The sequence below is a fragment of the Oryctolagus cuniculus genome, chromosome 12, assembly GCF_051225735.1.
Source record: "Oryctolagus cuniculus isolate XC-2025 breed Fujian yellow rabbit chromosome 12, ASM5122573v1, whole genome shotgun sequence".
NCBI classification, from domain to species: domain Eukaryota; kingdom Metazoa; phylum Chordata; class Mammalia; order Lagomorpha; family Leporidae; genus Oryctolagus; species Oryctolagus cuniculus.
The window spans coordinates 117,962,770-118,034,858 of NC_142878.1; the positions used below are offsets into that span (position 1 = coordinate 117,962,770).

Sequence of the window (72,089 nt, forward strand, 5' to 3'; positions counted from 1 at the left end):
AGGAAATATTAGGTAGAAATTTTTGATAAACTTTTAAGCAACAAAATTGTTAATATATTGGATGATACTATTGTATACAGAGAAAATACAACATAATCCCTAGATAAATAAAACTGATAAGAGAATAAGCTTACTAGGTATAAAATAAATACATAAAAATCAACTGGGTTACTATGTACCAGCAAGAAACAAATAGAAAACATTTTAAAGGACAAAACACAGACTAGAAATCAAATGCTTATAAGAGAAATGAAACAAAAAACTAACCTACATAATATTTTTAGTCTTAAAATCAATATAAAAAATTGTCAAACAACCTAATAAAATAAACTGTAAATACAAAGAAAAAGAAAGGCCCACAGTCCAGCCAACATTTTGTAAATTGTAGCTCATGTGAAGCAGGTTACTGCAAGCGCAGGATCATGAGATCTCAGTAGGATTGTGATCACTGGAGGGAGGGAGGGAGAGGGGGGATCCAAGGAGGTGGGACCATCGAGAGGGGAAAGTGCCTCCTACCGCCAGAAGAGTTGCCATCTGAGAGAAGCAGGCAGCTTAAGTCCAAGCTTCTCCCCTCTCCAGGAACAGCCTCAAGGAACCTTAACGGGATTCTGATTGGCTACACCTTTTCTGACGTCGTGCATTCTTGCCGGTTGGGCAAATTGTTCAATCAAGGCGCCCAGGGGCATCATTGGGGAACCACGTGCGATATTATTTTTTTGGCACCGCTGTACTCAACTCCCCGGATCTGCTCCTGAGAGAGGCCTTAGCTGGCTCCGTCGCTCTGCAAATTTCGGTCATCACAAGATCCCTCAAGAGGGCGCCTGGATATCACGGAAGCAAGGAAATGGTGAGTGTGTTGGGCCAGTTTGCTCGAATTGAGCAGGTAGCTGGGCCCCTCAGCATTCTGTCCTGTTCCTGCACACAGAAACTTCTGGTCAGCGCTGGAGGCCCTCTGGATAGGCGCACGTCTCCCTAAATAGTGTGGTAGGATGAGAGGTCCTCAGAGGGAGTATGTCTGCAGATATGCTATTCACTGGGGGGATCTGCTGTTATCTGTAGGATCCTTAAACCTTCCTCTCATACCAGGGGTGATCTGGTCCCCCTGAGTTGGGAAACAAGATTTCTAGTCCATGACCCTGACCTCTCAGCATGGCTCTTCCTCGGGATCTTAATCTGTATTCTCTTGTTAATAACACAGTATCAGACTGGGTAAGTTACAAAGAAATGGTTTTATTTGGCTCAAGGACTTGGTCCCAGGTTTTAGGGGTAACATCTGGTGCTGGCCTTCTTATTGGCAAAGGCCTAGCACAAGAACCATGTGGACCAATAAAGCTGAGTATAGGAGAGGCTAATGTAAAGTGACTGCTGAAACAGACCCCTGGAGGTAAACCTGCAACCCATTAATCACATGAAAGAATTGATCCTAATCACCTCCTCTAAGGTTCCACATGATCTCATCTCTTACTATGATAATTTGGATTAAATTTCCCCATAGGTTTCAAAGGGGACAAACCAGTATCTGTGGAAATAAATCTTAAATATCTGCATTCAGCCCCACATTGTCAAATGGCACCTTCCCCTCTGAAGTTCCCAACACTATTAAATATTTTCTGCCATGATACCTTTCATTCAGCTTCAGTATTTCAGCATTTTTCCAAAGAACAAGCAGCATTTTTCCACAGGAATAAAAAATGGTTTGTTTTCTATTTGTGAAGATTTCACATAAGAAGAAAGTGGAGAAAACCTATTTATCATTCTCATGTAAAAACTCTGCTTTGGTGGATGTTTAGAGCAGTGTTGCATCCATTCTTCAGCTAAAATAGAATATTACAAAAACAAGTGACAGTCACACGTGAATTTAATTGAAAAGGAGAGGCAAGGCATCTGATTGGGACCATCACTCCTTACCAGAGTGCAGTCCCAACAGCGAGTTACACAGTTTTTTACAGTATTCTTCCACTAAGGCTCACAATTTCAAACCCCTGGTATGCAGTGAACAATAAAAAAAAATGCAGAATATGCTTGTAAGATAACAGTTAGCAATAACAAACCCAGGAACAATAACAACTCTAAAATATGGTTGCAAGATAACAGTGCAGGACATATTTCTCTCAACTTATTTCCTTGGAATTTTGGCCCACTTAGTTTTACAAGATACACCTTTAGCCATTAGCAAGCAAAGCTAATATGTACAGAAGCAAGAGATCTGCAATCATATCTTAGCCACACTCACTCCATTTTGATTTTGACTCTACAGCAGGTGTTAAGATGTCACTTCAGATGTCCATATCCCATATCAGAGTATCAGCCTTCTTCCAATCCACTTTGCTGCGATTACACACTCTTTTTTTTTTTTTTTTTTTTTGACAGGCAGAGTGGACAGTGAGAGAGAGACAGGTCTTCCTTTGCCTTTGGTTCACTCTCCAATGGCCGCCACAGCCAGTGCGCTGCGGCCGGCGCACTGCACTGATCCAATGGCAGGAGCCAGGTACTTATTCTGGTCTCCCATGGGGTGCAGGGCCCAAGGACTTGGGCCATCCTCCACTGCACTCCCAGGCCACAGCAGAGAGCTGGCCTGGAAGAGGGGCAACCGGGACAGAATCCGGCACCCCGACCGGGACTAGAACCAGGTGTGCTGGTGCCACAAGGCGGAGGATTAGCCTAGTGAGCCATGGCGCCGGCCAATTACACACTCTTGTAAGCAGTGGATGATGGCCTAAGTGCTTGGGTCTCTATCACCCATATGGGAGACCCAAATTCAGTTTCTGGCTTCTGGCTTCAGCCTGGTCCATCCCTTCAGTCTGGTCATCGTTGTTGCATGCATTTGAGAAGTGAATCGATGAAGGAGGGAAAAAAATCTTTCTTTTTTCTGTCTATTTCTCTGCATTTCAAATGAGTAAAATAATTTTAAAAAATATTTGCACATGTCCTTTTAGCTACCATAAATGCAGATATCTCATCATGAATGTCATTGGCTTGTTCCCTTGGAAAGTTTACAAGGTGGTGTCTCATCAATGCTCCCTTCACTCTTTTCCTTGTCCTAAGTTTCAAAACTGTGTGAGTGGTGATCTAAGATGCTCCCAGTGGCTCAGTCCCTAGGGCTGTGCAGTTTAACCCTAGCTCATTCTTTCTGGAAGAAAGCAAGGTAGTAGCTTATGCCCTAAGCCTGAGAATTAGTTGTAGTATATCCTTGATCTGAAGAGCTAACCCATAGGGACATTAAGATTCTCCTCTCACAAGAACATTCTCATTCCTGGGAGACATGTTAGTATGTGCTCATTCAGTCATATATCTTCCATCCACTGGTTCACTCCCCAAATGGCCAGCAACTGCCATAGCTGGGCTAATCTGAAGTCATGAGCCTGGAGTTCATTGAGGTCTCATGGTGGGACAGGGGCATAAGGACTTGACATCCTCTGCTGTTTACTCAGGTTCATGACTAGGGAGCTGGATTGGAAGTGGAGCAGCCAGGACCTTCTCTCTCTCTCTCTCTGACTCTGCAACTCTGCCTTTCAAATAAATAATCTTTAAAAAAATCATGAAGAGCTACTACAAATAGCTATACATCAATAAATTGGAAAATCCTAGAAGAAATGGAATGTTTTATGGACACATACAATCTGCCAAAATTGACTCCCAAAGACATAGAAAACCTAAATAGGCCAATAACCAAGATGGAGATTGAATCAGTAATAAAGACCTTTTAACAAGGAAAAGCCCGGAACCAAATGGCTTCACTGCTGATTTAAAAAAAATTATTTAAGGTATACAAATTTCATGTATTTCATATATATTGACTTAGGAACATATTGGTACTTTTCATCCCACCCTCCCTCCTCCTCTCTCTCCTTTTGCAGTCTTAATTTTTATAAAGATCTATTTTCATTTTACTTTATACTCATAAGATTAACCCTACACTAAGTAAAGAGTTCAACAAATAGTGAATGGTACTGATCTTAAAAGTTCTTTCTCAGTCATGACATTGTGCATATAAAGGCTATAGATTTTTCTCTTTACTTAATGTATACTAAGCTGATCTTCTGTATATTAAGAGAATCGAAAATGAATCTTGATGTGAATGGAAGGGGAGAGGGAGTGGGAAAGGGGAGGGTTGCGGGTGTGAGGGACGTTATGGGGGGGAAGCCATTGTAATCCATAAGTCGTACTTTGGAAATTTATATTCATTAAATAAAAGTTAAAAAAAAATTAAAAAAAAGGCTATAGATTTTTCTGTTGATTTTATATCCTGCCACTTTACCAAACTCTTTTATGAGTTCCAGTAGTCTCTCAGTGGAGTCTTTTGCATCTCCTATATATAGGATCATGTAATCTGCAAATAAGAATAGTTTTACTTCCTCTTTTCTGATCTGTATCTCTGTGATTTCTTTGGCTTGCCTAAGGTTTTAGCTAGAGCTAAACCTTCAGGACTAGATTAAATAACAATGGTGAGAGTGGGCATTCTTGTCTGGTTCCAGATCTTAGTAGGAATTCTGCCAGCTTTTACCTTTTCAATAGGATACTGGCCATGGGTTTGTCATATATTGCCTTGATTGTGTTGAGGAATGTCCCTTCTACATCCATTTTGCTTAGGGTTTTCATCATGAAAGAATATTGTATTTTATCAAATGCTCTTTCTGCATCTATTGAGATAATCATATGATTTTTCTTCTTCAGTTTTCTAATGTGGTGTATCACATTAATTGATTTGTGAATGTTGAATCATCACTGAATACTGGGATAAATCCCACTTGGTCATGATGAATGATTTTTCTGATGTTTTGTTGGATTCAATCAGCTATTTTGTTGAGGATTTTTGTGTCTTATGTTCATTAGGGATATTGATCTATAGTTCTCTTTCTGTTGCATCTTTTCCAGGTTTAGGCATTAAGATGATGTATGCTTCATAGAAGGAGTTTGGGATGATTCACTCCTATTTGTTGGAATTAGTTCTTTTTAAAATATCTGCTAGAATTCAGCAGTGAAGTTGTCTGGTCCTAGGCTTTTCTTTGTTGGGAGCGTCTTTATTACTTATTCAATTTCCATCTTGGTTATTGGTCTATTTAGGTTTTCTATATTTTCATGACTCAACTTTGGTAAATTGTATGTTTCTAGGAATCTATCTATTTCTTCTAAGTTACCTGGTTTCTGATGATTCTTTTTATTTCTATGATATCTGCTGTTATATTTCCTTTTCCATCTCTGATTTTATTGATTTGGGTCTCTTTCTTCTTCTTCTTCTTTTTTTTTGGTTAGTTGCGCCAATGGTGTATCATTTTTTTATCTTTTTAAAAAACCATCTTTTTATTTCACTTTTTTTTGTATTTTTTGTTTCAATTTTGTTTCTTTTCTAATTTTAATTATTTCTTTCCTCCTACTTGTTTTGGGTTTGGTTTGTTGTTGATATTCTAGGTCCTTGAGATGCATGGATAGCTCATTTATTTGGTACCTTTTCAGTTCCTGGTGGCACCAATTGCTATGAACTTCCCTCTTAACACTGCTTTTGCTGTATCCCACAGGTTTTGATATGATGTATTATCACCTTCATTTGTTTGCAGAAATTTTTTGATTTCTTCAATGACCCACTGTTCATTCAAGAGCTTGTGGTTCAGTCTCCATGTGTTTATATATGTTCTAGAGATTCTTGAGTTGTTGATTTCTAGTTTTATTCCATTGTGGTCAGAGAAGATGCATGGAATAATTTTTTTTTTTTAATTTGCTGAGACTTGCTTTGTGGCCTAGCATATTATCTATCCTAAAGAAAGTTCCATGCACTGATGAGAAGAATATGTATTCTATAGTGTCAATTAACTTTATTGTTCCCTGCTAATTTTCTGTCTGGATTATATGTCCATTGCTGAAAGTGCGGTATTGAAATCTCCCATTACTATTGTATTGAAGTCTGTCTACCTTTAGGTCTATTAACATCTTTTAAGTAGCCAGGTGCCCTGTAATGGATGTATATACATTTATTGTGGTCACATCTTCTTCTTGGTTTGATCCCTTAATTATTACATAGTGCCTTTCTTAATCTCTTTTAACAGTTTTTATGTTGAAGTCTATTGTCTCTGATTTTAGGATGGCAACACAAGCTGTTTTAGGTTTCTATTACCGTCGATTATCTTTTTCCATCATTTCAGTTTCAATCTGCTTGTATCTTTGTTCATGAGATGTTTTTCTTATTAAGTAGAAAATAGATGGCTCTTGTTGTCGCGTCCCTCGACCAGCAAGGAAGACACGACCCGAACTCTTCTTCAAGCAGTTTATTCAGGAACCTTGAACAAGCTTCTTCTTCCACCTCCTTCCCTCTCCCATCCCTCTTATAGCCATCAGCACACCAATCAAAAGCAGCCAAGTGGCAAGGATTGATAGGTACAGCAATGCAGAAGCCAGAAGGGAGCTCAGCCATCTCCTTATTAAGAGTTGTTTGTTTTTCGCCAGTCCTTCCGGGAGAAAGGAGCCGGCGCCATCTTTAGGGCGCGGTGCAATGGCTCCCCACAGTTCCCCCTTTTTGTTTTAGAACCAGGCATCTAAGGATTACAGGAGAAGGTAGGGGTCTGTCCCCCACTGCCAGGCATCCACCTGGAACAGCATCCTTTTTGCGGGGGTGGGATCTGGGATGCCAACCCACATGCAGACAGACTTGCCTTCCAGAGAACGTAATGGCTCGTTCTCTCTGCAGTGCTTTGCCTCGCACCCTGCACCCATGCCTAGCATTCAAGGAAGGCCAGCCATGCTTGCGGCGATTGTCCAGCCTCAAGGGCATAAAAGGCTTGAGCTATCATGGCCAATTCCCGCCAATGAGCTGTCCTCATCCTGCACAAACACCACAGGCAAAATAACACAACAAGTAACAGCAACCCCGTCAAAGCTCCAAGTCCTGCCCACTCCTTCAGGTTGGAGACGGCTGTGCAGATCCAGGATGACAATCCAGATGTGAAGGAGACATCCACACGTGTGGAGTTGATGGTGACCACGGCAAGGCGCAGTTGCTTCAAGGTGTAGTCAAATTCTGCGGACCAATTCTGCAAGAGCATCTGAGACAACTGTTTAGAGTAATTTGCTGCCTGAGTCATGTTATCGTACTGAACAGAGGTCACACACAACCCTGAAAATTTCCACTCACATCCTAGCTGAGCAAGCTGCCAGAGAGTATCCACCTGCTCCTGTACCAAATCCACATGCTTATTAACAATCATCAAGCCTCCCTTTATTTGTGCATTTAAGGATGTCTGAGTATCCAAAGCAGCAGCCATGGAGGCTGTTAAATTATTCAGGGTATTAGCAGTTTGAACTGTCCCTGTGAGCGCTATAGCAGGTGTTGTAGTGCCCACAGCTGCAATGGAAATGGCAGTTATAACGGCTGCAGTAACAATCCCAATCAGCAATGTTATCATAATGAAGATCGAGGGGCTGCTTTGTGACATTGTCTGTTTGCTGCACCAGTCGCTCAGGTAACCATCGAGAATATAGAAACATGTCCACATCCCCATATTAAAACAGGGTCAGGTCCATACCATTGAGCAGTTAGAGGGTCTTTCCACTTCACATAACTTGTTGTCTTTTGGTTTCAGGATGCCAGTGACGATCAGCTGCAGTTTTCCCTTGATTATCCAGTATTAGAAAATTTAAAATGAAAAGAGCATGTGATAGCCATTTTTGTGGGGAATATGCCATGGTCCCGTATTCCCCCTTTTTTATTTTTTGTAAATAATTTTTTAATGTGGCATGTGCTTGTTCCACAATACCTTGTCCCTGGGGATTATAAGGAATCCCGGTGATGAGAGATGTGGAAGTTAGTACAGAAGTGCTTAAAAGAGTTGCAAGTATACGCTGGGCCATTATCAGTTTTTATCTGTATAGGGGTTCCTAGAACAGCAAAGGCCTGAAGGCAATGAGAGATGTTTGGCAGCCTCGCCGCATTGTGGGGTGGCAAAAACAAAACCTGAACATGTATCTAAAGAAACATGTATGTATTTTGGTTTACCAAATTCAGAAAAAGTGGGTAACATCCATCTGCCAAAGCTGATTAGGCATAAAACCTCTAGGATTTACACCATAATAAGGGACCGGGAGAAATGTGACACAGGAAGGGCAGGATTTTACAATTTGCCTTGCCTGTTCCCGGGTGATTCCATATCTTAATCATAAGGTTTGGACATTGAGGTGATGCAAATCATGACCATGGGATGTTTCTTAGACTTTGTCAGTCCCTCTTTAAAGGATCTGGCTTCTGAGCCAGAGACTGGAGCAGCTAGAAAGAAACACGTTTATAACTGAAGTTTAGCATCATTTCACATCTTGGCACCACTTTTAATCTAAACAGCCCGATTGGTTATTATCTCTGCAAGATGAGAGATATATCTTTTGACATCTCCAGGGGCCCTCTGGAGATACCAAAAGTCCAGAGAATTTAGAACTTTGATTTTCAGAAAGTCTGTTAAAGGTGCCAAGAGAACTTAGAGTATCTGGTAAAAATAGAATTCCTTAACATTTAGTAAGGGCGATTTTAACACTTTTAGACCAGATCTGATCATAATAATATTTAACATAACTTTTTAAGACTTAATACTTTTTATCAATCATAACTTAACAGACAGTAGTGTTAAAAAGAGACGTTACAGTTTTTGCAACAACAGATTTTAAGATTTACAATTGAGATCATTTCCAGATAATTACTAACATTAGTACACATTTTAAAAAATCCCATTGTTATAACAGAAGATCAGACTTCAACTTTAGGTTAGTGTAATTTTGGCATTAACATTTAACTTATAGAAAACTCTGTAAACAATGTTTTAAAATCGTAAACTTTTTACAACTTTTCATGACTTGCTCACACCTTCTGAAACTTTATACCTGTAGTTACTTTTACAGTCTTGAATTATCATGTATGGACAACCTATGAGAATGCATGCTGGCAAACTTAAAAGTCTCTCTTATCAAATTTAAGATGTTAAAAGTACACATAATACATTTTCCATATTTTACTTAGCACCGATGCCTGGATAACTTAAAACACTGAGCTATTAATGAATACCACACCATTATCTGAATTAAAAGTCAAAATTACATTTCCATGCTTTTAAGTAACATAAGGATAACACCACTTGGGCAGCAACAGTCACTAGTGCATATTTACAACTTTGAAAAGATCTTCATCCTTAAGAGAAACAAGTTTAAAGCATATCAAAGACATGTAAATGTAAAACTGAGCAAGTGAACCAAAGGGCGTTTGCATTAACCCAATTTTCTGAACCAATCTGTATTGGCTTACTTGAGTTAACAACATAAAGGCTTGTATACACAGAATTTACTCTCATTTTTATAAGACTACTCTAGCTGAAAAGCAAAAACATGAATACAACATAGATTTGACATCATTTACTACATTTAAATACACTTTGTATAATTTGAATTGACTCAAACAGCTGTTACTTTAACAAATTTAGAGTCCCATCCTTTGAGAGTTCCAGGGATCCAACTGGAAGCCCCAAAGTTGAAAGACTCGGTTTAAAATTTAAACTATCAGAGAGTCAAACCATTTTAGTCAAAAATTAGTACGTTTAACCAAGGCTGTGGACTAGATCTAATCAGAGTTAGGTAATCACTCAAACATTAAAGATATAAGGTAAACAGCTTCATGGTGCAGTTTTTCCAATCAAGACTCATACTGGCAATAGAAAAATGCGAAACCTTCAAGACACATGAAAACTCTCATTAGATAAGTTAGCTACAGCAGCACAGAAAAGAATTGATTATCAGCGTATGAGCCCATTGCTTAAGTTTTTATTAACTGTAAAGAGAAAAACCCATCAAGTTGGAAAGGGTTATCGAATTAAGACTTTTCTCTAGGTCAAGATACCTGTGGAATTTTTCCTCTCTCTTTCTCCTGGCCTGTCGCGTCCCCCTTTTTGTTTTAAAAGATATTCTTTCAGTGTGCGGTGTGCTCACTCAATTATGCCCTGGCCCTGAGGATTGTACGGCAATCCATGGACAAGTTGAACCTCCATTTTTTGGCAAAAGGTGGTAAAGGTTTGAGATGTATAGGCTGGGCCATTATTAGTTTTTAGCACCTGGGGTCTCCCCCAGGTGGCCCATGCATCCAGACAATGAGCAATCACCTGACGTTAGGGATGCAATTGGGCTAGAAGGTTTAATCGGTCCTGCGGTTTCCAATATCTTTAATGCGTTCACCACATATAAGGAATCTGACAACAAGTTAAAGGCAAAAGAGCACTGCTTAAGGACTTCAATAACTATTTTTAATTCCACAACTTGAGGTGAGCCTGGCTGAAACTGATGAAATACCGGGTCATTACCCTCTACCATATAAACCCCACAGCCTGTTTTTGACCCATCCGTAAATATATTTGGAGCACCTGGTAATGGCTCAGCAGCTGTAATTTTTGGAAATCCTCATTTGCTGATTCAATTCCCGTACTTGCTTTATACCAGACTCTTTGTTATCGCCACACTCTTCAGACTCACTGCTGCTTTCTGAGCTACTTTCTGCACTAGTACTACTTACTAAGGAGGGGCTGCACAACTCGGAAAGATCGGGGTACAGTTTTTTTCCTAGTTCTTTTCTGACTCTCCTTCAAGGTTTTCCCTTTTTCACTGGCAGCTCTCTCGGAGCGCTCTTCCTGAAGCTCCTCCAAGGCAGCTTGACCGCTCAGAATAGCTTCACTATACCGCTCATCCTCGAGGCATGCTCGCACTAACTTCCATATTGGTCTCACTCCCCTTTCGAGATTACCCTGTTCGAATGCAAAATCCAAATCCCTGCCTAGTTTGTCCCATGAAGGGATAGTAAGGCTTCCCAAAACCCCATACCAGGGTGCAATGGTATCACAGTTACGTAAAAACCTATGCAATGTACTAGGCTTAAGTTTCAAACCGTTTTCTCAAAGCAGCACATTCAGCGCCAGAAAAATTGGATGGGACTGTGAATTACCCATCGTCAAAAATTGTACTCTTTCCCTGGCCACGGGTCAGAGCTCCTTCTGCTTTTGTCGCAGAACTTCCTCTGCTTTAATCGCAGAGCTATCCTCCCGCTATTGTCGCAGGACTGCCCGCTCTTATCGCGGATCCCCACCTTATTTTCCTGGGGGATTTACCAGCGCTGCCCTGACTGCAGGAAGTTCTGAGTTCGCGTTTGAGATGGTTCCCCATATGGGCCACCAGTTGTCGCGTCCCTCGACCAGCAAGGAAGACACGACCCGAACTCTTCTTCAAGCAGTTTATTCAGGAACCTTGAACAAGCTTCTTCTTCCGCCTCCTTTCCTCTCCCATCCCTCTTATAGCCATCAGCACACCAATCAAAAGCAGCCAAGTGGCAAGGATTGATAGGTACAGCAATGCAGAAGCCAGAAGGGAGCTCAGCCATCTCCTTATTAAGAGTTGTTTGTTTCTCGCCAGTCCTTCCGGGAGAAAGGAGCCGGAGCCATCTTTAGGGCGCGGTGCAATGGCTCCCCACATCTTGTTTTACAGTCATTCAGCCAGTTTGTATATTTTAACTGAAGAATTGAGGCTATTTACATTCAAAGTGACTATTGGTAAATGATAACTTGGTTCTGCCATTTTCCAAAAATATTCCTGTTGTTGACTTTGGATTTCTTTTGTACTTTTCCTGGTGGGTTTTCTGCCTTCTCATTCTTTCATAATGCTGGCTATCTTTCTGTGTTTCTGTGTGTAGCATATCCTTAAGCATCTTTGGTAGGCTGGACAAGTGTTGCCAAATTCTTGCAGTTTCTGTTTGTTATGGAAGATCTTCATTTCACCTTCATTCATAAATGCGAACTTTTCAGGGTATAATATTCTGGGTTGACAGTTTTTTCTTTTAAGATTTGGACTCTATCTCACCATTCCCTTTTAACCTGTAGGGTTTCTGATGAGAAGTCAGCTGTGAGTCTAATTGGCGAGCCTCTCAGAGTAATCTGATGTTTCTCTTGTGCACATTTTAGAATCTTTTCTTTATGTTTCACTGTAGAAAGTTTGACTACAATGTGTGGTAGTGAAGATCTTTTCTGGTCCTGTCTGTTAAGAGTTCTGTGTGCTTCCTCTATTTGAACATCCCTTTCTTTCTCCAAATTGGGGAAGTTTTCTATAATTATTTCACTAAATAGGTTTTCTATTCCCTTCTCTCTTTCCACTCATTCAGGAACTCCTAAGATGCACATGTTGAGTCATTTGAGAGTATCTCATAAATCTCCAACACTGTTTTTATGTTTTCTAATTTCTTTTTGTTTTATTTATTTATTTATTTATTTCCTGATTGTAAGATTTCTGAAAGTTTGTCTTCTAGTTCAGATATTCTTTCTTCTGCCTCATCAAGTCTGCTGTTAAGGCTTTCCACCACTTTTTTATTTGATCCATTGAAATTTTCATTTCTAAAATTTCATTTTGATTTCTCTTTAAGTTCTCAATTTCTTAGGAAAAAATTTTCATTCATGTCATGTATCATTTTCTTTTGTGGATTTGCTTCTGATTTTTTTTTTTGAGTGACTCATCCTATGATTAATTTTCTAAATTCCATTTCTGACATTTCCTTGATCTCTACTTTAGCATTCTAATGTTGAAATGTTGTGTTCCTCTGGGAGGGTCATGGTGACTTCCTTATTCTAGTTTCTTGCATTTTGGTTTTTGTTTTTCAGCATTTGTGGAGTTGATTTTTAATTTTTCCTTTTGTTGGCTTTTGTCTTTGAGGTATGCTTCTGTGGCTTCTTGGAATGTCTGCCCTTCCAGTGACTAACAGGAAGTATATGGTGAGTGTGGCCAAGGGGCTCTGGCCAATGTTTTAGGGTGGGGCAAGTTTCCAGGGTAACTCCTAAGTTCCAGGAGCAAGAGGGAAATCAATACCCAGCTATGCTCTATGCCTTTACTTGTAGCCACCGAGTCCCCATGGTCTCAGCACTCAAGTCTCCCACAGTTGTTGAGTCCAGAGGACACTGCTGGCACAGGCACCCCTCTGTCCTTCATTGCTGTCCAGCTGCCTCCCAGCCAAGCCCTGAGTCTGTGGGGTCTGTGGGTCACGCCCACTGTTTGAAGTTCTGGATCACACACACCCTAGAGTCACTGGCTGAATGCCTGCCTGCCACTGCTGCCAGCACTAACTTCAAGTGTCCTGTCTCAGTGAGCTGTTATGTGTACACCTGCAGGCTTCTGTAGTTTTGCCCTGTTTTAAAATGGCACCTGCCCTCTCTCAGCTGGATCACAGTTTCTGTTTTGGAGTGATTCGTTGGAATTGGACAACCCTCTACACTTCCACTAGGACCACTGACAACTGCCAGCAACTACCAGCACCCTGGACTCCAGTCTGGACACACACCATATTCTCTCTCTGCTCTAACCTCATGGGTTGGTACAGTCTATCCTCCCTCCATCTCAAGAATGCTGCCAGCTCTGGCTTTCCATAGCTTTGGCTCTCTGCCCTCTCTGGCTGCATGTCAGCACTCACTATGCAGGTTCAGGCCATTTCCCCTCCTCCCATGGGGCTTCCTGGGTGTTTTTCTCTCCAATTCTCCACCAAGAGTGTACCTCCTACACTATTCTCCTCACTGTTTCTCCCTAGCCTTTGAAGCATGCCACTCCCTAATTCTCCATTTTTTTCTTCTTCTGGTCCTCCTACTGATTTGGGGTTTGGTTTGTTCTTGTTTCTCTAGATCCTTGAGATGTATTGTTTGATCATTTAATTTTTGCCTTTCTAACTTGTTGATGTAAGCACTGATTGCTATAAACTTCCCTCAACACTACTTTTTCAGTATCCCATAATTTTTGATATGTTATATTGTCATCTTCATTTGTTTTCCAGAATTTTTTGAATTCTTTTCTGATTTTTCCATGACCTACTGTTCATTTAGGAACATGTTGTTCAGCCTCCATGTGTTTGCATGTTTTCTCACATTTCTTTAGTTAGTTAATTTCCAGCTTCATTCCATTGTAGTCAGAAAAGATGCATGATATTATTTCAGGTATTTTTTGATTTATGGAGACCTGCTTTATGGCCTAGCATATGATATATCCTAGAGAAAGTTCCATTCACTGATGAAAAGAATGTGTATTCTTCAGTTTGGGGATGGCATGTTCTGTAGATAACAGATCCATTTGGTCCATGGTGTAAATTTGTTCTGTTGTTTCTTTCTTTTTTTTTTTTTTTTTTTTTTTTTTTTGCCTAGTTGATTTGTCCATTGATGAAAGTGGTGTGTTGAAGTGTCTCATTATTGTATTAGAGTCTGTGTCTCCCTTTAGGTCCATTAACATTGCTTTTAGAAACCCAGATGCACTAGTATTGGGACATGTACATTTATTGTAATCACATCTTCCTATTGAATTTATCTTTAATAATAACATAATGTTATTCTTTGCCTTTTTACAGTTTTTGTGCTACTCCTGATAATTTTTGCTTTCCATTAGCATGGAATACCTTTTTCCATCCTTTCACTTTGAGTCTGTTTGTATCATTGTTAGTCATGTGTGTTTCTTACAGGCAGCAAATAGAGGAATTTTATTTTTTTAATCCATTCAGCCAGTTTGTACCTTTTAATTGGAGAATTTAGGGCATTTTTATATGATTATTATTGATAAGTAAGGAGTTTGCCCTGCCATTTTCCCATAACTATTCCTATTGTTTGGTTTGGCATTCCTTTGTACTTTTACTAGATTTCCTGCCTTCACATGCTTTCATAATGATGACTACCTTTCTGTTTCTCTGTGTAGCACATCCTTTTAAAGCATCATTTATAAATCTGGATGAGTGGTGACAAATTCTTTCAATTTCTGTTTGTTATGAAAGGTCTTTATTTCACCTTCACTCATAAATGAGAGCTTTGCATGGTATAGTATTCTGAGTTGACAGTTTTTTTCTTATAAGACTTAGACTACAACTCTCCATTCTTTCCTAGCCTATAAGGTTTCTGATTCGAAATCAACTGTCCATCTAATTGGAGATCCTCTGAAGGCAATATGGCATTTCTCTCAGGTACATTTTAAAATCCTTTTTTTATATTTTCCTGTTGAAAGTTTGACCACCATGTGTCATGCTGAAGATCTTTTCTGGTCATGTCCATTAGGAGTTCTATGTGCTTCCTGTACTTGATTGTCCCCTTTTCTCCAAATTAAGGATTTTTTATTTATTACCTCACTGAATAGACCTTTTAATTGATTCTGTCTTTCCACACCTTTAGGAAATCCTAAAACCCATATGTTTGTTTATTAAATAGTATCACAGAGGCTGGCACCATGGGTCAATAGGCTAATCCTCTGCCTTGTGGCACCGGCACACCAGGTTCTGGTCCTGGTCGGGGCACCGGTTGCCCCTCTTCCAGGCCAGCTCTCTGCTGTGGCCCAGGAGTGCAGTGGAAGATGGCCCAAGTGCTTGGGCCCTGCACCCGCATGGGAGACCAGGAGGGGCACCTGGCTCCCAACTTCAGATCAGTGCAGCGCACCAGCTGCAGCGGCCATTGGAGGGTGGACCAACTGTAAAGGAAGACCTTTCTCTCTGTCTCTCTCTCTCTCTCACTGTCCACTCTGCCTGTCAAAAAGAAAAAAAGAAGAAAAAAAAAAGAAATAGTATCACAGAGTAGTTTTTTTCAGATAGAGTTTTTGCCCATTGAGGATGCCTGGGAAGGTTAGCTTTTGCTGGCTGAGAAATGGTTTATGAATTTGAGAGTTTATTTGAGAATGTAGTTATAAGAAACAAATTATTTGGCTTTCTACTTATTGTCTAGCACAGAGATTTTAAGGCCTTTATAATTTCCTGAGTAATAGGTATAGCTCTGATCCTTCATAACACACCCCTTTCTGGCAATAACTGTGAGCTCACTATACAACTTCAGAATGGAGAGAGTTGACCATAAACAGCAAACATGCTTGGGTCTGGCATCTTCAAGTTCTCTTCTAGCTCTAGATGGGATCAGAATTGAACTGTCTGATAATTAGTAGGTGTTGGAGAACTGGGTTGGTATTCAGGAAGCATGACAACTTTGGTGTTAGAAGTGACATCCAAAAAGATTCCGGGGCAGGCACTATGTTGCAGTAATTTAAGCTGTTACCTGCAGCACTCACATCCCTTATGGGTCTCAGTTCAATTCCCAGCCGCCCCATTTCTGATCCAGCTCCCTGCTAATGTGACTTGGAAAGCAGCAGAGGGTGCACCCATGTGGGAGACCTCTAAGTTTAGTCTGAAGTGAATATAGCTATTTTGGGTTACTTTGGACTATTGTTCTAATGGTCTATCTTTCTGCATATTTTATATTTAATTTGTGTCTTTATATTTATGTTACTTTTATAATACTTATTTGAGATCTTGCTGCTGCTGAGTGTGGGCACCAGAACATCATGGAAAAACTCCACCTTGAGACTCTGACCAACACTGCTTGGCACCCAGTGCTTACCTCATCGATGAACATGTACTCCCATTTTGCCACTACTCAAGCTCTGTGGAGCAGTGCCACAGCCACCATAGCCTTCAGAATGAAATTAGAAATGCTAAGGGGCCACTGTCATCACCAAGCCAAAGAATAAAGGTAAGGAGGTAAATAAAGCCACAGAGATTAGAACAAGAATTCATTTTATCTAAGTGGAAGTCAACATTTTACATTTCAGCTTTTTTAAGATTGTCCAGTTTGGATTTTGGCTTCTACCCTTAAAGAAGTTTCAAATTTCATTAACATTATTATAATTTATTAAAGCAGGATGATTTATTTCTAAGGTATTTGTTTCTTTGAAAACTGATAATGCTGAGTGACCTTAAGTAAAATGTTAAACTCACCTTATTCTTGTGATGTAATGGAGCTTACGGGTAGAAGATTACATCTATTTTTAAAAAATGCATTACTGCCTTTTCTGCTTTGACTACTCTCAGTAAGTAAATAGATGTTTTGAGTAAGTCATTTTATTGGCCCCAAGGGCTATTTTTTTTAACTTTTATTTAATGAATATAAATTTCCAAAGTACAGTTTATGGATTACAATGGCTTCCCCCCTATAACGCCCGTCCCACCCGCAACCCTCCCCTTTCCCACCCCCTCTCCCCTTCCATTCACATCAAGATTCATTTTCGATTCTCTTTATATACAGAAGATCAGTTTAGCATACATTAAGTAAATATTTCAACAGTTTGCTCCCACACAGAAACATAAAGTGAAAAATACTGTTTGAGTACTAGTTATAGCATTAAATCTCAATGTACAGCACACTAAGGACAAAGATTCTAAATGAGGATTAAGTGCACAGTGACTGCTGTTGTTGACTTAACAAATTGACACTCTTGTTTATGGCATCTGTAATCACCCTAGGCTCTTGTCATGAGCTTCCAAGGCTATGGAAGCCCCCTGAGTTCACTGACTCTGATCATTTTTAGACAAGGCCATGGTCAAAGTGGAAGTTCTCTCCTCCCTTCAGAGAAAGGTACCTCCTTCTTTGATGACCCGTTCTTTCCACTGGGATCTCACTCGCGGAGATCTTTCATTTAGTTTTTTTTTTTTTTCCCCAGAGTGTCTTGGCTTTCCATGCCTGAAATACTCTCATGGGCATTTCAGCCAGATCCCCATGCCTTAAGGGCTGATTCTCAGGCCAGAGTGCTGTTTAGGACATCTGCCATTCTATGGGTCTACTGTGTATCTCACTTCCCATGTTGGATCATTCTCTCCCTTTTTTATTCTATCAGCTAGTATTTTCAGACACTATTCTTGTTTATATGATCCCTTTTGTTCTTAGTCCTATCATTATGATCAATTGTGAACAGAAATTGATCACTGGGACTAGTGAGATGGCATTGGTACATTCCACCTTGATGGGATTGAATTGGAATCCCCTGGTATGTTTCTAACTCTACCATTTGAGGTAAGTCAGCTTGAGCATGTCCCGAATTGCACATCTCTTCCCTCTCTTATTCCCACTCTTATATTTAACAGCGATCACTTTTCAGTTAAGTTTCAGCACTTAAGAAGAATTATGTATTGATTACAGTATTCAACCAAAAGTATTAAGTAGAACAAACAAAAAAAAATACTAAGAGGGATAACATATTAAGTTGCTCATCAACAGTCAGGGTGAGGGCTGATCAAGTCACTGTTTCTCATAGTGTTCATTTCACTTTAACAAGTTTCCTTTTTGGTGCTCAGTTAGTTGTCACCTATCAAGGAGAACAAGTGGTATTTGTCCCTTTGGGATTGGCTTATTTCACTCAGCATAATGTTTTCCAAATTCCTAACAGGGATCACTTTTCAGTTAAAATTTAAACACCTAAGAATAATTGTGTGTTAATTACAGAGTTCAACCAATGGTACTAGAACGATAAATATTAATAGAAAACCTTTGAGAATTTATTTAAAGGTTATCTTCATTGGTAATCTAAACCTAAAATGTTACGCTCCTGTACATAAAAAATATTCTGCTAAATTTATGGTATAGATCCTTCCAAGTTTTTTTTTTAAGATTATTTATTTGAAAGGCAACAGAGAGACAGGGGCAGAGGCAGAGGCAGAAATAGTGATAGTGATAGAGAGAGAGAGAGAGAGAGAGAGAGAGAGAGAAATCTTCCATCTGCTGGCTCACTCCCCAAATGGCTGCAATGGCTGGAGGGGGGTGGATCTGAAACTAGGAAACAGGAGCTTCTTCCAGGTCTCCCATGTGGGTGCAGGGGCCCAAGCGATGGCAGAGAGCTGGATTGGAAGTCGAACACCCAGGACTCAAACCAGTGCCCATATGGGATGCTGGCACTGCAGGCAATGGTTTAACCTGCTATGCCACAGTGCCAGACCCTCCAAGTTTTTTTTTTTTTTTATCAAGAGTATATGGCCTCAGATGGAATAAGGACATGAGCCTCAGCCATTTTCCCTCATTTCACAAAAGATAAAACTTTGGAATGTATTCCTTGCCCTTGAAACTCAATTGGGTCTCACACATTGCCTTCATACCTGACCCCTTACAGCCACCTGAAAGACCAGTTGCTCTGAACACCTGAAAGATCATTTCCAGGAAATCCCCTCTGCCTGCTGCCCCCTACCCCACCCCCAACCCCAGTCCTCCTAAAATATAAAAAGGTCTGGCCCCTGGGGGTCAGGGCCTTCTGCCACAAGCTCCATCAATGTGCATTCAGGCAGTTGGTCACTCACCTCTATGGATTTATTTTCTCTGAATGAAATCAGTCTGACTGTAAATTTGTACACTGCCTCCTCTCTATTCTGTGCCTTGTTTCCTAACATTTTGGTGCCCCATGTGAGGAGGCACCAATATGCAACTCTTTTCCTAACAGCCTCTGCATATGTGATAAAGTTCCTGTTTAGGGATGGTGCCTCTCAGATTGTAGTTTTTTTTACTTAACTCCTCAAATAAATATAGTTTGTCTCAAGTTTCTAAATTTACAACTATGGTCTCAATTCATGTATTTGCTAATGATATGTATTTTTCTTGCTTAGGTAGTAACCTCCCGGTCTAGTTCTGTTGTATACTAGAAAATCTCAAATCATAATTCAAATATTTGAGGTAAAGTTATCAACATTATTTGCAGGAATTACTTTATTAACTTGTATTCAATGTGGAAATAGTATAGTTCTATTGATTTTATTGCACTTCAAGTAAGGAATGGAAGTGGTACTCAAAAATTTGTTTTTAACCTTTTGGTTATACTCTTTGATCCCTATAATATGATACTTTATGCAGTGCTCAGAAATAGAAAAATATTTGAAAAATCTTAAAATAAAATGCTTATTTGAGGGCAAGCATTGTGGTGCAAAGGCTTAGGCCATATGGGTACTGATTTGAGACTTGGCTGCTTCACTTTTAATCCACATCCCTAATAATATGCCTGGGAAACCAGCATAGGATAACCCAAGTGCTTGGGCCCCTGCCACCAACATGGGTGACTCATGGCTTTAGCCTGGTCCAGCCCCAGCCATTGCAGCCACTTGGGGAGTGAACCAATAGATGGAAGATCTCTCTGTCTCTCCTTCTATCTAGATAAGTCTGTTTTTCAAATAAATAAAATATTTTAAAAATTAAAATACTAATTTTAATGTTTATCTTAAATTCACAAAAATTGATTGCATTTAGTACATAGAAATGATGGTTGAAAATATTTGCATAATGTAAAATGGATAAACCAAGGTAATTGCCACATGCATTCTATCATACACCTATTCTTTACATTGGAGCTATTTAAAATGTAATCTCTTATTTACTTTCTATAGTCAAATGCATTGTCATTAACTACTGTCATCATGATGTATGCCAGACCTCTTCTGAATTTTTTCCAATGCAAATGAAATGTGTTTTCCTTTGACCGATATGTCCTCAAACCCCTCATATGTCTTTATATTTGTTTATTTAAAATATATTCATTTATTTAAAAGGCAGAGTGACATAAAGAGAGGGAGAGACAGAGAGAGAGATATTTCACCTGCTGGTTTACTTCCTAAATGGCCACAATGGCTGAGACCGAACAATGCTGAAGCTAGGAGCCTGAAACACCATCTGGACTTCTAGCATAGGTGCAGGGGCCCAACCACTCTAGTGATTATACAGCATTTCCCCTGGCACATTGACAGGCAGCTGGATTGGAACTGGAACAACTGGGACTTGAACCAGCACTCATATGGCATGCTGGTATCACAGGCAATGGCGTAGCCTATTGTAGTGTAGCACCAGCCTTTGTCTGTATATTTAAAATGGTTTTCTGATACACAGCACAGATTTGGGTGTTGGTTTAAATTTTCCTGTGTGAAATTCTTTTAATTGATGTATTTAGCTGAAGCACATTTGAAGTGGTTATTGATATTGTTGGATTAATATGTACTATGTTTGTAATTAATTGGTATTTGTTTTAGTTATTTTTTAAAAGATTCATTTTTATGGACCCTATATTTATTGTTGTTTGTAATAATGAGTAAAATACACAGCATCTCAAATAGAGAGAAGTTGGAAAATAAAGCAAAGAAGAGATGGGATGGAGGTGAGGGAGGGAGTACTTGGAATACCCGTTTAAATAGGGCACTCAGGGAACATGTGCTTGATTGGAACCTAAAGAAAGGAGGGAGGAAGCAAGCCACGCAGACCCCTGCGGAAGGAAGGAAGCCCAGAGAGGAAGAAGATTCCAATACAATCCCATCAAGGTGGCATGTACCAATGCCATCTCACTAGTCCAAGTGATCAAATTCAGTTCACAATTGATCACACTGATAGGTCTAAGAGTCAAAAGGATCACACAAACAAGACTAGTGTCTGCTAATACTAACTGATAGAATCAAAAAGGGAGAGAATGATCCAACATGGGAAGTGAGATACACAGCAGACTCATACAATAGCAGATGTCCTAAATAGCATTCTGGCCTCAGAATCAGCCCTTAAGGCATTCGGATCTGGCTGAAGAGCCCATGAGAGTATTTTAGGCATGGAAAGCCAAGACACTCTGGGGAAAAAAAAAGAAGAAGACCTAAATGAAAGATCTCCATGAGTGAGATCCCAGTGGAAAGATTTATTTATTTATTTGTAGGTCAGAGTTACACAGAGAGAAGGAGAAGCAGAGAGAGAGGTCTTCCATCTGCTGATTTACTCCCTAATTGGTCGCAATGGCTGGAGCTGCGCTGATCCAAAGCTAGGAGCCAAGAGCTTCTTCTGGGTTTCCCATGTGGATACAGGGGCCCAAGGATTTGGACCATCTTCTACTGCTTTCCCAGGCCACAACAGAGAGCTGGATCAGAAGTGGAGCAGCAGGACTCAAACCAGCATCCTCGTGGGATACTGGCACTGCAGGCTGTGGCTTTACCCACTATACCACAGTGCCAGCTTCTGTGTTAGTTATTTAAAGGAATTTCTTTTTTTTTATTTTTTTTTTTAAATTTTTTTTGACAGGCAGAGTGGACAGTGAGAGAGAGAGACAGAGAGAAAGGTCTTCCTTTGCCGTTGGTTCACCCTCCAATGGCCGCCGCGGCTGGCGTGCTGCAGCCGGCGCACTGCGCTGATCCGATGGCAGGAGCCAGGAACCAGGTGCTTTTCCTGGTCTCCCATGGGGTGCAGGGCCCAAGCACCTGGGCCATCCTCCACTGCACTCCCTGGCCACAGCAGAGAGCTGGCCTGGAAGAGGGGCAACCGGGACAGAATCTGGCACCCCGACCCGGACTAGAACCTGGTGTGCTGGCGCCGCTAGGCGGAGGATTAGCCTAGTGAGCTGCAGTGCCGGCCTATTTAAAGTAGGGGGTGGGAGGGACGGTATGTGGGGAAAGCCATTGTAATCCATAAATCGTACTTTGGAAATTTATATTCATTAAATAAAAGTTAAAAAAAAATAAGAACAGGAAAGGAAGAGGGTGAAGGAAGAAAGGCAGGAGTATGGGTGGTGGTGGGGAAAGCATCATATTCCCAAATCTGTATATATTAAATGCATTAAATTTTATTCCTCAAACAAAATAAATTAAAAATTAAAAAAGAAAAAAAAAGGAATTTCTTTTTTTTTTTATTTTTTAAACTTTTATTTAATGCATATAATTTTCCAAAGTACGACTTATGGATTACAATGGCTTCCCCCCCATACCGTCCCTCCCACACACTACCCTCCCCTTTCCCACTAAAAAAAAGGAATTTCTAATACATTATATTGTCAGGGTTAAAGCAAATGTATGATAATTGCTATAACACAGTTCTCATCAATTTTATCATTAATGTGATATTAATATCAAGGGAATAAATTTAATGTAGTCAATAGATACAATTCCAAGACATGATATTTCTCTTATTCCTCTTTCCTTCTTTTTAATTTTTGAGATAATGTGTTTTTAAATTTATACTCTAGCTGAAGGCTTAATTCTCCACTAAGTAAGGAATTAAATAAGTAAAAATTAAAAGGCGATATTCAGCAGGAATATAGGCAAAATCAAAAGAAAATACATACATTTTGCTCATATACAGTAAATTAGAAAACGATCACATATCTCTAAAACTGTAGTAATATGTCATTCTAACTCATTGTTTTGACAAATATGTAAAACAAATATGGCAAAAGTGTATTTACAGTAATATTGATACATATATATTTCTTTTTTGTTTATTTTTCTTTATTGTTTTTTTCTTCCTTAATTTTAGTTCCTACATATAAGAGAGAATATGTAGGATTTGTCTTTTTGTGTCTGGCTTATTTCACCAAACATGATGCCTTCCAGTTGCATCCATTTTGATGCAAATACTATAATTTCATTATTTTTTATATCTGATTAATATTCTACTGCTTACATACATATATATATCACATTTTCTTTACCCATTCATCTGTTGATGGATACTTGTTTGATTTCATATTTTGAGTATTGTGAACAGTGCTGCTATAAAAATGGTGGTGCAGGTATATCTTTGATAGAATATGTTCATTTCATTTGGGTATATACACAGAAGTGGGATTCTTGGGTCATATGGCAAGTATATGTGTCTAGCTTTTTCAGAAATTTCCATACTGTTTAGTGGCTGCACTAACTTGTATTCCCATGAACAGTGTATAAGATTTCCCTTTTCTCCTTATCTTTGCCAGAACCTATTACATTTTGTCTTTTGGATAACAGCCATTCTGACAGGGTTAAGTGGTATCTCATTATGGTTTCAATTTGCATTTCCCTGATGGGTAGTGACTTGTGCATTTTTTCATATATTTCTTGGCCATTCTTTTTCTTTTGAGAACTGTATGTTGAGGTCCTTTGCTCTTTACTTCCTTGGATTTAAAAAAAATGATTTATTTTTTTGAAAGAGTCATAGAGTGAGAGACAGAAGAGAGACAGAGACAGAGAGAGATCTTGCATCTGCTAATTCACTCCCCACATGGCTACAGTGGATGGGGCTCAACCAGGCCAAATCCAGGAGCTTCTTCCAAGTCTCGCACATGGGTATTAGGGGCCCAAGCACCTAGGCTATCCTCTGCTGCTTTTCTCATGTCGGAAGCAGGGAGTTGGATCATAAGTGAAGCAGCTGGCATATGAACTAGCACCCATATTGGATGCTGACATTACAGGCAGAGGTTTTACCCAATATGCCAAAATGCCGGCCTCTGAATTGTTTTTTTTTTTTTTTTTTTTTATTGTTGAGTTTTTGAGTGCTGATATAGTCTGGATTTTTATGCTTTGTCAAATAAATAGCTTTAAATGTCTTCTTTTCCTTCTGTTGGATGTGTCTTCACTCTATTGGTCATTTTCTTTGCCACGCAGAAAGTTCTGAGTTTGATATAGTTCCATTTCTTTAGTTTTGCTTTTGTTGCCTGTTTTGGAGGTCTTGTCCAAGAAATCTTTCCGTACACCAATGTTGGTATATTTCCACTATAGTTTCTTCCAGTTATAGTCTCAGGTCTTAAATTTAGGTCTTAGGACATTTTGAGTTGATTTTTATATATGGTGTGAGGTGTGAATTTAATTTCATTCTTCTACATACATAAATCCAGTTTGCCAGAACAATTTGTGAAGAGACTATACTTACTCTACTGTATGATCTGAGACTATTATCAAAAATAAGTTTTCTATATGTATGTGGATTAATTTCTGGGTTGTCTATTTTATTTATTTATTTATTTATTTATTTTGAGAGGCAAAGTGGACAATGAGAGAGAGAGACAGAGAGAAAGGTCTTCCTTTTGCTGTTGGTTCACCCCCCCAATGGCTGCTGTGGCCAGCGTACCACACTGATCCAAAGCCAGGAGCCAGGTGCTTCCCCTGGTCTCCCACACAGGTGCAGGGCCCAAGAACTTGGGCTGTCCTCCACTGCACTCCTAGGCCAAGCAGAGAGCTGGACTGGAAGAGGAGCAACTGGGACAGAATCCGGTGCCCCAACCAGGACTAGAACCTGGGGTGCTGGCACCGCAGGCAGAGGATTAGCCTATTGAGCCATGGCACTGGCCAATCTATATGTCACATTTTATGCCAGTAACATGCTGTTTTCATTGCAATACTAGTAATTGTACTATGCATTGAAATCAGGTATTGTGATGCTTCCAGCTTGATTTTTCTTACTTAGGATCACTTTGGCTATTCTAGGTCTTTTGTGATTCCATGTGAATTTTAGGATTGTTTTTTCCTAATTCTATAAGAGAATGTTGTTGATATTTTGATAGGGATTGCATTGAATCTGTAGGTTATTTTAGGTAGTATAGACATTTTATTTTATTTTATTTAAGATTTATTTATTTGAAAGGCAGTTACAGAGGCAGGGGGAGAGAGAGAGGGAGAGAGGGAGAGAGAGAGAGGGAGAGAGGGAGAGAGAGAGAGATAGGTCTACCTTCCACTGGTTTAATCCTTAAATGACTACAATGGTTGGAGCTGGACTGATCCAAAGCTAGGAGACTGGAGCTTCTTCCAGGTATCCCATGTGGGTTCAGGGGTCAAAGCCCTTGGACCACCTTCTACTGCTTTCCCAGGCCATAGCTGAGAGCTGTATCAGAAGTAGAGCAGTTGGGACTCAAACTGCTGCCCAAATAGTGTGCCATCCCTGCAGGTGGTAGTTTTACCCACTATGCCACAGTGCCAGCCCCTATGGACAGTTTAATGATAATCATTCTTCCAATCCATGAGCAAGGGATATCTTTCCATTTCATGGGGGTCCTTGTTGATTTCTTTCATCACTGTTTGATAACTTTCATTGCAGAGATCTTTTACTTCCTTGGTTAAATTTATTCATAAATATTTAATTTTTTGGTGGCCATTGTGAATGGGATTCTTTTTCTTGATTTCTCTTTCAGTGAATTCATCATAGCATATGAAAAATCTACAGCATTTTGTATATTTATTTTGTAACCTGCAATTTCACTGAATTGGTTTATCTATTCTAACAGCTTTTTGGTGGAGTGTATGTTTTCCATGTGCAATATCATGTCATCTACAAGAATAATTTGACTTACCTTTTTCCAATTTTGACACTCTTTCTTTCTTCCTACTCCCTAATTGCTCTTGCTAAAACTTCCAGTATTATTTTGAATAAGAGTGGTGAAACTGGACACCTTTGTCGTGTTTCAGATCTGAGAGAAAACACTTTCAGTGTTTTCCCATTCAGCATGATATTGGCTGTTGGTTTGGTATATAAAACCTTTATAATTTTGAGTATGTTTCTTCTCTATCTGATTTATGGAGGGTTTTTATCATGAAAGTGTATTGAATCTTATCAAATGCTCTCTCTGCATCTATTGAGATGACCATGTCATTTTTATTCCTCATTATATTGATGTGATTTATGATACTTATTGATTTGCAAATGTTGAACCACCCTTGCATTTCTAGGATAAATTCCACTTGATCATCATATATGATCTTTTTGATATTGTTTATATTTGACTTGCTTATATTTTTTCCTGTGGCTATTAAAGTATGTTCCTTTTACCTAACAACCCAACCAGCCAGCTCTTCTCAATATAAGAGTCCTTGACTTTAATGAGATCATATTGAATGATTTTTTTATTTAATGTATGCATTTTTACATAGATACAACTTTAGGAATACAGTGGTTCTTTCCCCCGTGCCCCCCACTCCACTCCCTTCCCACCTCCCATTCTCTTTTCCATCTCCTTCTTCATTATAGATTATTTTTAGTATGACTTTATATATAGAAGAGGGCAAATTGTTAAAATCTTTGGCTTGCTTATATTTTGTTGAGAATCTTTGCATCTATGTTCATTCAGGATTTAGGTCTGTAGATTTCTTTTTGTGTTGTATCATTGGTTTTGGTATCAGATTGATGCTAGCCTCATAAAAAGAGTGGCTGAGTTCCATCCTCTTCAGGATTTTGGAATAGTTTAAAAATTATTTGAATGAATTCAGCAGTAAAGCTATCAGGTCTTAGACTTCTCCTTGATGGAAGACTTTGGCTACTGTGTCAATCTCATTGCTTATTATGGGTTTGTTTAGATTGTCTATATTTTCTTGATTTAATCTTGGTAGGTTATATGTATCCAGAAATTTATCCATTTCTTCAAGGTTTTCCAGCTTCCCAGCATAACTCTAATGGGCTTTCTGTGCAGAGCCTCAGCTGCCAAATAAGTCCTAAGACTCCTCACTTTCTGACAGTGTTGACACCTGTGGAGAAAAATGAGAACTTCCTGATCTGCTGAACCAGCTTGAGGTCCTGTCTTGGAAGTGTTATTCCTATGGGAATCTTCCAATATCAACTGTGGCTACTGCCTTGCTGCTATCCAGGGCAGGAACATCTCCCCACTGCCAGATGGATTTAAATTCACTGCCCACTTTCCTAGTCCCATTGCAGCAGGGGCTGTGTCTCTTTCTCAAGAGTCAGGTGCGGCAGGCAGAATCCATGTCACTTAACAGCCAACTATCCTAGGCTACCATTTCCTCAGCAGTTAGCGCTGCCACTGGTGGTGTGATCTATAAAAGTCTTGATAAAGGCCGGCACCGCGGCTCACTAAGCTAATCCTCCGCCTTGTGGCGCCTGCACACCGGGTTCTAGTCCCGGTCGGGGCGCCAGATTCTGTCCCGGTTGCCCCTCTTCCAGGCCAGCTCTCTGCTATGGCCCGGGAGTGCAGTGGAGGATGGCCCAAGTGCTTGGGCCCTGCACCCCCATGGGAGGCCAGGATAAGTACCTGGCTCCTGCCATTGGATCAGGCATCGGCCGCAGCGCATCAGCTGCGGTGCCATTGGAGGGTGAACCAGCAGCAAAAAGGAAGACCTTTCTCTCTGTCTCTCTCTCACTGTCCACTCTGCCTGTAAAAAAAAAAAAAAAAAAAAAAAAGTCTTGATATTACTTTTATGTCATCCTTTAAGTACTGGAAGAGATTTGGAAAATGTTTAGTCATCTTGTCTGCTACTTATAAAATCTGACTTATGTTGGCCTTTTCTTCAACTGATTTTCTTTCCCTTGAGTAGAACTAAATTTTTTCTTTCTTTACATGAATAGTGATTCTGAATTTTATCATCAATATTGTAAACCATGTGTTGCAGACATTGTGGATACTCATATTCTTCAGAAAAATTATTTCTATTTTACAAGGCAGTTAGTTGGGTGAATTTAAATTCTAAAGTGTATTCCTTACAATGGTCACTAGGTAACTCTATTTCTTTCAGCTTCTAGTGACTGCTTTTTTATTGCTTTTTTTTTTTATCTGAAGTGTCCCATATAGTGTACTGTAGTGTTTTATATCCAAATTTAGGGACTTAAATTCTTTGATTTTCTTTATTCCAGGGCCTATTTTCCTTTTCTCCCATTCTTTGGTTGTCTTTGTAGCCTGAAATTTCTACCAAAACACCCTAATTAAAGCTGTAACTTTGACTCCCTTGATCTATGTGTAAATAGGAAAGTGTCCTCTGGTAAAATGCACAAAATGAATGAGTTTCTCTTCTGTCAGTTCCCTCAGTTCAGCATCTGCCTTTTATTGTGATGCACTCCAATTCCCAAATGGTTGTGCTACAAACTGTGAATTTTATAATTTTTTTTCTTTCATGGGTTCATCTTGTTGAATACTTTGTCATGAACATGATACTTTTGAGTTGTTTCTGTTATAAAATTTTCTCTACACTGTACTATTGATTTAAATAGTTGCCAGTTTGATTTTTTCCTCTGCATGTCAGGTCCTTCTTGAATAGGAATAATTTATGTAAAATGGAAATAGAACTAGTCAGATTTAGTTCAATTTAAAAACATTTTGGGTTGGCGCCATGGCTCACTAGGCTAATCCTCTGCCTGCAGCACCGGCACTCTGGGTTCTAGTCCCGGTTGGGGTTCCAGTTCTGTCCTGGTTGCTCCTCTTCCAGTCCAGCTCTCTGCTGTGGCCCAGGAAGGCAGTGGAGGATGGCCCAAGTCCTTGGGACCTGCACCTGCATGGGAGACCAGGAGGAGGCACCTGGCTCTTGGCTTCAGATTGGTGCAGTGTGCCAGCCGTGGTGGCTATTTGGGGGGTGAACCAACAGAAGGAAGACCTTTCTCTCTCTCTCTCTCTCTCTCTAACTCTGTCAAAAAAATTTTTGAATTTCTCAAATATATTACATGGAACAATATGTTCCCTTGAAATTTTAATTTGTGTTTCTCATTTATTTGTCCCTCTGTATTCACCTTTTTTATACTTTAAATAGTGTCTTTCTGGACTATGCACATTTTCCAATTATTTTGCCAACTCTATTTTCTTTTCTTAAGATTTATTTATAAAGTCAGAGTTACACAGAGAAGAAGAGGCAGAGAAAGAGAGAGAGAGCGAGAGAGAGAGAGAGGTCTTCCATCTGATGGTTCACTCCTCAATTGGCCACAATGGCAAGAGCTGCACCGATCTGAAGCCAGGAGCCATGGGTCTCCCATGCAGGTGCAGGGCCCCAAGAACTTGGGCCATCTTCTATTGCTTTCCCAGGGCATAGCAGAAGCTGGATCAGAAGCAGGCACCTATATGGGAAGCTGGCACTGAAAGTGGTGGCTTTACCTACTATGCTACAGTTCCGGCCCTGCCAATTATTTTTTCAATATTTTTTATATTTCAAAATGTTTGCCAATTATTTTTTTCATATGATTGGTCATTTTTTGCTATTAGGAAGGTAACTTTTCTGTGGTGTAACTTTTTTCTTTTAACATTGTTTTGCATTTCTTTAATTTTGTCATAAGGAGTATGGATATTTATATATTCAGATTTCTCAACTTGGGCTTAGATAGCTTCTGAATATTGAGTTTCAGTTAGAATGGACTTTTCAACTGCTGGTGCTGTGGCATAGTTAATTAAGTCACAGCCTATAGTGCCAACATCCCATTCAAGTCCTGACTGCTCCACTTCTAATCTAGCTCCCCACTAATGTGCCTGGGAAAGCAGTGGAGGATGGCCCAAAGTCCTTGGGACCCTACACTCATGTGGGAGACCCAGAAGAAGCTCCTGTCTTGCCTGGTCCAGCCCCAGCCATTGTGGCCGTTTGAGGAGTGAAGCAGTAGATGGAAAATATCTTACTTCCTCTATGTCTCTCCTTCTCTCTCTCCCTCTCTCTCTGCCTTTCAAATAAATAAATAATAAATTGTGGGGAGCAGCTCGGACTAGACTAAGTTACTGGAATTAAGACTTATTCTATGCATCTGCTCTCCTCTGTGGGGAGCAGCTCGGACTAGACTAAGTTACTGGAATTAAGACTTATTCTATGCATCTGCTCTCCTACAATATGGCGCTGGGAGAGGAGAAAACAGCTTCTACCCAGCTGCCTCCAGTTCAACCAATAAACTGTAGGACTTGCTCCTGATTGGAGAGCAGCGTACTCGGCGTGTGGGCAGCCGAGTTAGGATTGGCGGAGGAGGACTATAAAGGAGGAGAGAGACGGCATGCACCAGGAACATCTATGGGGAACATCTAAGGGAACCCGTGCAGCCCCCGAGAGAGCCGGCCGGCGGTGTGCCGCTCCCCTGCGGAAGTGGGGAATGCGGCCAGGGGGAACTGCCCTTCCACGGAGGTGGAAGGGATAGTAGCCAACCCGGGAAGAACCAGCAGCAAACCCAGGGAGGGCCGAGCAGATGAAAGAACAGCGCAGGGTCCTGTGTTGCTCCTCCACGAAGAGGGGGAGCGACAATAAATAAATAAATAAATAAATAAATCTTTTTTAACAGACTTAATTCACTTTGTTTTCTTGTGTAAAATCCTATTTTGTAGCCATATCTGGAGCCTGGGTCCTCTGCACAAATACTCTGGTGTGAGTCTTCATAAGATGGTCCATGCTTTCCTGATAGGGAGACTTGGTGAATACATTCTTTTTCCAGAGGTTGGGGATCAGATTGCTGTAGGTCTTGGGGATAGCATAGAAGGTGCCCTTTGTGGCCCAGGGTAGCAGTGCACCCACTGGCTGAAGTGTGGCAGCCACCAATGCCAGCTATCATCAGCAACTTCTTGGGGACACAGTGAAGACAATTCCAGTGCTTCTAGGAGCAAGAATTGAGGCACAATAGCACAGAGACACATCATCTGGTCACCTTGCAAGGCACAGTGTGAGGTTTGCCTATCTTGTTTCCCCAATAGCACCTCCACATGGGCAAAATGGACAGCTTAGCAAGGATGATGGCCCCTCAGATGGTGGTGGCTATTTCCTTGGAGCACTTCACACTCAGGCTGACATGACCATTGTGTTCTTCAATGGCAACAAATGCCTTGAACCTGCTTCACTGCCAATCTATGCCTGCTTCTGCACGGACGTGATCTTCAAAATCTCACTGAGGGATGTCCCCAGGGAAACATCAAAGATCTCGGACTCCTTGATGGGCAAGGAGAAGAGATATATCTCCTACAAGGATTTGATCTTCATGTTCTTAAACAGGTGGCCAAGCCTGGTGACAGGCTCTATGAGTTCCATAACCTTGGCTGTGGACCTGGCCCTGGCTTTACCACAGCCCTGGATGCCACTGCCAAAACCTCAGCAGAAACTGCAATGGCCTTCCATTCCAGGGTCCTCAGGGCCTCCAGACCCTCCTGCATCAGCATCATCCCACCATTTGGTATCCTCTCAGAGAAGAAGGAAACATATCTTAAAATAAAGAATGGACTTGTCCTACTCAACATTATAAGTCAAACCCCACACACATTTTCAAGCTGTTACACACTTGGTGTGAAATTCATCTTTAATTTTGTTCTGTATCTTTTTTCCACACCATTTATTGAAAGGTCCATAGGGCCACCCCATAGACTTGCAGTGACATCTATCTGTGAGGGTGAACTGTTCTAAGTAATGTTTTTTTCTGGCTGTCTCAGAATATTAGGTGGTAGTAAATTAACTTATGGTTAGGGAACCACCGACTTACAGCCTCTGCATTCAAAACGTGTATCAAATCTGTTTTTCTCAGGGTGGTAGAATGTCCTTTACTAGAACATGGGTAGAGTTTGTGACAGGAGAACAAAATAGGCACTGAATGAAACAGTGACACAATTAATCTGTAATTACATTTGCTTGGCCAGAATCACCTGGCCCTGCCTTGGTTTCTCCAGACTAGGGGAGGATAGGTTATTCTCCCACATGAAACACTATTGAGATGAGTGGGAAATGGTCACTGCATATTAGAACTCCTCTTTCCGACATGTATATCTCAACTTCATCCCATACCCAGGAGACAATCTTCAGGGCTCATTTATTCATCACTTTGTACTGATATTCAGGATCTCTGAATGATTCCAGAAACGTAGATCATGTCAAGATGTGGCTTCTTTTTACTGATAGACTCATGTCCCTAGCAAGCAAGTTATCTGTTTTAGCCCTACTCAGAGTGTAGGTGTTAAGCACACTATACCCAGCTGTATTGATTTATTGGGAATTTTCTGTACCTATTGTCATTCTGAAATCCTGAAAATGTCAGGGTTTCTAGAAATATGGGGAAAGTAGTCTTTGCAGAGTGTGGGGAAGAAGAGAGTTTTTTATTTAAAAACTCCATACATGCTGATAACCATTCCTCCTGGAAGACTAAGCATGAGAATCTGTTCCCAAGCTGTGGTCCTGCTTAACAGACATGTTCCTCTCCTGCATCTGCAGGTAAATAATACAATAAAATTTTTCCATCATCCATGCTGAGAGTTCTTCAAACACAGAAAAAGAAGAGAGAATATAAATGGCTAATCAAAACCACTCAGCTTATTACTCCATTTAGTCAGTGAGTAATTTTTTTTTTTTTTACTAAATGTTTCCCCACTTTTAAAAATGCCTATTTGGTTATTTTCTTCTACTTGAAAGAAAAAGTGACAGTGGAAGTGAGAAGATTGTCCATCTACTGGTTCATTCTCCAACTGCTTGCAACTGTTAGGGCTGGCCAGGCTGAAGCCAAAAACCTGAAACTCCATCAAGGTCTCTCAAGTGTGTTATTCTTAAGTGTGTAAGGACCCCAAGCACTTGAGTTTTCCTCTGCTGATTTCCAGGATACATTAGCAAGAAGCTGTGTTGGAAGCAAAGTAGCCAAGAGTTAAACTGGCACTGCTATGGGTTTGATTCAGGCATCCCAAACACTGGTGTACCATAGTACACCACCCCATTTAGAGAAAACACTAAAGATTGTAGGACTACATGATTGAAAATGGGGAAATATATTGGTGTCAGCTATTATGTTAATTTATCAAGAGAAAAAATTTTTAGTCATAAATAAATACATTTAACTGATATGTTAAAATCATAGGCCACTAGGACAGGAAGAAACTTCATTGCTTTTGCATGAGCATTACAAACAAACATATATGTTCAATTGATGTGTTTTTTTCTCATTCCAGTTGTCCAGTGGATGATTTGGTTGTGAAAAATCAGGAGTGTCAAGACATGAATCTGAGGCAAGATGTACTGTTGTTGAACAATCCAATCATCCTTTTCTTTATCTTCATCCTTTTTACATATAATGCTGTATATTTTTCTTAAATATATATCTAAGGTTAAATGTCATTATAGCCACATTATTTGACATTTTATTACAAGAAGTGGCCATATATGTCTCTAGAAGCATCTTTTGTTTTAAAATTTATTCTCTGTATTGTGGGATGTCAAACCAACGTAGCCATCTTTCTTACATTTTTGCATATCTTTTTCTTGTACTTCATCAGCTTTTTATATATTTGAGTTAAATTTTTTTCTTTTATACAAAATATGTTGTTTCATATTATTTGTTATTTTAAACTCATCTGACTTCTTTTGCCTTTAAAGACTTAAATAATTAAAAAATTATTTGAGAGGTAGAATTACATAGAGAGGGAGAGACAGAGAGAAAGGCCTTTCATCCATAGGTTCACTCCCCAGATGGCTGCAACAGCTGGAGCTGAACCAATCCAAAGCCAGGATCCAGGGTTTCTTATGGGTCTTTCAGGTGGGTGCAGGGGCCCAAACACTTGGGCCATCTTCTACTGCTTTCCCAGGCCATAGCTAAGAGCTGGATTGGAAGAGGGACAGCCAGGACTAGAATCAGTGCTCACAGGGGATGCTGGTCTTACAGGCAGAGGCATACCTGACTACACCACAGAGCCAGCCTTATCCCTTGCCTTTAAAACAGAGTGACAGAGCGAGGGATGTGAAGAATAAGGTTTCTGACAAAGCACTTTTAGTGAAGTATTTTCTTCCTAGAACACAGAACGTGACCACAGGATCTGACTAAGGATATTTTATGGCCTTCTAACAAGAGCACTGAGCCTTTGTTGGAATGTTGGCTTCACAAGGACATGCAGCTGCTTTCCCAGATAGGCTTACCTAATATGTCTTGCAAAACATGTTTCAGAGAAACCTTAGAGTTATTTGAACATGCACATATGCTGTTGTAATCCTTATCGATAAGGAAAAGATGCTGGGTTGGCCTGGCGGCACTTTTGGGAGGAAAAGTTTCCATGTCCTGTCTCTCACTTGCACACCCCAACATCTTGTGCCCAAACAGGAACACTTAGCATAAAATGCAAGGGATGGCTCACCTTGCATAGCAATGGTTACAGATGCATCATTCATCTCTTTGAGATTTGGGTGAGTCACTAAGATGGGGAACTCCCTGTCCCCAGTGCAACAGAAACATAAGGATGAACTGCTTTATCTTCTTAAGAATGTGTGGCAGTCTATCAGAAAAGGTAATCGGACACTTGCTGCAAAAAAAAAAATCAATAGTTGCTGCCCTTGGTACCCTGATGGAAGCACTTTAAAAGTAACTGACAGAAAATCAATCAAAAGTTACACTCTATTCCAGTTTTCCATGTGTGGTATCTCTGCTGGGATGCCAGTAGTAAGGTTACAAACCTCTTGGCAGCTCTCCCTGGCCAAGAGAGTCAGTCAATGGGCTTGTCCCTACTGCCTGAAGATGAGACCTCTGTGCTTTCCATGCCTACTGATGTAACAGTGGTGTCTGAGTCCCCTTCAGTTGTGTCAGTGGTACAAGGTATGTTTCAGGAAGCCAAGGAGCAAGGAGAATTACCAATGTTAACTGTCCTGTTGTTATATCTCAAAATGTGTCTCCCTGGCTTGAGCATCTTCCCTATGTTTACAGAGTTAAAAAAAAGAGCTTGACAGAGTATAGGATGCAAAGTTCTTATACAGTGGGCATATTGCAGGGAGTTGGAGGAGGATATGAGATCTTTGAGATGGTGCCATGGGATTGGAAAACTCTAGTTAAAATTTTGGTTACCCCATCCCAATACACTGTTTGGGTTGGAGAATATAAAGAAGTGGCTTTTGTACAAGCCATAGATAACTTAAATAATAATGTCCTCATCATTTTGGAGTAGTTGTTAGGAGAGAAAGCATATTCATATCTTGGTCAACAAGTTGTTTATCCTTGAAAGGAAACCCATGTGTAAATTTCTAGCATTGCATTAAAAGCTTGAAAAAAGATTCCTGATATTAAAGACCCTTCCGTTTCCTTTTCTGCAGTCCATCAATGGCCAACTGAGGGCTGTACGTCCTTTGTGGATAGGCTAGAAAAAGCTATGGAACATCAGGTAGATAATCAAGAAGTGAAAAAATATTACTAAAACAAATGGCTTATGAAAGCAAATCAGAATTGGTGTCTCCAAAGCTGAATCTACTATGGCAGAAATTTCAGTAGGGAATGAAACTTACAATACTAATGTACTGGCTGCTGCCCTTAAACATTCTGATTTAAAAAAAAATGCTTTGGATGTGGGGAATTAAGGTCATTTTTAAAATGAACTGTCAGCCTGTAAAAGCAGAAGAATATGGCCACTCCTTGGGCCCCTGCACCCTTGTGGGAGACCCAGAAGAAGCTCCTGACTCCTGGCTTCCTATATGTGCAGCTCCGGCTGTTGTAGTCAACCGGGGAATGAACCATCAGATGGAAGACTTCTCTCCCTCTCTCTCTCTCTGCCTCTCCTCTCTGTATAAAACTTTCAAAAATAAATAAATAAATAAATAAATCGCAGGCAGAGCCTGCCCAGGCGGCGCTGCCAACTGGACCCAGGTGCTAGCTAGAGGCAGTGGCCGGCCTCAGGAGCGCACCTGCTGGCATCCCCGGGCCGCACAGACATTCTCTGAGGGAAGCTGGAGCCCCTGGCAGCGTCCCCAGCTCCCCGGCTTGCAGGCTTGCCAGCTCGCATGTGCGCCGTCCAGGATTCCCTGCACTGTCGCTCCCCATCTTCATGGAGGAACGACACTAAACCCTGCGCTGTTCTTTTGTCTGCTCGGCCCTTCCCGGGTTTGCTGCTGGTTCTTCCTGGGTTGGCTGCCGTCCTTCCACCTCCGTGGAAGTGCGGTTCCCCCTGCCACTTTCCCCACTTCCGCAGGGGAGCGGCACACCACCGGCCAGCTCTCTCGGGGGCTGCTCAGATGTTCCTCAGGTGTTCCTGGTGCATGTTGTCTCTCTCCTCCTTTATAGTCCTCTTCCACCAATCCCAACTCTGCTACCCACACGCCAAGTACGCTGCTCTCCTCCAATCAGGAGCAGGATCAGCTCCTGCAGGTCATCCTGCAGGCCCCCCTTGGCTTCCCTCTGCCATTCGCCCACAGAGCCTGCCGGACCCCTGGCTCCAGGAGGCTACCCAGCCGGCGCTGCCAACTGGCCCCAGGTGCTAGCCAGAGGCAGCAGCTGGCCTCAGGAGCACACCTGCGGGCATCCCTGGGCCACACAAACATTTCTCTGAGGGAAGCTGGAGCCCCCGGCAGCGTCCTACTCTGGCTCCCCAGCTCCCCCGGCTTGGCTCAGTTCGCACTTGAGCCATCCAGGATTCCCTGCCCTAAGGGCTTGTAGGGTGGGGCCATTCCTGGGGGCTGCTTCTGGGACACACCCACTCCTGAAACCACTGGGGCAGTCCACGCGAGATGAGACAGCGGCCGGCCTCAGGAGCGTGCCTGGGTGCGTCCCTGAATTCTTTCTTGTGCCAAGACCAGAAGCCTGCATTTCTCTGGTAACAAAAGTAATGGGGGAAAATGGTGATGTAGGAAGTGCCTGGGGTGCGTGTCGCACAAAGAATTTCCTTGTGGTCATGCAGTGAGTAAAGCAAGATTTATTTAAATGAGAAACCTCTTGCCACAGCAGCCATAAGTGTTAGGAAAATGATGCAGTGTTATCTATGGAGCAATCTACAGGCTGAAAACATCCTAGGCCCTAGCTCCTCCCCCGGCCATTACTAGAAGCCAGGTGGCCTCATGGCCTAACCACTGGTGTCAAGTTCCACTCTCATCCTAATGGGATTCACTGCTCCTGCTTCCCTGCCTGCCCTCCAGCTAAGTTTTAAAAGGAGCTGTTCCTGAACTTGTGGTTCTCTGCTCTGTCTTGCTCCCTTCTCTCCTCTCCTCTCTCCCTCTCAGCTCCTCTCATCTTCTCTCTCTCGCTCTCTCCTCTTTCTCTTTCTCTCCATCTCCTGGCCTCTGTCTCTCACATTCTCCTTCTCCCTCTTTTCCTTCCTTGCTCCTTCCCTCTGGCCTGCTGCGTTTTAGCCAATAAACCCTTTCCCTTACTCCAGTGTTTGGTGTGTTTTGTGGCGACCTTACAATAAGGGAATCTCCACAAAAAGGAGACCTGAAAAATGGAGTGGAGTTTTTTAACTGCAATTTGGATGAGCAGAATAATCACAGCTAACAATCAGTCAGAGGCTGAGGACAAAATCCTGTCTAGCTTGCTCTTGTTAAAACAAACATCCAGCTGAATAGTAGGATAGGCAAATTCTTTCTATTCTCATGATAAAACTAGAAGCTCAGAAGGGTGGGATCATTGCTTCCTCCTTATTCTGATGCTAAAGCTAGAAACTGCTAATAGGTTCTGGGGAGGAGCAAGCATCTTGTCCACTCTTACAAGGACTCCCCATTAGTCTTTACACCAGCACCCCTGCATTACAACCTCTTTATAAACCCCCAATCACCCTCCTCCAACAGCATGGTAGTCCTAATGAAGGCATCCTACCTTCCCCTCATCTTGTGAGTAATATTTGCAGAAGAGTTTCAGAAGCCTACTGAAAAAAGGAGATGATTTGGAAGGGCAGGCTTTTGACCCAGCTGACAGAGAACCCTCACCCCAACTGAGGCAGAAAGCACCTCCCACCTGACACCCTGAACTCCCCTGACTGGCTGATGGGACCTTGCTCAGAACAAAGCCTGAAAATCTGCATAATTATCAATTTTTTATTTTATTTATTTTGACAGGCAGAGGAGTGGACAGTGAGAGAGAGAGACAGAGAGAAAGGTCTTCCTTTGCCTTTGGTTCACCCTCCAATGGCCACCCTGGCCAGCGCGCTGCATCCGGCACATCGAGCTGATCTGAAGGCAGGAGCCAGGTGCTTCTCCTGGTCTCCCATGGGGTGCAGGGCCCAAGCACTTGGGCCATCCTCCACTGCACTCCCAGGCCATAGCAGAGAGCTGGCCTGGAAGAGGAGCAACCGGGACAGAATCTGGCACCCCGACTGGGACTAGAACCTGGTGTGCTGGCACCACTAGGTAGAGGATTAGCCTATTGAGCCATGGCTCTAGAAATAATTATCGATTGAATAGACTCATTGTTTTATTTCAAGCCTGGTGCTCCAGTTACCCCTGTCCCTTTAAACATCCTCTGTGCTGCATGGTTTGGTAGCAAAAGGCTTCTTTGGATTGGGAGGACTTTCTTTCCCCAAGACTGCAGCTGCCTTCTGGAAATACACCCTTTCCTCTGGCCAGCACTCAGCTATGGCGAATTGAAACGGTGAGCATCAAGAGCCGGATTATATGTCTGGAAACAACACTGGTGAGCTAGCCCAGAAGTCTGCAATGTATTGTTGTTGTTGTTTAAAGATTTTATTTATTTATTGGAAAGTCAGAGTTACACAGAGAGGAGAGGCAGAGAGAGAGAGGCCTTCCATCCAATGATTCACTCAATTGGCCATAATAGCCAGAGCTGCACCCATCTGAAGCCAGGAGCCAGGAGCTTCTTGCGGGTCTCCAACACAGGTTAGGGGCCCAAGGACTTGGGCCATCTTCTACTGCTTTCCCAGGCCATTGCACTGAGCTGGATGGGAAGAGGAGCAGCCGGCACTAGAACCGGTGCCCATATGGGATGCCAGCGCTTCAGGCCAGGGCTTTAACCCACTGAGCCACAGCACTGGCCCCTGGAATGTATTTTTCAAGTGGCCTAACCCTTTCACATTAGTAAGGAGGGCAATGGTCACTTGTACCTCCACCCCAGAGCCACTTTTGAGCTAACATTTTGGCTGGGACTCTGGGGACATCCAGCAGCTTCTGAGAGCACTTTCTCTCTGGGACTTTCCTTTCTCTTCCTGCTGGACATTAGCTACCTTGTGGGGAGTCCATGGCTCCCCTTTGTGTCCAGAGTCAACAGCTCTGAGACTGGGTAAGTTGAACCAGGGGCATACCTGCAATTTCTGTCTCTGCTGTTTGGGTTCATGGCATTTGGACCTGGTTTAGGTCATTTTTTGTGATACTGGTGTGTGGGAGACAGATTCTAAGATTTTTACCTCAGCCTCCCTGTGAGGAAATTTGGATATTTTTGGAAGAGTTCTCATTTGGTTGTTTGTATGAGGATTTCTTCCTCTTTGGTGAAATACGAGTGGTTTGATTTAATTTCCATCCAAAATCACCTTGAGTTGCATCATGGCTGATTGGGCAGCTTATAGTTACGATCTTATGACTAAGAAAAAAATGGTGTTCTATTGTAATATTGCATGGCCTGCATATGTGTTAAATTTAAGAGAAGGTGGTTGTTAAGTGGAATTTTTTAATGTTTATTTTATTTGAAAAGCAGAGTTACAGAAAGACATGGGGGGACCTGTTAGGAAAAGAGGCACAGAATAGAGAGGAGGCAGTGTACAAATTTATAGCCAGACCGAATTTATTCAGAGAAAATAAATCCATAGAGATGGGTGACCAACTGCAACTGTCCATGTGCCCATGATGGTAACCCCTGACAGAAGGCCCTGACACCCAGGAGCCGGGCCTTTTTATATTTCAGGAAGCTGGGGGTGGGGGTGGGGTAGGGAACAGCAGGCAGAGGGGAATTCCTGGAACTAGTCTTTCAGGTGTTCAGAGCTACTGGTCTTTCAGGTGGCTGTAAGGGGTGGAGTATGGAGACAATAGAGAGTGAGACCCAACTGAGTTTTTTTTTTTTTTAAGATTTATTTATTTACTTGAAAGTCAGAGTTACACAGAGAGAGAAGGAGAGGCAGAGAGAGAGAGAAGGCGTCCATCCTCTGGCTCACTCCCCAGATGGCCACAATAGCCAGAGGTACACCCATTCAAAGCCAGGAGCTTCTTCTGGGTCTCCCACATGGGTGCAGGGCCCAAGGACTTGGGCTGTCTTCCACTGCTTTCCTGGGCCATAGCAGAGAGCTGGATTAGAAATGGAGCAGCCAGGACTCAAACCGGCACTCATATGAGATTCCTGCACTGCAGGCAGCGGCTTTACCTGCTATGCCGCAGTGCAGGCCCTCCAATTGAGTTTCATGGGCAAAAAATACATTCCAATGTTTATCTCTTTGGAGCAATGAGGAAGAATGGCTGAGGCTTATGTCCTTGTTCCTTGTTGCATCAGGTCCTTCATCTACTGGTTTACTTCTCAGATGGCTGCAATGGCCAGAGCTGGGCCCACTTGAATCCAGGAGCCAGGAGCTTTCTCTGCCCTCCCCCCCATCCAGTGCAGGGACCCAAGGGCCTGAGCCATCCTCCACTGCTCTCCCAGGGCCACATCAGAGACCTGGATCACAATTGGAGCACCCAGAACTGGCCCTAATGGGATGCTGGCACTCATTGCAGGTGGCTGCTTTACCCAATATGTCACATTGTTGGCCCCTGTTAAGCGGATTTCTAACAGTAGAGGTTTTGTGAGAGATCTGGTAAATGGGCTGAAGTAAGCATTTAAATCCCTTGAACCTTCCAACAAATGTGTCTGTGTCTGTTGATGTCCAAGGAGACAGGTTAGGAGTCCTTGTCAATTTAGAAAAAGCAGGATCTTCAGCTCTGCCTCAGCCCAATGGTTGAGCAGAGACCCTCGGACTCCCTGATCTCTTAAAAAATCTATTGTTAGGGACCGGCATCATGGCTCCCTTGGTTAATCCTCTGCCTGTGGTGCCAGCATCCCATATGGGTGCTGGGTTCTAGTCCCAGTTGCTGCTTTTCCAGTCCAGCTCTCTTCTGTGGCCCAGGAAGGCAGTGGAGGATGGCCCAAGTGCTTGGGTCCCTGCACCCACATGGGAGACCAGGAAGAAGCGCATGGCTCCTGGCTTTGGATCCGTGCATCGCCAGCCATGGCGGCCATTTGGCGGGTGAACCAATGGAAGGAAGACCTTTCTCTCTGTCTCTCTCACTGTCTAACTCTGTCAAATAAATAAATAAATTTAAAAATGTATTGTAAATTTCCACAGACGTCTCTGATAAAATTGTGAAGTACAAGAGTAATAAAGCAATAAAAGATGTTTCTCTACTGAATCTGTAATGAAGATATAATTATCTTTATGTATGTTAGTTTCCAGTACCATTACTGGGACTAGAGTTGCTTTCCAAGTTCAATGCTCAAGTAAATTTTTCAGGTTTCCACTGAGGAACAAATAGGGTTAACTGAGGTTACTAACAGCAGGAAGTAATTATATTCAGTTGATTGGAACTTTCAAAAAGGAGTTGTAACCATACTAAAGCCATCCTCCTTCCCTTTTCCTTTTCATATTTTATGTAGGAAAAGCAATTACTGATATTCTGAACTACCTGAATTACTCTGGTGAATAGTAGCATTTGTATAATAGTGGACTTCAGCCCCAGCTAACAAAGAAACCTTCACCCAACTGATGCTGAGCCCCTGGTTAAGAAGTTTCCATCATGGGGCCCACGCTGTGGCACAGCAGGTTTACACTCTGGCCTGAAGCACCAGCATCCCATATGAGCACTGTTTCGAGACCTGGCTGCTCCACTTCCAATCCAGCTCTCTGCTATGGCCTGGGGAAGCAGTAGAAGATGGCCCAAGTCCTTGGGCTCCTGCACCCATGTGGGAGACCCAGAAGAAGCTCCTGGCTCCTGGCTTCAGGTTGGCACAGCTCTGGCTATTGAGGCCAATTGGGGAGTCAACCATCGGATGGAAGATCTCTCTCTCTCTTTCTCTCTGCCACTCCTCTCTCTGTGTAACTCTTGACTTTCCAATAAATAAATAAATCTTAAAAAAAAAAAAGAGGCCTCATCAGAAAAAACCTTGAGCATTTACATATTGTCGATTAAGGTGACTCATTGTTTTATTTACCTCTCCCTGAAGCTACCCTTGTTCTTTAAGAAACCCTTCAGCAGTTATGGCCTGGGATAGCAGTAGAAGATGGCCCAAGTCCTTGGGCTCCTGCACCCAAGTGGGAGACCCAGAATAATCTCCGGCTCCTGGCCTCAAATTGACACAGCTCTGGCTGTCGCAGCCAATTGGGAAGTGAACCTTTGGATGGAAGACCTCTTTCTCTTTACCTCTCCTTCTCTCTCTGTGTAACTCTGACTTTCAAATAAATAAATAAATCTTTTAAAAATTTAACCTGTAACAGAGATATTACATTTTATATCAAGAGCTCTCTCTCTCTGGGGCTGTACTGTGGCATATAGAGCTGGACCTCCACCTGTAGTACCACCATCCCATGTGGGTACCATTTCATGTCCCTGTTGGTCCTCTCTGGCTCTGGATCTCTGCTTTGTGGCCTGGGAATGTGGTGGGAGATGCCCAGGGGGGCTTGGGACCCAGTACCCGTGTGGGGGATATGGGGGAGGCCCTTGCTCCTGGCTTTGGATCAGACCAGCCCTGGCCATTGTGGCCATTTTGGGGGTGGTCTTGCTGGTGGAGGACCTTTCTCTCTGGCTCTCCCACTCTCTGTGGCTCTGTCTCTCAAATGAATAAATAAAATCTTAAAAAAAGAGAGATATTTCTTTCCCCAAGATGCCAGCTTGTAGAAATAAGCTCTTTCATCTTATCAACATTCATATCTGTACAATTGGCTACCCACATGGTGAGCCATAGGGCCTGATTAAAAGATTTAAAAAGAGTTGCAGAGATTTCTATATTTTTCTGTGTCATAATGTATGCTATGCCTTATATATGTGTACTGTTGTATGTGTAAAAGTTGGTTGTGGTTATTTGTGTGATTTAAAATCCAAACATAATTTTCACCTAAGTACAAACAATAGATGAGAAGAATGATGCAATGTTCATTGCTTCCTATGAAGTTCAATTTAAAGTTGTTTTTTGGCAAGATCATGACTTAAGAGATTAGCCATACTTATCTAATGTTTTAGTTTCTCAGGCAATGTAAGTATAATTGCTAAAAAATGAATTGGTGGTCTTTGCTGTGGCACCTTGTGCATCATCAGGTCCCTGTAACCTAAGGGGATGTCTCTCTCTCCTCATCTGCCTGAGAAATGGACTCAAGTGTACACTGACTGGAGAGGAGGTAGAGAAGATAATGTAGCAGTGCTGGGTCAGAATCCACAGCAAGGTTCAAGCTGATGCTGCAAGCCTTGCTGGATTCATGGATATGTGTGAGATGGAGCAAACATCAGCATCAAGCCGACAGGTGAGCATTTCTGCCTGATCTTTGACACCAAGGGGCCATCTTGCTGTTCACTACATCACAGCAGAAGCCACATGGTGGCAGACATGAGCAGGAGGTGGTATACAAACTGAACACACACTGAAGAGAATGCCCAGTACAAGCTGTGCAAGGTGAGGAGGATGACTGGGTACAAAGGGAATCCCACCCCTGATGGCTCATGTTGCTTGTGCCATGCGCAACCCAGATCCTCTCCTCAAGGTGATCATGGTATGGATTACTGATTCGGGGCCCCTATGCAATTTGACATGAGGTAATAGACCTCAGGTTTTCCTGCCCAGGGGTAAGAACATCTCTGATTTACAGTATCTGCAGAGAGATAAAGCAGTGTAGCAGCTAGAGAGACTAAGGGCTACTCTGTGGGGAGCAATTCGGACTAGACTGTTACTGGAATTAAGACTTAGTCTATGCATCTGCTCTCCCACAATATGGCGCTGGGAGAGGAGGAAACAGCTTCTACACAGCTGCCTCCAGTTCAACCAATAAGCTGCAGGACCTGCTCCTGATTGGAGGAGAGCAGCATACTCGGCGTGTGGGTAGCAGAGTTGGGATTGGTGGTAGAGGACTATAAAGGAGGAGAGAGACAACATGCACCAGGAACATCTAAGGGGAACACCTGAGGAACATCTGAGCAGCCCCTGAGAGAGCCAGCCGGCGGTGTGCCGCTCCCCCATGGAAGTGGGGAAAGTGGCAGAGGGAACATCCCTTCCATGGAGGTGGAAGGGTTGGTAGCCAACCCAGGAAGAACCAGCAGCAAACCCAGGGAGGGCTAAGCAGACAAAAGAACAGCGCAGGGTCCTGTGTCATTCCTCCACGAAGAGGGGGAGCGACATAATGGTGCCGTGACTCAGATAGGAAGCCTAGGCAGGGTTTAGTGTCATTCCTCCACGAAGAGGGGGAGCGACATAATGGTGCCGAACTCGGATAGGAAACCTAGGAGGGAATAAGTGGGAAGAAGTGGGAAAATACTGGAGAGAGAGACTAGCAAAGAGCCTAGGGAAAAGCCGGACGGAAAAGGTGCCAGAAAAAGCTATCGAAAGCCTAGGCATAGACTCAGATATGGACTGTGGGAGAAAAGTTAGGAGAAATCTATGGTTGAACGCGAAAGTTAAACCTAGAAGAAACTTAGACTCGGATACGGACTGTGGGGAGAAGCCAGGAGAAATGAGAGGGGAATATTGTTGGAAGAAAAGTTAGGAAACATACCGGGTAGAGAAAAATGTTAGGGAGGATGAAGCCGCGGGGGCAGGCTGAGGCGGAGACGTAAGCCAGGTTGGAATTCTTCATGTCAGCCGGGGAGCAAAAGGCAAAAAGATAAAACCAGAGGCGGAGACGTAAGCCAGGTTGGAATCCATCAGATTAGCCAGGGGAGCAAAAGACAGGAAGCCAAACCGGGAGCGGAGACGTAAGCTATAAGTTGCATTTCGTCAGGTTAGCCCTGGGAACTTAGACTGAAAACCGAGAAGCGGAAATGTAAGCTAGGCTGTGTGATTCGCGGAAGCCGCCGCGCGCAGAGAGAGCGCGCGGGGCACAAAAGGGGAGCGCGCACGGGGCGCAAGTAGGAAACGCGGGGCTAGCGCGAAGGCCGTGGTGTGGGCTCAAAGGGCGCGGAGACCGCGGAGGGCATGAAGCCGGGAAGCCGTGCAGAGCCAGGAAGCCGCCGCGGGGCGAGGCGCCGAGAAGCAGCCTCGGGGCGGGCGCCGGGAAGCCGCGGGGATAAGAGAAACAGAAGTCTAGAAGTAAAATGAGAGAAATAGGAATGCTGGCAGATAGAAGTAAAATAGGAGAGATAGGAATGCCCGGAGGTAGAGAAATAGAGAAAAATAAGGCCTCCCCACAACACAGCAATGAGAGAGCTTGGATTCAGTCTGCCTGATTAGTAAGACGATAAGCACCTGTGGGCGGCTGCAGGTCACCGAAGACAGGCACGTTATCAACACCAATAAGTCTCCCCACAAGACGGCAATGAGAGGGCTTGGATTCGGTTTGCCTGATTGGTAGGGCTTGTAAGCACCTGCAGGCAGTTCTAGCAGAGCAGAGCATGTGCTGCAGGGCACCGAACACAGGCACGCATCAGCGCCTAAAAACCTCCTCACAATATGGCAAAGAGAGGACTCGGATTCGGTTTGCCTGATTGGTAGGGCTTGTAAGCACCTGTGGGCAACTCCAGCAAGCAGAGCAGAGTGTGTGCCGTGGGGCACCAAAGACAGGCGCGTATCAACACCAAAAATAAAAAGAAAGGGGGATCTGTGGGGAGCAACTCAGACTAGACTGTTACTGGAATTAAGACTTAGTCTATGCATCTGCTCTCCCACAATATGGAGCTGAGAAGGGAGTAACAACTTCTACGCAGCTGCCTCTCGCCAACTTGAGTGATGACCTGCAGGAGCTGATCCTGCTCCTGATTGAAGGAGAGCAGCGTACTCGGCATGTGGGTAGCACAGTTGGGATTGGTGGAAGAGGACTATAAAGGAGGAGAGAGACAACATGCACCAGGAACATCTATCTGAAGGAACACCTGAGCAGCCCCTGAGAGAGCCGGCCGGCGGTGTGCCGCTCCCCCGCGGAAGTGGGGAAAGTGGCAGGGGGAACCACCCTTCCACGGAGGTGGAAGGGTTGGTAGCCAACCCGGGAAGAACCAGCAGCAAACCCAGGGAGGGCTGAGCAGACAAAAGAACAGCGTAGGGTCCTGTGTCGTTCCTCCACGAAGAGGGGGAGCGACACTACTCTGCAGTAGGATGACTTTTTTTGAATTGCTAAATGTAAAAGATAGATTTTTCTAAATACATGTACTCTTGGCTTCTTAAAATATATAGAAGGCATTGGGCCTTTTGGTAAATGTTTTCATAAGTTGCTAACATATAACTGTTCAAAATTACCTGCTAAGTTTTCACTAAACAGTAAGTTACCAAGGATAAGAAATAATTTTTTAAGATTTATTTATTTAAATATTTGCAAAGCAGAATAACAGAGAGAGGGAGAGGAAGAAGTAGAGAGAGAGAGAGAGAGAGAGAGGTCTTCCATCCACTGGTTCACTCCCCAGAGGGCTGCAATGGCTGGACCTTGCAGATATCAAGCCAGAAGCCAGGAGCCTCCTCCCACTCTCCCACATGGGTGCAGAGGCTAAAGGACTCTGGACCACCTTCCACTGCTTTCCTAGGTCATTAGCAGGGAGCTGGATTGGAGTGAAGCAACCAGGACTTGAAGCAGTGTCCTTATGAGATGCCACAGCTGCAACACTGCAGGTGGAGGCTTAACCTACTATGCCACAGCACCAGCCCCAATAAGAAATAATTCTAAGTCAATATCCCAAAGTTTAGAATTTTTGAAAGATTTATTTATGTATTTGAAAGGCTGAGAGAGACAGGGACAGACATCTTCCATCTACTTGTTCAACCCCAGATGTCTGTAATAATCAAGCACTGGGCCAGACTGAAGGCAGGAGCCTGGAGCTCCATTCAGGTCTCCTACATCAGTAGCAGGGGCCTAAATACTTGTGCCATTTCCCTCTGCTTTTCCGGGCCATTAGCAGGGAGCTTTATCTGAGGTAGAGCAGCTGTGATATGAACCAGTGCCCATATGGGATGCCAGCATCACAGGTGGTGGCCTTACCCATACATCACAACACTGGCCCTGACATCAAAAATTTTCAAAGTGGGGGGCAGAATCATCGGTTAAATGCAGTCTATCATACCTGTATCCCATAAGAGTGCTTCTTTGAGTCCAGACTGCTCCACTTCTAATCCAGCACCCTGTGAATGTGCCTGAGATAGCAGAAGATGGCCCAAGTGCTGGGACCCCTGCCACACATGTGGGAGAACCACATGGACTTCCCTGACTTCTGGCTTCAATCTGTCCCAACTCTGGCTGTTGTAGATGGATGGGGAGTGACCAGATAGACAATCTCTTTCTCATTGTCTTTATTTTCTGGAATTCTGTCTTTCAAATAAATAAAACTAGGATTTAGTCCCCTATGTTAAATCAGTAAAGTTTTTTTTAGAAAATATAAATAATGATAAATATTTGCTAGGGGTTTTTAACATTTGATTTTAAAGTATAATAACTTTCTAAAAAAGATTTATTTATCTGAAAGGCAGAGATACAAAGTGAGAAAGAGGAAAAGAAAGAGATCTTCCATCCAATGACTCACTACCCAAATGGCCTCAATGGGTGGGGGTTGGGTCAGGCAGGAGCCAGTAAGCAGGAGCTAGGAGCGCCTGCTGAGTCTCCCACACAGGTGCAGGGACTCAAGTATTAGGCCACCTTCCTCTGCTTTTCCCAGGTGCATTAGCAGAGAGCTGGATCAGAAGTAGAGCAGCTGGGACTCAACTGAGCCGGAGTCCACATGAGATGCTGGCACTGAGGAGGAGGCTTAACCTTCTACACCACAGTGCCTACAATTTTGAGAGAGAGAGAGAGAGAGAGGGAGAGGCAGAGTGAAATGTCTTCCATCCACAGGTTCACTCCCCAAATGGCCGTAATGGCTGGAGCTGAGCCAATCCAAGAGGAGCCAGGAGCTTCTTGTGGGTCCCCCATTCTCAAGCACATCTTGCACTGCTTTCCTAGGATTAGCCTACTACGCTCCAGTGCCTGGCCCCTCTAATAACATTTTCAACCGTCTTCTCAACTGCAGCTTCTTACAATTTCCATTTGATTGACTTCTTTCCAACAACTAGCCATCTCTTATAAGCTATTTTCTCCTCCTTTATTGTTTAGTTATGGCCTGTCATGAGAAATGCTTGTCTTTACAGCTGACATTGTGGCATAGCAGGTTAAGATGCTGCCTGTGATGGCAGCAACCCATATGGGCACTGGTTTGATTCCTCATGGCCCACTTCTGATTCATCTCCTAGCTAATGCACCTGGGAAAGCAGGAGAGGATGGCCCAAGTCCTTGGGACCCTGCACCCATGTGGGAGACCTGGATGAGTCTCCTGGCAGTGGCTTCTGCCTGGCCGTCCTGGTTGTAGTGGCCATTTGGCTAATGAACTAGCCAATGGAAGATTGCTCTCTCTGTTCTCTCTCTGTAACTCTACCTTGGAAATAAATTAATCTTAAAAAAGAGAAATATTTATCTTAGGAGACTAGGGATATTAAGAGTACTTGATCTTTACACCTAAATTTTTAAAAAGCTTTATTTATTTGAAAGTCAGAGATACACAGAGAGAGGAGAGGCAGAGAGAAAGAGAGAGAGAGAGACAAGTCTTCCATCTGCTGTTTCACTCCCCAGATGGCCACAACAGCCAGAGCTGTGCTGATGTGAAGCCAGGAGCCAGGAGCTTCTTCCAGGTCTCCCAAGTGAGAGACCTAAGGACTTGGGCCATCCTCTCCTGCTTTCCCAGGCCATAGCAGAGAGCTGGATTGTAAGTGAAGCAGCTGGGACTCAAACCAGTGCCCTTATGAGATGCTGGCAGTGCAGGCAGTGGCTTGACCTGCTGCACCACAGAACCAACCCCTACACCTAATTTTTTTTAAGCTTTCTTTTTATTTGAAAGGCAGAGTTTACAGAGAGAGGGAGAGACAGAGATCTTTGGTCTACTGCTTCACACCCCAAATGGCCACAATGGCTGAACTTGAGCCAAAACGGCCAGGAATCAGGAGCTTTTTCTGGGTCTCCCACCTTACTGTCAGGGACCCAAGGAATTGGCCATTTTTCATTGGTTTTCTAGGCACATTAGCAGAGACTGTATCAGAAATGGAATAGTCAGGACTAGAATCAGTGTGCATGTGGAATGCCTGTGTCACAGGTGGTGGCTTTTACACACCACGCCACAACACTGGCCCCTACACCTGACTTTTCTAGATGTATTTAAATTGTTCTATGGGATGATTTTTTTCTGCTTTTGTTTCTAAGGTGTATTATTCTCTTTTATTTTGATGTATTTATTTATTTGAAATGCAGAGTTACAGAGAGGCAGAGAGAGAGAGAGAGAGAGAGAGGTCTTCCATCTGATAGTTCACTCCCCAGATGACCACAATGGCCAAAGCTGCACTGAGCTGCATCCAGGAGCTTCTTTTGGGTCTCCCACAGGGATGCAGGGGCCTAAGGACTTGGGCCTTCTTCTGCTGCTTTCTCAGGCCATAGCAGAGAGCTGGATCAGAAGTGGAGCAGCCAGGACATGAACTGACACCCATATGGGATCACAGCACTGCAGGCAATGGCTTTGCTTGCTAAGCCACAGTGCCGGCAACAGGTGTAATCTTTTCTAAGTTTTTTCATTCCTTTATAATGTTGAATGCTCACAGCCTCCAGTGTCTAAGGTTGGGTACCTTTCCATTGGGTTTAACTTCTAAGTAATCTGGAGGAGCTTCCCATTAGAAGAAACACAGCACAAAAGAATTTTCTTTACCTTTTGGTTACTACAGAAGGGAAAGAAATTTTGTGTTTTGTCAAGATTATCTCATGTATTCTCTGACTTTGGGTTTAGAAAGCTGAGTGTTAAGAGTTGAGATTTTTAATATATTTTAAATATCTATATCTATTAATTAAATATTCAATATACTTAATATATTTATAAATAATTTGACTTAATATTATGTAAGTGATTATTATCTCATAATGATCAGGGATCCTATGTGGTCTTCCATCCACTGGTTCACTCCCCAAATGACCGCAATGGCAAGAGCTGAGCTGATCAGGAGCCAGGGGCCTCTTCTGGGTCTCCCACATGGGTGCAGGGGCCCCAGGACTTGGGCCATCTTCTTCTGCTTTCCCAGGCCACAGTAGAGAGCTGGATCAGGAAAGGAGCATCTCATATGGGATGCCGGTGTCACAGGCCGTGTCTTTACCCTGCTGTGCCACAGCACCAGCCCAGAATAGCAGACTTTGACCCAGCTAGCAAAGGAGCCTCAGCCCCATCAAAAGATCTTCACCTGGTTGATGCCTTGGATTTCCCCAGATGAGCACTTATTAGAGCAAAGCCTGAACAGCTGCCAAATTGTCAACTAAATAGAATCACTTTGATTTCTAACCTCCATCTGAAGCTACCCATTTTTTTAAAAAAAGATGTATTTATTTTATTCAAAAGGAAGAGGTACAGAGAGAGAGAGAGGAAGAGATGGAGAGAGATTTTCCATCAGCTAGTTCATTCCCCACATGGCTGCAATCACCTGAGCTGGGACAGACCAAATCCAGGAGTCCAGTCAGAAGCATCTCCCAGGTATCCCAAGGGGGTGGCAGGGGCCCAAGCACATGGGTGACCTTCCACTGATTTCCCAGCTGCATTCACAGTGAGTTGGATCAGAAGCAGAGCAGCTGGTGCCCATATGTGACAGTGGTACTCCTGGCTGTGCCTTTATCCCATATACCGCAGTGTCTGCCCCTCGACCCATGTTCTTAGAAACAGCTCTTGCTGGCTTGTTGGGTGGAAAGAGCACATTTTAGATGAAGAGATCTCTTTCTTTTCCCCAAGATGCCGGCTTCTTGAAATATATGCTTTCCTCTCTGGTGAATCCAGTTGTCGAGAAGCAAGGGCCTCATTATTGTTCAGTAGCACTTATTTTCTGCTGACTTTACATAAAAATATAAACATCCACAGAATGCTTACCCAAGTGAATGAATGGGCATTTGTCAGTTCAGGTGTCTTCCTGATTTCTTCCCCCACTGCCCTCAGAAGTGACCAGGTCTAATTCTTTGTGGTTCTTTTTGTAGTTTATGATCTGCTTCTTCCAAAGAAGAATTTTGTTTGTCTCTTGGCTTTTCAACTTTTCAGAATGCTGATACTAACTATTGATATTTTACACTAAAAAGATATTTTCCTTTTTTGCCTTGAGTGTTTTTCCCCCAGATGTTTCTATTCTAGGTTGTAGTTCAGGCAGTTCACGTCAGTGGTTCCAGTAGTTATGGAACGTTGCTTTCTTCTAGATTATTATTTGATGTCTGTGACTGTTACTTTTTTAATTCCCCACCAGTGCTAATGCATGGCAAATATTTTAAATAACTGAGAAAAATATTGTTAGACTGCAGGTTGTGGATAAATTCAAATTTAATATGAAGTATTCAGAGTGGAGGGATTATCTAAATTTTCATTGATGTGTATTTTGTGATTTGTCAACACTGGGATGACCTTATTCCCTTATTCCATCTAGTAGTAACTGGCATCTCTGATTATTCATTACTAAATACCAATTTCCAGTGACTTGGTATTTCCACTTTTATATTTATTTGTACTGATTACCACTGATGTATCTGTAATGCCCATTCAGCTGTATGGATTTTACTTTGCACAGATTGATGCTAAGGAAACAGTGTACTATGCTTTTGGAAAACTACCTTCAGTTTCATTGTGTAACACTTAAAATTTTTCTGACCTAAATCCTAATCAGAACTGAAGCTATCTTTGTGTTTATCCTACTCTTAATGTACTTACATATTTTCAGTTGAAAAAAATGGAATAATTTAACACATTAATGGTGATAAATATGTGTGTAGAAGTGAAATAAACCTCACCATCATATGCATTCTATCGTGTAGTTCTTTTTGATGATGGTGGAACACTTAAAACCTAATCCAAGTTATTATTCATAGTAGAGTCACCATGTTGTAATACAGATCTTTCACAATTCATATGCAAGTGAAATTTATTCTTTCTTAAATATTTATTTATTTATTTGAATGGGAGAGTGACAGAGAAAGAGATCATCCATCCTCTGGTTCACTCTGCAAATGGCTGCAATGGGCTGGATTGGGCTGGGCTGGGCCTAAGCCAGGACCCTAACTCTTCATCTGGAGGATACCTGAGCTCCATTTGGGTTTCCCACATGGGTGGTAGGAGCCCAGGTACTAGGACAATCATCACTGCTTTCCTAGACATTAGAAGGGAGCTCAATTGAAAATAGAGCAGCTGATATTTGATACTCTGTTGGATGCCAGCATCATAAGTAGGAAGTTAATCTTGATACAGTGCTATAATGCTGGCATCCAGTTTTTTCTTTAATTAACCCAGAATCAGATCATCTTTTTGTGTCTTTATATTTAAAATGGTTTTCTTATAGATCACACATAGTTAGGTCTTGGTTTTATTTTGGCTGTTTCAATCTCTTTTAATTGGTATATTTAGATAATTCACATTGAACACAATAATTTATATAGTAGAATTCATTAAAATAGCATATTTTAATTGTTCTCTTTTGCTGTCATTTTTCTTTAATGTCTTATTTATTTTCATTTAATTGAAAGGCAGAAGCAGAAAGACCTTCTCATCTGCTGGCTCACTGCCCAAGGCCCTGCAACAGCTATGGTTAGGAGAGGCTAAATCCAGCATCCAAAAACTGCATTTGCAGCTACCATGTTTATGGGGGGGACTCAAGTACTTGAATCATCATCTCAGGGTGAACATTAGCAGGAAGATGGATCAGGTAGGATAAGCAGGCTCCAACAAGGCACTCCAGTATGCAATGACGTTATCACAAGTGGCATTTCTTACCCTCAAACCTCCCTGCAATGTCCACAGTAAGCAAATCTATTTTTATTTTAATGGAGCACATTTGTGGTTGCTTGTGTTGCAAAGTTTAGAAATAGGGAAAAGAGCAGAAGGCAGCCAACATTTTTTTTTACATTTTTAAGCTTTTATTTAGTGAAAGAAATGCATAGGAGAGTGAGAACCCTATCTACAGGAGAGAAGCAAATCTGAATTCATGCTGAGTACTAGGAACCAGCCACATGGAGGAACATCTAGGCCAGGAAGCACGGGGTGGGTGGCCCAAAGTCCATGAGCCCTGGAGGTGCAGGGCCACAGCAAGCCCCATACTGGCAAAAGGCCAAGGAAAGGAGAGAGAAGGACACCATGTCCCAGACTTCTAATCCATTTCCAAAGGGGAGCAGTTAATTAATATACTTGAGAGAGAATGAGAAGCAGATGGAAATATATAGAGATCTTTTTAAAAAAAAAGATTTTATTTATTTATTTGATGGGCATAGTTACAGGGAGAGGAGAGACATATAAATTTTTTATCCACTGGTTCAGTCTCCAAATGGCCAAAGCAGCTGGAGATGGGCTGATCCAAAGCTAGGAGCCAGAAGCTTCCTCTGCATCTCCCAGGTGGGTTTAGGGGCCCAAGGACTTGGACTATCTTCCACTGCTTTGCCAGGACAAAAACAGAGAGCTGGATGCAAAGAAGAGCATCTGGGGCCCTTGCTGTGGCATGGTAAGTTAAGCTTCTGCCTGTGGTGCCGGCATCCCATATAGGCACTGATTTGAGTCCCAGTTGGTGCACTTCCAATCCAGCCCTTTGCTATGGCCTGGGAAAGTAGTCGAGGATGGCCCAACTCTTGGGGCCCCTGCACCCAAGTGGGAGACCTGGAGGATGCTCCTGGCTTCTGGCTTTGTATCCGCCCAGCTCCAACTATTGCAGCCATTTTGGGAGTGAACCAGCAGATGGAAGACCTTTCTCTCTGTCTCTCCAGCTCTCTCTCTGCAACTCTACTTTCAAATAAATATTTAAAAAAGAAGAAGAGCATCTGGAACACAAACTGGTGCCCATATGGGATGCTGGCACTGTGGGTGGAGGCTTAGCCTGCTCTGTGTTATGGAATGACAGAGAGAAAGGGAGAGAGAGAGAGATAGAGACAGACACCTTCAATCCATTGATTCACACCCACAACACCCACATTGATTCACACCCACAACAACCAGGGCTGGGACAGGGTCATAACTGAGAGCCAGGAATATAGTCCTAGCCTCTCACTTAAGTTGCAGAAGCTTAATTTCTTGAGTTGTCAACACTCACTTCTAGTGTCTAAATTTACAAAAATTGTGACATTGCAGTATATTGGGTTAAACAGCTGCCTGGGATTCAAGCATCCCTTATGGGTTCTGGTTTTTTTCCTGGTTGTTCCACTTCCAATCTAGCTCCCTGCTTAGGGCACCTGTGAAAGCAGAAGATGGTCCAAGTGCTTGGGCACCTGTCACCCATGTGTGAGACCCAGATGAAGCTTCTGGCTCCTGGTTTCAGTCTGGCCCAGCTCTTGCTGTTACAGCCACTTGGGGAGTGGAACAACAGCTAGAAGATCTTCCACTGCCTTCTGCTCTCTACAAAATTTTGTCTTTCAAAACAAAAAATTAAATAATTAAAAATACATAAGATGAAAAATGCATCATTCATTCTTTGCTTTTAAATATTGCTACCAAGTAGCCTTGACCCAAATCATCAAAATGAAAATTTTCCTGGAATGTTCCTTTCATATCTTTTTTTCTTAGAAACCTTTTATTTAAGGAAGACAAACTTCACGCATTTCATAATTACAACTTTAAGAACATAGTGACTCTTCCCACCACAGCCACCCTCCCACCCACACTCTTCATCTTCTTCCTCTCCTATTCTCATTCCTATTTTTTACTAAGATCTATTTTCAATTAACTTTATACACATATGAGTAACTCTATACTAAGTGAAGAGTTCAACAGATAATGTGAAAAAAAATGTTCCTCAATAGTCAAGACAAGGGCTGTTCAAAGTCATTGCTTCTCAAAGTGTCAATTGCATTTCTGTAGGTTATCTTTAGGTGTGCTATTAGTTATCACAGGTCAGGGAGAATATATGGTTTTTGTCCTTTTTAGACTGGCTTATTCACTAAGTACGATGTTTTGAAGTATCTCCATACAGTCTTCCATGGTGTCTTTACCAGTTTACATTCCCACAAACAGTGGATCAGATGTGTTTTCCACACATCTTTGGCAGCATTTGTTTGATTTCTATGTGAATGCCATTCTAACGGGGGTGAGGTAAAACTTCCTTGTGGTTTTGATTTACATTTCTCTGTTGAATGGTGATCCTGAGCATTTTCTCATGTATCTGTTGGCTATTTGGATTTCTTTTTAAAAATACCTGTTTAAGGCCAGCTCTCTGCTGTGGCCAGGGAGTGCAGTGGAGGATGGCCCAGGTGCTTGGGCCCTGCACCCCATGGGAGACCAGGAAAAGCACCTGGCTCCTTGCTCCTGCCATCGGATCAGCGCGGTGCGCCGGCCGCAGCGCGCCGGCCGCGGCGGCCATTGGAGGGTGAACCAACGGCAAAAGGAAGACCTTTCTCTCTGTCTCTCTCTCTCACTGTCCACTCTGCCTGTCAAAAAAAAAAAAAAAAAACCTGTTTAAGTCCTTTGCCCATTTCTGCACTGGGTTGTTTGTTTTGTTGTGGAATTTCTTGAGCCTCTATATATTCTGATTACTAATTCTTTATCAGTTACATAGTTTGCAAATAATTTCTCCTATTTTGTCAGTTGGCTCTTCACTTTGCTGAGTGTTTCATTTGCAGTACAGAAGCTTCTCAATTTGATGTAATCCCATTTGTCAATTTTGGCTTTGATTGCTTGTGCCTCTTTGGTCTTTTCCAAGTAGTCTTTTTCTATGCCAATGTCTTGCAGGGTTACCCCAACTTTCTCTAATAATTTGGTATCAGGTTGTTATTTAAATCTTTAGTCAATTTTAATCCATTTTGAGTGTATTTTTGTAACGTGTAAAGTAGGAGTTTGCTTCATACTTCTGTTAGTCGACCGCCCAAAAAACGTCACCAAGAGACACGTCTCTTATGCAAACAGCACGGGGAAGCTTTATTGATTATCCAGCATGCTGGGGCTGCCTGATCATACAAAAGCAGAGCAGCCCCGTATAACCAAAGGTTAGGGTTTATGAAGGCAAAAACCGCAAAATTGGGAGGGGGGAGAGAACACACAGTTGCTAAGCGGTTGCTAATATCTTACAATCAGCAATTATGATCTTAAGACATAGACAAATCACATTTTCATTATTAGCTCAGGTAACCCAGGTGTAACCTTTTTATTTTTAAGCTTGAGCAATCATGCTAGGGGGTTTTTGTGTGTTGCCAAGGGTGATGTAGTGCACTGCTATTGTCCAACTATTTGAGATCATAGTTTCAGACCAGAGTCTCACGGTGGGGGGGGGGTGCTTTCCCAGAATGCAGTCTCAAGTGTTCCAAAATGGAGTCCCTACTGTCAAGGTGCTACTTCACTCTGTCTTATTTTCACAACTGCACCCGGAAGGTTTAAACCTGTAAGCTTAAGCTTAACTTTTTACACCTGCACACATACAATTTTAACTCTTCATTCCCCACTCCTTGTTGTGAGGATCTCTAATCTTAGAGATTATTCGTTTTTGTCTCTTTTAATGTGACATATTGTTGTCTTATGACCATGAGTTTAACATTTTTAACTTGTTTCCGTATGAAGGTGATGAGTCTACTTAACACACAAGGTCCTACGGTTACAATTAGGAGTAGAATAATTAAGGGTCCTGCTAGGGCTGACAGTAGGGTAGTAAGCCATGGGGACCAGCCGAACCATGACTCAAACCATCCCTGTTAAGTTTCCCTCTCCCGTTGCCATTGTTCCAGTCATTTTTTTTTTTTTTTTGAGTTTGGCCATGGAGTTTCTAATCACCCTGGTTCAGTCGGCATAAAAACATTTTTCCTTTAGGGCCACGCATAACCACCCCCCAACCATGAAAATGGGATTCAACCCCCGCCTGTTCTGTAATACTGAAATGCAGATACTGGGCCGTATCTGGGAGATTGTGGAAGATTTGTCAGGCAGAAGGGGTGGGGATCTCCACCTGGCAGGTTATCAGGTAGAAGGGGGCAGGGCAGGATGCAAAGGCCAGGCTGCCCGTGAAACATTGTCAGGATGACTGAGGTGCAGATGCATATGCTGGACACATTAGGCCTTTATGTTACACACACATAAGCTCATAACTGACTTTCTGCCTAATATTTTCCCCTCAATAGGTAATACCCCAAATTCTTCTTTGGGACTATGGATGGAGTTCCATTTTCTGTAACTTCTTTGAAGCTGGCATGTGGGCGTTGAGGGGGATTTGGGTATTTCCTCTTGCTACCTGTCTTATGGTGTGCAACAGTGGCCTTGGAAAGACTGTGTTGCTCGGTCCAGAGGGCTGCTCAAGTCGTCCAGTGGAATGGGCTGGAAGTCTTGCCTGATGACCATTTGGAGTTCAACAGCTTTTAGGCTGTTAGAGACAAAATGAACAAGGGCATTAAAAACACACGGCCCAAAGAGAAGCATCAAGATTGCAGAAGTTAGTGGGCCAAGGAGAGGAAATAGCCAGGATTTTTATGATCAGATGTCAGGCCAGAAATCCCAGCCCTGCTTGGCCTGGTCCTGGAGCTGTTTGGCTTTTTCCAGAAAAAGTACAAATTTGGGTTTGTGTCTGTCTAGTCTGATTGACCCAGAGACTATATATATATATATATATATATATATATTCGGATATCTAGTAGCCACTTTTGCTAGGAAGTTAAGCCAATGTACAAGACGAGAGTCTCAGGCTGGGAAAGAAGACAGACTAAAGAATTATTTACATTTAACTATTTATATTATGGATTATTGTGCACACCCCTCAAGAGATAGGCCCTTTAAGTCCTCAGTTAGGACCTGTCCAAATAGGTGTAGGGCTATCTGAGTTAGCTGTTACTGAAAGCCCTGTTTTTAGGAACTGGCAGGGAGAGCTTTCTAATGTTATTGGATAGACTTTTAAGGCCTGGCTGGGTGTGTGAGGCCCAGAGCTATCCATGGGATGCTGGAAGAGAATTGAAAGAGATGCAAATCTCCTTTAAGGGAGGCACCCTGTTGACTTGCATTACATGGCTGGACTAGGAGGAGAGCTGAATAGGAGGCTGATAGAAATAGGCAACTTACATTTCACTGACCCTAGGCCATCCCCTCAATAGCAGTGGCTGGAGCTGGAAGCTGGGCAGAGGCTGGGCAGAACCAAAGGCTTTTTAGCTCGGGGCCACAGGGTCTGCAGTTCTGAACCAGGAGTCCTTCGACACCCAGGGCAGTTCCATGTCCGGTGACCGTGCTCTTGGCAGAGCTGAGAGAAGGCATTTGCTGTCATGACAGCTGTTTGCCCAATGCCCTGGCTCCTTATATCAGTAACAGGTGCCATTTGAGGTGCATTGGCCTTGCTGGGTCTCCTTGACAGCAGATCACCGTGTAAAGCAGCCACTGATTGGCCTGTTGCCTATCCTTTGCTGCTAGCTTGCTCCTCATTCTCCTGGTCTCTAATAAAGTAGACCAAGGAGCCAGCCTTGCTTTCAGTCAAGCGGGTGCTCAACCCAACCCTGATTTTTGGAGATTTTTTTTTTTTAATATCGGTGAGCTAGAAAAACTATGGTCATGGGCAAATTCTGACACTTAAGACCATGCCCATGAAGAGAACTATGACCTTTTAGGTAAGATCAACTGTGGTGACCTGTTTGCATACTTTGAGGTCGTCAGTGTAACTTTTTATTTTTTTAGTTTGGTTTAAAAGGGGAGTTCTGCCCATTTACCACGTACACCAAAAATTTGCTGTAGCTGTTAGTTTAACCTCTTTTTTTTGTTTTGTTTTTGTTTTTGTTATGTTGTTTGGGGCCCTATACTGTGGCCAGGCATTATTACAGAAAAGGTCAGTAGTAATCGATTAAGCAGACACTGTTAAAATAGACGTCACAGTTTTTGCAGAAACACATTCCAAGATTTAAACCCATTGTTATAACAGAAGATCAGGGGCCAGCAGATGCCTCCCCTTTCCCTTCACAGGCAGCAGGGAAACCCCTGCTGTGCCATTAGCAAGTGCTAAAACCCCCTGTGTGTTCAAACAAAGCTGGCCCTTTGAGCCTCAACCTGCAGGACTCAGCTGGGGCCCAGGAATGGCAGGCAGAGGATGGGAAGGCAGCCTCCTGACTTATTCTTCAGGATCCTAACTCCCTGAGCCATACCGGTCCCCCCAGACTGACTCCCCATGGCCAACCAAATGGGGCAAATGGATGGATCTCCTGGACTTCAGGACCCGGTAAGTCACCCTGGGGCACTCAGTACTCAGGCCCGCCTTTGTGCGGAAGGGGGGGCTTCTGTTGCCCCTCTACCAGGGACCTGCCTGGTGTCTACAATGGAAAAGAGCCTGTTCCGGAGGTCTTTATCTCGTGTTTTGTACAACCAAGGGGGACACATTATGGGAAAATTCCATTCAAAACCAACTGTTCTAAACTGTATGATAAAAACTTTAAAAATGTTGTCTTAATTTAAAAATTCTTAACAGGTTATTCCAAAATGTAAATGGGTTTTTATCAGCTCTTTTCTGTGCTGCTGTCCCTGACTTAGCTGATAAGAGTTTCATTTGTCTTGAAAGTTTCATGTTTTTCTATTTGTAGTACTGAGACTACATTGTTTATCTATTTTTAATGTTTGAGTGATTACCCAACTGATCAAAAATGTACTAATTTTGGCTAAATGGTTTGACTCTGACAGCTTAAATTCTAAATTGAGTCTTCCAACTTTGGGCTTCCAGTCGGATCCCTGGAACTCTCAAAGGATGAGACTCTGAATTTGTTAAAGTAACAGCTGCTTGAGTCAATTCAGATTATATAAAATGTATTAAAATGTTATAAATGGTGTCAGACCTATGCTGTATTCATGTTTTTGCTTTCCAACTAAAATGGTCTTATAAAAATAAGTAAATTCTGTGTATACAAGCCTTTATGTTGTTAACTAAAGTAAGCCAATGCAGATTGGTTCAGAGAATTGAGGTAATGCAAATACCCTTCGGTTTGCTCAGTGACTTGCTTGCTCAGTTTTACATGTCTTTAATGTGCTTTAAACTTGTTTCTTATAATGATAAAGATCTTTTCAAAGTTGTAACCATGCACTAGTGACCGTGTTTGCTGCTCAGGAGGTGTTGTCCTTATATTACTTAAAAGCATGGAAATGTAATTTTGACTTTTATTTCAGATACTGGTATGGTATTCATTAATAACTCTGTGTCTTAAGTCATCTAGGCATCAGTACTAAGTAAAACTTGGAAGAGTGTATTATGTGTACTTTTAACATCTCAAATTCGATAAGATGGACTGTTTGAGTTTGTTAGCGTGTATTCTCATAGGTTGTCCACACATGACAATTCAAGGCTATATAAAAGTAACTACGGGTGTAAAGTTTCCAAAGGTATAAACAAGTCATAAAAAGTTTTAAAATGTTTAAAAATGGTCTAAATCATAAATCTTAAAATCTGTTTTCACAAAAACTGTAATGTCTATTTTAACAGTGTCTGCTTAATTGGCTACCCTGCCATTTCTAAAATTAGGTCCTGTAAGCTCTTTTTGACTCTGTTAAATTATTCTGAGTTATGTGATAATTTTGTGTACTAACTCTAATGTTCAGGGTTTTTATTTCTGGTTTATTCGACAACAAGAGACATAGAATTCATGTTCTGCCTAAGTAATTTATTGTGTAACAACCAGGCATTGCTAGTTCAAATGTAGATCAAATGGAGGTCTAGCCAAAAGGGAAAAAGTGTGCCAAAAGAGACTTAGAGACGACGGGAGATGGTTATGCAGCGGGCGCTGGAGAGCTGGGTTCCAGGAGCCCAAAAAGGCTCTAGTGTCCACAGGCTACACGGTGAAAACCCAGAAACCCAGGCCCATAACCCACTGGCTACACGGTAAATATCCGGAGGCCAAAGGATGGCAGAGACCTCTGCCACAATTTCTCCTCTAAGTCAGGCTATACAGTAAGCACTGGTTAAATGCTGGTTAAATCTGAAAGCCCAGGAAGTCAGGCTAGAGACCCGACTCGCTGCCTCACTTCTCCTCTTTTCTTTTCCAGAAGGGAAGTTACCACTGTTCTGCAGGACTCTCCACAGTGATATACAGTTTGATCCCCAGACCTTATGTAAGGGATGACTGACCATTTCTATAATAATGCCTGGTCACAGTATAGAGGACCAAACAGCATAGCCAAAATAAGAGGTTAAAATGTGACAGCTAGATTGATTTTTCAGTGTACGCAGCAAATGGGCAGAACTGCCCTTTTACTAAGTGTCAGAATTTGCCCATGACCACAGTTTTTCTAGCTCACCCTAAAATTAAAAACACCAAAAATCAGGGACGGGGTTGAGCACCCCCTTGACTGACATCATAGAGGCTGCCTCCTTGGTCCACTTTATTAGAGACCAGGAAAATGAGGAGCAAGCTAGCAGCAGGAGCGATGTAAGGATGGGCAACAGGCCAATCAGTGGCTGCTTTACACGGTGATCCACTGTCAAGGAGACCCAGCAAGGCCAATGCACCCCAAACGGCGCCTGTTGCTGACATAAGGAGCCAGGGCATTGGGCAAACAGCTGTTGTAACAGCGACTGCCTTATGTCAGCTCTGCCAAGAGCAAGGCTACTGGACATGGAACTGCCCTGGATGTCCAAGGACTCCTGACTCCTGGTTCAGAACCGCAGACCCTGTGGCCCCGAGCTAAAAAGCCTTTGGCTCTGCCCAGCTTCCAGCTCCAGCCACTGCTATTGGGGATGGCCTAGGGTCAGTAAAATGCAAGTTGCCTATTTCTATCAGCCTCCTATTCAGCTCTCCTCCTAGTCCAGCCATGTAATGCAAGTCAACAGGGTGCCTCCCTTAAGGGAGATTTGCATCTCTTACAATTCTCTTAACAGCACCCCATGGATAGGTCTGGGCCTCACACACTCAGCCAGGCCTTAAAAGTCCATCCAATAGTATTAAACTTAAAAAGCCCTCCCTGCCAGTTCCAGGGGAAAGTGGTCCCCTCCACTCCTGTACTGAGACTATAGACTTGATCTATGCCAGCAGAAGGGACCCAAGAGACAACCCCTGACTAACGCAGATGAGGTTTGAGTCACAGATGGAAGCAGCTTTGTTAGACTGGACCTGCTTCTCAGGGTATGCAATAGTTATGGCATGGCACGTTAGCTATTTGTGCCATGTTCCAGGAAAAATGTTGTCTCTGGGTCAATCAGACTAGACAGGTACAAATCCAAATTCGTACTTTTCCTGGAAAAAGCCAAACAGCTCCAGGACCAGGCCAAGCAGGGCTGGGATTTCTGGCCTGACATCTGGTCATGGAAATCCTGGCTGTTTCCTCTCCTTGGCCCAATAACTTCTGCAATCTTCATGCTTCTCTTTCGGCCGTGTGTTTTTAATGCCCTTGTTCGTTTTGTCTCTAACAGACTAAAAGCTGTTAAACTCCAAATGGTCATCAGGCAAGGCTTCCAGCCCATTCCACTGGACTACCTGAGCAGCCCTCTGGACCGAGCGGCACCATCTTTCCAAGGCCACTGTTGCACACCATAAGACAGGTAGCAAGAGGAAATACCCAAACCCTCCTCGACGCCCACATGCCAGCTTCGAAGAAGTTACAGAAAATGGAACTCCATCCATAATCCCAAAGAAGAATTTGGGGTATTACCTCTTGAGGGGAAAATATTAGGCAGAAAGTCAGTTATGAGCTTATGTGTGTGTAACATAAAGGCCTAATGTGTCCAGCATATGCATCTGCACCTCAGTCATCCTGACAATGTTTCACTGGAAGCCTGGCCTTTGCATCCTGCCCTGCCCCCTTCTACCTGATAACCTGCCAGGTGGAGATCCCCACCCCTTCTGCCTGACAAATCTTCCACAACCTCCCAGATACAGCCCAGTATCTGCATTTCAGTATTACAGAACAGGCGGGGGTTGGATCTCATTTTCATAGAGGAGGGGGGTTATGTGTCAGGGAACGGGACAGCCTGGCCAGCTGTGCCCCTCCTGACATGTACAAGCACAAGAAGTTTAGTGCTGGGCTTTTTCCACCCTGCCCGTTGCTAATTGCAAGATCCTGTTTTGACTTTAAGCATCCTGTTATTGCATGTTTCCCACACTTAGTTGGTAACATGTTTTCCGTGAATGATATATATAAATAGGTGGACGGTGGGCGGGAGGAGGAATGAACGCTGGTAAAAGACGGAGGAATGAATGAACTCTGGTGAAAGACGGAGTAAGGAATGAATGTTGGTAACAGGCGGGAGTTGTGAATGAACGCCGGTAACAGGCGGGAGTTATGAATGGATGCCAGTAGTAAGCGGGAGTGGTGAATGAAGGAGTTGTGAATGAATGCCGGTAACAGGGCGGGCGTTCGCGACATGTAATGCGAGTCTGCTGAAAAATAAAGTGGAAGCTGAAAAGCCGATAAACGCGTCTGGTGTCTCCGAGGTCTCGCCGGCGTTAACCTATCCGGAAGGTGTACTCCTGCAGTTATGCGCAGCCCTTAAGGAGGAATGCTGCTTCTATGTAGACAAGACAGGGGTGGCGAGGGACAACATGGCTCAACTACGTAAACGCTTAGAGGAAAGACAGTGGGACAGACTTCAGCAACAGGGATGGTTTGAGTCGTGGTTCACTAAGTCTCCCTAGCTGACTACGTTATTATCAGCACTGGCAGGTCCCCTAGTTGTGCTGCTCCTAATTATTACTATAGGACCCTGTATATTAAATAGGCTTGTCACATTTCTTCGAAAACAAGTTAAAAATGTTAAACTCATGGTATGTAACACACGGGGAAGGGGAAACAGATGGTCTCTAAGATTAGAGACCCTGGCCTAAGAGGAGTGGGGAATGAAGGGTTAAAAAGTTAAAAGCCGCTCCCCCCCAACCTCCTCTGGTGAACTTTCCTGACCTCATTAGACTTGCTCTGCATAGCCATTCTCTATAAAGTTAATTGGTCAGTAAATTACCCCAATGTGAGCGTAACCTTAGTTTCACCTAAGTGAGATAGAAGAAGTCACTATATATCTCTTTGCCTCCTGGACCCCTGACCCCACCATGTGTCCCTTATCGCCATTCGGCTGCATTCCTAGGTACTCCCTGTATTCATAAATCAACTGGTTGTAAAATCACTTAACTTGTATCAATTGTTTACTCTATACCTCTGTCTGATCTATGCAATGATTGATTTTCTTGGTTTAAACGTGTATAAAAACCCCAACCCAAGACTATTTGGGGCCGCTCGCCTGTACTGGGATGGGGGCCCCGACATGTCGGATCATCAATAAACTTTACCCTTTGTTAATTACATGAGAGAAGGTCTCTTGGAGCGTTTTTGGGGTGGCAAGAGCAATTCAACTCTAATTCAACTCTAACATTAGCACTCAACTCCGTAAACAATATTTTAAAATCGTAAACATTTTAAAACTTTTTATGACTTGTTTACACCTTTTGAAACTTTATACCTGTAGTTACTTTTACATAGCCTTGAATTGTCATGTATGGACAACCTATGAGAATACATGTTAACAAACTCAAACAGTTTTTTTTTTTTGAATTTGAGATGTTAAAAGTATATATAATATATTTTTCCCAAGTTTTACTTAGCACTGATGCCTAGATGACTTAAGACACTGAGTTATTAATGAATACCACACCATTAAAGTTTAAAGCATATCAAAGACATGCAAAACTGAGCAAGCAAGCCACTGAGCAAACCAAGGGCATTTGTATTACCTTAATTTTCTGAACCAATCTGCATTGGCTTACTTTAGTTAACATCATAAAGGCTTGTATACACAGAATTTACTCTTATTTTTATAAGACCACTTTAGCTGGAAAGCAAAAACATGAATACAGCATAGGTCTGACACCATTTATAACATTTTAATACATTTTATATAATCTGAATTGACCCAAGCAGCTGTTACTTTAACAAATTTAGAGTCTCATCCTTTGAGAGTTCCAGGGATCTGACTGGAAGCCCAAAGTTGGAAGACTCGGTTTAGAATTTAAGCTGTCAGAGTCAAACCATTTAGCCAAAATTAGTACATTTCTGATCAGTTGGGTATCACTCAGACATTAAAAACAGATAAACAATGTAAATAAACTTCACATTGTAGTTTTTCCAATCAAGACTCTAATGGCAATAGAAAAACGCGAAACCTTCAAGACAGGTGAACGCTCTCAAATGAGTCAGGGACAGCAGCACAGAAAAGAGTTGATTATCAGCATATGAACCCATTGTTTAGGTTTTCATTAGCTGCAAAGAGAAAAACCCATCAGGTTGGAAAGGGTGAATGGCTTAAGGTTCTGGCTCCCTTAGGTAAGGCCAGCAGTAGTATTGAATTGGAAATTCCTCCAGGAGAGGAAAAAGAAGCAGCACTGGGGTGGGGGCTCTGCCTAGAGATATTTGGCTATGCCTGCCTGGGTGCACCAGTCCACATGGACTAGAATAGAGTGCAGAGAAAGGCTGTGGTGCCCCATTTACAGGGAAGACTGCGCACATGGGGGCCTGGCAGGACTAGCCGTGGGGTTGGGTAGGTGCTCCGTTTCACCAAGAGTGTTGGGAACCTCCTATAATTTAACCAAAGCCAGATTAATTAGGACTACTGCTGACAGTCAATTACAACAGTTAACTTTAGCTCTTTTCCAGATTTAGTCCTCAGGTAATCAAAGCTTAGCAACAGTAATAGTTCACAAAAAAACTTTAAGACGCACCAGAGCTACCATAAGCTGCAAAGACAGAAAACTTTCTACCAGGTTGGAAAGGGTTAACAGGTAACAGGTAACAGCTTTTTCCTGGGTGGAGAGACCTGTGGAATTTCCCTCTCCCTTTCTCCTGGCCAGTGGTATAGGAATGGAGATGAGGAGAGCAAAAGAGTGGGGGAGGGAGCCCCCGGGAGGAGGAGGAAGGCAGAAAGCAATGAAGCTACTCATGTCTGAGGGCTGAGTGCGGTTTGAAATCTCCTATCGCTCAAGGTTACCCACTACCTAGTTGTCTGAGTTTACCTGAAGGGCCAATATTAGCCTCGACTGAAGCTAAGCCCTGCTCACGTAGCAATAGGCAGCATGACAGGCGTCCCTCCAAGAGAGAGACCTGATCCTCAGGTCGCAGTCCGGCCGCCGAGAAGCTGAAGTGAGCTCAGGGGGTCTCCAGGCTCTCAGCCAACTGCCCTTCCTAATTTCCCTCCCGTTCCTTACAATCCCTCTGGAGTTTCGGCCATAGCTAAGCTGTGGCCAGGGGGACTCCGCATTCTCGGAGAGCTGTGGGGTGCCGGACACTCAACAGTCACTTCCACAGATCCAGTCCCGCTTGAGGGAAGGAATACTGACCTCCGATGTCTTCTCAAAATCCCGGTCCGGGTGCCCATGATGGCCAGGCAGGAGAATGGCCTCTTTCACTCAGCGAATGAGTGGTAAATGGAATGAGCCCTCTGGGGGGCCAATCCACTCAGAGCAGGCCATTCAGAGGCACAGAAAGACTGCTGCTTTACCTTCTTAATCAGGAGAGAGAGATTAGATCCCCTAGCCCGTACATCAGGCCAGTGAGCCAAAGTAAGAGATAGTGGCGTGGACACAGTTTGACCCATGTTACAGACAGAAAAGCAATTCCAAAAAAACTGAAACCTAAAATGTAACTGCTGTTGGCACAAAACTCCCGCCTAGGGGAATTTCTGATGAAAGTTTCGCTGAGCGTCCTCAGTCTCCTGATCCTCTCGGGGCGTCCCCCAAGGTGGTAGCCTGGGGCTTCCAGGCACGTCTGCCAGCCACAGTGCGTACCGTGCCAACCCAAAAACCAAAACCGAAACAGGCCTGTAACCCGAAAAACTGAAACCTGAAGCGCGCATATACTGAGTCCCTACCTTAGGCGCCTTTTTACTTACCCCAGGAGACGTCTGCTGGAGGCGTCCATGGGCAGCCGCGATCTCGCTGGGGCCTCCAAATGTTAGAGTCGACCGCCTGAAAAACGTCACCAAGAGACACGTCTCTTATGCAAACAGCAAGGGGAAGCTTTATTGATTATCCAGCATGCTGGGGCTGCCTGATCATACAAAAGCAGAGCAGCCCCGTATAACCAAAGGTTAGGGTTTATGAAGGCAAAAACCGCAAAATTGGGAGGGGGGAGGGAACACACAGTTGCTAAGCGGTTGCTAATATCTTACAATCAGCAATTATGATCTTAAGACATAGACAAATCACATTTTCATTATTAGCTCAGGTAACCCAGGTGTAACCTTTTTATTTTTAAGCTTGAGCAATCATGCTAGGGGGTTTTTGTGTGTTGCCAAGGGTGATGTAGTGCACTGCTATTGTCCAACTATTTGAGATCATAGTTTCAGACCAGAGTCTCACGGTGGGGGGGGGGTTGCTTTCCCAGAATGCAGTCTCAAGTGCTCCAAAATGGAGTCCCTACTGTCAAGGTGCTACTTCACTCTGTCTTATTTTCACAACTGCACCCAGAAGGTTTAAACCTGTAAGCTTAAGCTTAACTTTTTACACCTGCACACATAGAATTTTAACTCTTCACTTCTGTATGAGGAGATCCAGTTTTCCCAGCACTATGTGTTTAAGAGACTATCCTTCTCTAGGATTGATTTCTGCATTTATATTCTGTTCCATTGGTCTATCCATCTGTTTTTGAACAAGTACTAGGCTCTTTTGATTACTGCACTATAGTATATCTTGAAACCTGGGGGCGGTGCTGTGATACAGTGAGTTGATCATCCATCTACAGTGCTGGAATCCCATATAGGCACCAGTTGAAGTCCTGGCTGCTCCTCTTCCAATCCAGCTTTCTGCTATGGACTGGGAGGGAAGTAGAGGTTGGCCCAAGTGCTTGAGCACCTGTGTTCGCATAGGAGACTTAGAAGAACCTCTAGGCTCCTGACTTTGGATTGGCCCAGATTAGGCCATTGTGAACAATTGGGTAGTGAACCAGTGGATGGAAGACCTCTCTCCCTCCCTCTCACTGTCTGCAACTCTACCTCTTAAATAAGCCTCCAGCTTTGTTTTTGTTGTATAAGATTGCTTTAGCTATTCAGGGACTCCTGTGTTTCCATATGAATTTCAGCATTCTTTTCTATATCTGAGAAGATTGTCCTTGGTATATTGAATCTTTAAATTGTTTTCAGTAGTTTGGAGTTTGATATTGATTCCAACAATCCATGAACATGAACAATTTTTCATTTTTTTCTCATTTCTGTCTTTAATATTTTGTATGTCTCTTCACAGAGATCTTTGACATTGCTTAAATTTATTCCAAGGTAGTTGATTGTTTTTGTAGCTATTGTGAATGGGATTGATGTTAGAAGTTCTATGTCAGCTGTGGTATTGTCTATATACAGAGGCTATTGATGTCTGAGTGTTATCTTATAGCCTGACCTAATCCAATCTGATATATAAAAGATTATTTATTTATTTATTTGAGAGGTAGAATTATAGACAGTGACAGGGAAAGACAGAGAAAGGTCTTCCTTCCATTGGTTCACTCCCCAAATGGCCACAATAGCTGAAGCTTTGCCGATCCGAAGCCAGGAACCAGGAGCTTTTTCCCAGCCTCCCACATGGGTGCAGGGGCCCAAGCATTTGGGCCACCTTCTACTGCTTTCCCAGGCCATAGCAGAGAGCTGGATTGGAAGAGGAGTACCTGGGACTCAAACCAGCATCCATATGGGATGCCAGCACCGCAGGCATGGAGGATTAACCTACTGTGCCACAGCGCTGGCCCTTCCAGTCTGATTTTGAAAGAGAGTCCCTAGAGATGGGAGGACAAACAGACTATATCCCAAAGGTTATGTTGGAAATTTGATGATCTTGAAACAAGAGAATGTCCTCAGAAGAAATCAAAACTTCAGGCAGCATAGTGTCAAATTATGAGAAACTAAATTTCTGTTATTTTAGGCACCTGGTGTTTAGTACAATGCTATGGAATTTTCTCACTCAAAATTATAAATCATATACCTCATGTAGTTGTCAAGTTTTTATACATTTCATGTGATCTTTGGATTCCATCTTAGCTTGTTTCTGTATTTTTTAAGATTTATTTATTTATGTGTATTGATCCAAACTTTTTTTTTTAATTTCTTTTTTTAAAAGGTTTATTTTACTTATTTGAAAGACAGAGTTACAGAGAGAAGAGAGGCAGAGAGAGAAGTCTTCCATCCGATGGTTCACTCCCCAGATGGCTGCAATGGCCAGAGCTGCACCATTCCAAAGCTGGGAGCCAGGAGCTTCTTCTGGGTCTCCCACGTGGCTGCAGGGGCCCAGGGACTTGGGCCATCCTCTACTGCTTTCCCAGGCTATAGCAGAGATCTGGATCAGAAGAGGAGAAGCTGGAACTAGAACCTGCACCCATATGGGATGCCAGCGCTTCAGGCCAAGGCATTAACCTGCTGTGCCACACACTGGCCCCTTTTCTCTGTATTTGTGTTAAGCACTATTTATTAAAAATTCCATAGCTATAACCCATGGACTTGCAGTGCCATCTATCTGTGAGCGCCACCTACTGCAGCTAATGGTCTTTTAATGGCTTTCTCAGGTAACCAATGACCCAGCTTCTTCAAGGCTTCCACATTTAAGCTGTGCATCAGCTGTCATTTTGACCTCAGGCTGATAGAATGGTGTCTACTGATGGTCACTGTGGCTGGATGAGAAAGAACAGTGATTTTCTGTGATTTTATCAAATGTGACAAAATTTTCTTCCACTGTATCTGGAAAGAGTCATGTGGCCTTGTCTGCATTTTTCACTATGGGAATAGGGGTGTAAGATCCTCTCACAGGAAACAACACTGAGGATGAGTGGTCCCTGGTCATCACATGCTGGAATGTCGCTTCTCCCACAGGTATCTTTTTTTTTTTAATTTATTTGACAGAGTTATAGACAGTGAGAGGGAGAAATAGGGAGAAAGGTCTTCCTTCTGTTGGTTCACTCCACAAATGGCCACCAGAGCAGGCGCTATGCCAAACTGAAGCCAGGAGCCAGGTGCTTCTTCCTGGTCTCCCATGCGGGTGCAGGGGCCCAAGCACTTGTGCCATCCTCCACTGCCTTCCCAGGCCACAGCAGAGAGCTGGACTGGAAGAGGAGCAACCAGGACTAGAACCCGGTGCCCATATGGGATGCTGGCACTGCAGGCAGAGGATTAACCAAGTGAGCCACGGCACTGGCCATCCCACAGGTATCTTGACTTTTTCTCATAACCAGAGACCACAATGTCCCATGTTTCCATCATTTTACACTCAAATCCAGAATCTAGAATAATGCCAGACAACCAAGTTGTCTCCAGATGTAGCTACCCTTGATCCATAGACCTGTTAACAGAGGAAACAAGTTATGTGCTTTCTGTGTACCCCATGTAGAGGTTGAGAGCATGAGCAAGATAACAAGAATAACTTTTCAGTTTTTCAGATTTTCAGATTGCTTTATGATCTGAAAAAAGTAGGAGTCTGAAAGGGCAGGGGATCATTATAGCAATTTGTCTATCATGGAGGCAGAAATAGGGAGTGACCTAAGTTCACATGGCACACACTCTACTGAGGCCTTGATTATGCACCTCACTGCACATGTCTCTGCTCTCTGCAGTATCCTTCCTCTGCAATCCACATTGCAGCCTTTGGCAAAGACTCTCGGGGCTAGATTGCTTAGGTGTTGTATTTCCTATCTATCACCCTTGGCCTCTATGGCTTAAACACTCAGTACTTTTTGTCAGTTGGATTGCTTCTGACAATGAAAAGTGGACTTAGATAGTTGTTTGAGATGATGTTTTAATCTTTCATTTTATGATTTTTTTAACCATGTTTTATGTATGCTTCATTGTCTTTTCTGTTGGCCAATTTTGAGTATTTGAAAGCATCTGAGGTCTATTTAACTGTTCACAAATTTAACAGTGTTTGCCTGGCCATAACCTTCAGGTATCAGTTACTTTGGAGATGACAGATTGCTATCATTTCCCAAAGGATTGCTTGTACTTTTTAGAAGAACTGGAGGAGGCAACGTTAAACAATAATATATAAAATAAGAATACTTTCTGATTCCCACTATTGTCCAGCAGTGGTCATGTTTCATCTTTTTTTTTTTTCAAAATGATTTATTTATTAATGTGAAAGGAAGAGTTACAGAAAGAGGAGAGAGAGAGAGGTTCTGTCTGCTGATTCATTACACAAATGGCTGCATTGACTGCTGCTATGACAGTCTGAAGCCAGGATCCTGGAGCTTCTTCCATATCTCCTATGTGGGTGGAAGAGACCACACCCTTGGGTTATCTTCTGCTTTGTGATACCTTAGCAGGGAGCTGGGTGGGAAGTGGTACAGAGAAGTTTTGTACTGGCACCTATATGGGATTCCAGTGTTGCCAGCAGTGGATTAACCTGCTACATCACAATGTTGGCTCCAGTATTCTTTTTATATTGAACCAACCAAATAGGTGTTTTCAGGAGATTCTTTGAGTCTTGCAGGTATAAATTGTGTGCAAACAATCTTTTTTTTCAAGACTTAAAAGTTAAGCTATTGCCTGTAGTGCCAGCATCCCGTATGGGTACCAGTCTCCCTTCTTTGCATCATATTCTTGTTGATTTTTTCCCAATTTCACTTCCTGTGCCAGTGTCCACGCAATCTTTCATGCACACATCATGGAACTGAACTCCACTTTCAACCCTCTGCATAACCAATTAGTACTGAATTGTGTTCACGCTTTCTGTCTTTTTCTTCACTATTCTGACTACTCTATGTCTAATGGTTAGTGATCATGTCATCTCCAGTTCTTCCTCTCTATTTCTTCATTCTCCTTCCAGACATTGACTCTCGAATTCAAATTTTCTGGGGGCTGGTGATGTTGCACCAGCATCCAATATGGGTACCTGTTTGTGTCCCGACTGCTCATTTTCTGATCCAGCTCTCTGCTTGTGGCCTGGGAACATAGTGTAAGATGGCCCAAGTGCTTGGGCTCTGGCACGCACATGGGAGACTTTGAAGGAGCTCCTGGCTCCTGGCTTCTGAGTGCCTCAACTCTGGCCACTGAGGCCATTTGGGGAGTGAACCAGCAGATGGATGAAATATTTTCTATCCCTCCCTCTCTGTGTCTGTAATTGTACCTCTCAAATAAATCAATAAAATCTTTTTTTAAATCTTGTCCCTTTTA

General features: G+C 42.8%; 2 long non-coding RNA genes and 1 pseudogene across 2 annotated transcripts; 2 read left to right on the top strand and 1 right to left on the bottom strand.

The window, feature by feature from the left end:
- Nucleotides 1-463: 463 nt before the first annotated feature.
- Nucleotides 464-33,521, top strand: LOC149123274 (uncharacterized). The gene is made up of 5 exons (XR_016217717.1): nt 464-847; nt 12,706-12,764; nt 14,901-14,977; nt 16,301-16,523; nt 33,160-33,521. It is a non-coding gene; the product is annotated as an uncharacterized LOC149123274 (long non-coding RNA).
- LOC149123275 (small ribosomal subunit protein uS5 pseudogene) lies at nt 30,563-31,267 on the bottom strand (annotated as a pseudogene).
- Nucleotides 33,522-59,026: 25,505 nt separating the features above from the next.
- On the top strand, nt 59,027-62,887 carry LOC149123276 (uncharacterized). The gene is made up of 3 exons (XR_016217711.1): nt 59,027-59,210; nt 61,019-61,084; nt 62,382-62,887. It is a non-coding gene; the product is annotated as an uncharacterized LOC149123276 (long non-coding RNA).
- Nucleotides 62,888-72,089: the final 9,202 nt, after the last annotated feature.